The sequence below is a fragment of the Vipera ursinii genome (assembly GCF_947247035.1).
Source record: "Vipera ursinii genome assembly, chromosome: 3".
Lineage (NCBI taxonomy): Eukaryota > Metazoa > Chordata > Lepidosauria > Squamata > Viperidae > Vipera > Vipera ursinii.
In genome coordinates this window covers 203,471,574-203,537,481 of record NC_139516.1, presented here as the reverse complement: position 1 = coordinate 203,537,481, position 65,908 = coordinate 203,471,574, and the positions used below count along the sequence as shown (strand labels likewise).

The following is a 65,908-nucleotide window of genomic DNA, read 5'->3' as shown; positions in this document are numbered from 1 at the left end:
CTTAACAATCACGTCGTTAACTTAACAACTGCAGTGATTCACTTAACAACTGTGGCAAGAAAGGCTGTAAAATGAGGCAACATTCAACTTAAGAAATGTCTCACTTAGCAACAGAAATTTTGGGGTCAGTTGTAGTCATAAGTTAAGGACAACCTCTATTTCACTTGCACTGTCTTCTCCTTTGAAAGTTTTTGGAAAGCAATTTCTTTTCTATCACACATACTAGAAATAATTTGAGGGGGGAGGGGAAACACAGGCCAATTTTTTGGATTTGAACCGTTTGTAGAAACCTCTCCCTCAGTGTTTGTTCTGAGGAACAAACTTGACAATTTTAAGATGGATGGACTTCAACTCCCAGGATTCCCCAGCCAGTCATAGCTCATTTTGCTGTGAAAATGTCCTCCTTTCTTCAACCTTTGAGGCCCAGATCTGGTGGGCTGCCTCTTGAATATCCTTCCTCATATTATAAAAAATTCCCTCCTTTAAAATATTTTATGTTCTGCAAAAATGAAGAGGTCCTCAAGACTGTACACAAGCTTCTGTTTGGCTTCCCAAAGGCACTAGAAACCTATGAATTCGCAGTTTGTGTATATGCGTTTGAGTACACTACCATGCATCCACAGCTAGGCCTCAACTTAGCGATCAAAAGGGGACAAATGACTCCGATCCCTAGTTGATGACCGTCGTTTGGGCACTCAGCAACATGGCCACAATGTTGGCTGTTTGCGGCATCCTGTGGCCACGTGACTGTGTTTTATGAAGGTTTTGCCAGAAACAGGCACTTCCTTCTGGTTTTCAGCAAAACATGTCATAGCAAACAATGAATTTGCTTAGAAGTCATGGTATTTGCTTAATGACTGCTGAAAAACAACAAGAACCTATTATCAGGTCGATCGTGTGGCCGACCTATTTAACAACCATTAAAACCTTAATGGGCAGATTCCATTAGGGTGATAACCTGAGGACTACCTGGCTAGAACTTGTGGGGTTCCCATCATTCTCTTGCCTGCCTTTCCGGAAAAATCTTCCCGATAGTAAGATCCGATACCACAGTGGAACAATCGACCTATGGAGGTTGTGGGTCCTTCATCTGTGGAGGGAAGAAATTGGATAGTGTCCTATCAAGAATCGTATCACTGGTTTTTCCTCAAAGAGTTAGTCTAAATGATCTTTGTGTTGCCTTCCAAAACTCCTCAGGTCTGTAATTCCATAATTCTATGGAAGACCCTTTCAATGTTTTTTTTTTCCAAGCCCTCCCGAGCTTTTCAGCACTCAAGAGATTTGGGGGTCTGTCCTATCGTCTAAATTTTCACCTGTCCCTCAACCATGAATGAAGCTGTTTATTAAGTTCTCGCTCACTGCCATCATCTGACTTTGCAGGAAAGGGATAACAAAGGAACAATTGTTTCCTTACAACAAGGCCTGTATTAGGGTAGCTTTCCGGAGCCTGGTTTGGGGGGGGGAAGAAAACCCCCGACTGAATATAACCTTAAGCATATAAATGATCTATAATGTACACCCTTGATGCTCTAGGAATTGTGACCTGCTGAAATTTTAATGAAAGGGACGATTGAGAAAGGTTGTGTTTGGGTTGATGAAGAAATTAGTCACATGATCAAGGGGGGGGGCATAGCCAAAGAGGTATAAATCACTAAAGCCTAACCTCCTTAAGGCCAAGTTCCTCCTTTTGTCCTCCTTTGAGAAATACCCTTCAAGGTAAGCAATGTTTCCCATGCTTTAGGGTGGAAGGGTTTCTTAATCGGCAGTGAGTAAGTTATTAGCCAGTTATCTGAGCTGAAACCTGTGAACCTGGAAATCAGTTTCAGGAGAAATGGTAGTCCAACGTAATAGACACCAGCATACTGGCCAGGGCTACCAAAACTCTGCTGCCAAAATCTCCATGACCACTGGATGGCGGCAAAGAGCTAGAGTTTGATCTCTTTGTTGCCACCTTGTGATGGGCTGGACTTGTGCAGATCTGGTAGTATTCTGTAATACCAGAATAAATCCAGTTATCCAAAGAGGGCTTTTTCCCCCACAGATAAACACACATTGAGCATCTGTTTGCAAACTCGGGGTTGAGGTAGGATTCTAAGCATCCACCTGGCACCACCTCATGTTGAGCTGGAAGCATGTAGTCCTCTAGACACTTACAATCTAGTCAGAAATTGAACTTCTAATTAGTGCCTACCAGTATAAAGATACAGTGATAAGATCCGTGCAGTGTGAACAAAATCACCAGAGCTAAAAAGTAGCCTGTAGAATGCTTCCAGTTCATCTATTTAGGTATTGAGTTACAACTCATCTACAAAAGGATGCAGAACTTCCTTGGGGTAGACTTCTAAGAGTGGGGATGAGATCAAGGCTGTAAGAGAAGACAGGTTCAAATTTGGTCCAGTATGGTGGTTCAGAGACTTATTTAGAAAACAAGGGACTTCCCCCCCCCTCTATAGTTGATCATAGGTAAGGCCTGCCCATGTAATCTCAGATCTGTCTTGCAATCTCTACATAGTAGCAGTACCGACCAACCTTAAACAGCCATTCCACATCTTGGTTAGAGGGATGCAAAATCCACTGAGTATCCAAAATGTATAGAAGAAATCTGTGCGACGATACCAGTACAAAAACTTTATGTGGCATGAACTTATGCTGTCTGATTGCGGGCAAGAACCTTTTCAAGTTTGGGTTCTGTTTTGTTTTGTTTTTTACATTTTACTTTGTAAGTTTTAACCTTGTTTTTCGAGTGTTTCAACTTTGCTTTTTAGTCACGTTTTATATTACGATGTGGTTTGCAAAGTTACTTAAGCAAAATTGACGGTGTAGAAATTTGATATATAAGCAACTAAAAAAAAGAAAACCCCACTTTGGGGGCTTAAATGTTTTATATTGCAGACAGAATGTGGCTATTTGAAATATCCATTGCCCCAAATGTCCTGCCTTAAGTGTTGAATTCCATGCAACACTTTTTTGCAACTCTTCTATGCGATTTTGCAACCGCCCAGATATGGGAGCTCTCATCTCCACTCAACTGAGCAATTTTCCCTTCCTTCTAAAAGCTAAATGCTAAATTAGCACAAAGAATTCCACAAATGAATTTTACATGATTCAAAAATATTCCTTCCCTCTCTCTCTCTCTCTCTCTCTCTCTCTTTCTCTCTCTGTCAGTTTGCCTTTCTTGAACTTACTCATCAGTTCACTGAGCGATCTGAAATTCTATCACGAGAAAGGGAGAAACATCTGTTCTCTCTTTCTCTGTACAGCTGTCCTAGTTTCAAAACTCCACCAAGATTCCCTCTTGAATAACTTTCTCCTGTTCTAATTTGGGAAGCTGCCAAATGTTCTAGTTCTCGGCGTGAGCTGGCACCAGCCATAAGTAGCTCAGACATTCAACCCAACCTCAATGTGTTAGACTTCAATTCTCATAACCTGGTAGGACTAGCTTTGCTCCTTTGGGATTATAGGATGTAAAGTCTACAACACATCTGGATGGAATCTGATTGTGGGAAGTGTTTTGGAATAACATCTGTTTTGGTACTCCTAAAGGTGCTTTTCGAAAGGCAACTGGACTTTCTTGTTTTATTTCCCCCTTGAAGACGTTTCACTTCTCATCCAAGAAGCTTCTTCAGTTCTAAGCCAGAACTGAGGAAGCTTCTTGGATGAGAAGTGAAATGTCTTCAAGGAAAAAAAACAACAAGCAGAAAATCCAATTGCCTTCTAGAAAAGCACTTTTGGGACAACTGTGACCTGGATGATTGAGAATCTCCATAGACATCTGCTTTGGTAATTATCATGTGGTTACACACACACACACACACACACACACACACACACACAAAATTCACGGAAGCACAAGTAATTTAATGCTACACCATGGGCGAACCATACTTTATTGTCTTAAAGGACATTTATATAAACATTTTATTTAATTCACCAGGCAAGCTTCCTGAAAAATAATGCTGATAATTCTGTTGATGACTATATTGCTGATTTTACAAAATGGTGGTAAGTGAAAAATCATGTCATGGTCTTGTTTCCTTCCTCTTTATATTATTTTGTATAGGCAGTTTGCTCAAATAACTACTTGGGGTGTATTTATGTGGGCAGAATAGTTGTTATTATTATTAATATTATTGTGTAAAACATAGTAAAATTAGATCCACACAATAAATCCCATTGGTTTAATTTGATAATAAAGTTGATCATTATTGATAATTGGGAGTTAGGTAGCTTATACATTTAAATAATAATTATTATTACATAATAATAATCCTGGCAGATTTCTAGAATAAAATGCTGCAGATACATAGGGACCCATGGCTGAATAAGCTGTTTTTCCCCAGTATGACTATTGTAATATCACCATGATCAGGTTAAGAGTAAAATACATAATAGTTGCTTCATGATAAACATAATGACTTGCTTGTGGTCATTGCTGTCTGCCTTAATTCACAAGTTAAGATAGGAATAATCCTTCAATTTTAACAGGGGTCTTCAGACTCAGCCAGCATGCCTGGCTGAGGAATCCTGGGAGTTGAAGTCCACAAGTCATGAAAAGGCCAAGCTTGAAGACCCCTGAATTATAATAATCAGTATAACTAGTGATAATACTAATCATGTTAACCAGTGCTTTTTTTGTAAAAGAAAAAGGTGCCGGAACTCACACATGTCATACAACCTGCCTTGCCTACTCTACAAGGTTCCATCCAAAAAGGGTGCCGGAACTCCATTCTGAGCGTTCTATGACAAAAAAAGCCCTGATGTTAACTAATAATACTAATATTAGGCCAAAAGGACTGATGTTTTAGCGAATTTCTAAATTAGTAGATATAGAATTATAAACGGAGATCTGATCCTGATGAACACCGGGATAGAGTCAAAACTAAAACAGTTTAATGTACTTAGCTTTTGTTGGCTAAGTACAGTAAACTGTTTTAGTTTTGACTCCATCCCAGTGTTCGAGTATTCTTTTCTAGCATTAACATGCCCGGGATTCGTATTTTTAGTCTAATTTTATATATATATATATATATATATATATATATATATATATATATATATATATGTGTGTGTGTGTGTGTGTGTGTGTGTGTGTGTGTGTGTGTGTGTGTGTGTGTGTGTGTGTGCGTGTGTGTACATGTATATGAATATATTGATGAAAAGTCCACAAAGAGCCTTGGTGGAGCAGTGGGCTAATGCCTCCTTAAGTAACACCAGCTGCCTGCAATTAGTGCAGGTTCGCATCCCACCAGGCTCAAGGTTGACTCAGCCTTCCATCCTTCCGAGGTAGGTAAAATGAGGACCCAGATTGTTGGGGGCAATTAAGCTGACTTTGTAATAATGCCGCTTGGGGTGTGTGTGAAACCCCTAATAAGCAGGCATATACATAGAATGAAGGCTACTGCTAAGCTTGTAAGCCACCCTGAGTCTTCGGAGAAGGGCGGGATATAAATGGAATTAAAATAAATAAAATAAAATAAAATAAAACAAGATGGATCAATGACATCAGCAAGTATTGTGGATCCATCTTGTTTTAGGTCTCTTTTGTGGATGCTTTTCATCACACACACACACACACACACACACATCAACAACAACATCTTTAATAAAAGTTCCTGTATATACAGTTTTATTAAAGGTGTTAAAAATAAAGATAAAAAGGAACTACAAACTAATATAATCTAAGAAAAAGAGATCAAAACGGAAGCTAAAAATGCAAGAGAAGGGAAAAGCATACAAACCTTCTGATCTTTACAGCAGTTGTAAGTAAAATCATAAGTTGCCTCTTCCTCTGTGGTTACAATAGGACTCTCTTCTTTCTCCTGTCTAATCCCCAAAACCGTCGAAACCATAGATTCATTTTTTTCTGCTTCATGCAAAAAGTTTATAAGGGTTTTCAAGTCATTATAAATATAGATTTTGGTCTTTGATCAAAGAAGACAATTTAGCCTTCTCTGAACGTTCCATCATCTTCACCAGCCCTTCCTGCATTGCGGATAATGATGAATCTTCCCATTTGTGTGCACACAATAATCCTGCTGCAGTTATTATGTGTAAAAGCAAAATCTCATAACTTTTTTTTTTAATTCTTTGTCCATCATTCTTGGGAGAAGGGGGTGGGGGTCAATTTAAGTTTATCTTTTGTAAAGTGTGGAATGGTTTAGGAATGCTAACCTATCCTCAAGAGCTAATTTGATTTCCCATTTGAATGTGTGTGCATCTCTCTCTCTCTCTCTCTCTCTCTCTCTCTCTCTCTCTCTCTCTCTCTCTCTCTCTCTCTCTCTCTCTCTCTCTCTCTCTCTCTCTCTCTCTCTGAATGTGTGTGTGTTTGTTTGGATGGAATGGTTGATGCAGGTACTCAAGGATCAGAGACAGGAGCTACAGGTATTCCCCTGGGCCTCCCACATGCCGCAGAAAGAAATCTAAGTAAGATGTTCTTTTTAAGACGATCAATTTTTTTGTTGCAAACAAGGAGTTACAAAGTCCTGGCAACTCAACTCTCCACCTTTTCTCCTAAATTCCTAGCTAATTCCCAAATAACTGGAAAGGGCTAGTTTACAGACAGATGTAGAGAAAACCATGGAGACGATCTGTCAAGACCATTAGCAAAACATGAACTTGGGCAGAGATGTGTCCTCTAAGCTTGCTGTTTGGCTCCCAGGCATTTTATGACCAAACTAGGTAACATCTTCAGTGGAGTTTTTTCCTCGCAGCAACCTTCTGACTGGTTGCTGTGAGGTGCGAAATTCACCTGGTGGGTGGGTGTAGTCAAATCTGTCATTGGCTGGTGGTACAGGTGGCCTGCTTCCTTATTGATTCATTATGGGTCAACCAGTCAGAAGTCACAAGACTTCTTCTGAATCAACCAGCCTTGTGATTCAATCTTCTGAGTCAATCAGTCCTGTGACTCAACCAGTCACAAGACCAACCGATCACCCACGACCTATATAAATGAACGAGACACTTCCCCCCAAAACCCCTGCTGAAGATGTTACCTAGTTTGGTAATGAGATGTTTGGGAGCCCATCAGCAAGTTTGGAGAACATACCTCTGCCTAAATCTACAACCTGAGCTATGAATATTTTCTACAATTTCTAACATAAATTTAGCTTGGAAAAACAGGAACGTGTGAGAAAGTAACTCAAGACAGCATTATCATGACTTGCGTTGGTATAAGACAGGGGTCTTCAAACCTGGCCCTTTTATGACTTATGGACTTCAACTCTCAGAATTCCTCGGCCAGGCATGCCTGGCCGAGGAATTCTCAGAGTTGAAGTCCACAAGTCATAAAAGGGCCAAGTTTGAAGACCCCTGGTATAAGAGGAAGGAAGGAGAAAGGCTGATAGGTTTTCAAGATCCTGTCAATAAAGCAGCCTTCTGGTATTTTTTGTGGACTGCCTCAAAAGGTTGACATCAATCTTTTTATACCAAAGTTTATACCAAAGAGTCATGATTGGACAATTGTTAAGTTTCTTTTTATTGTCTCTCCAGAAAGAATTAACGGTTTGCTAATAGTCTCTGCAGTTCTTCTCCAAGATCATCCCAGTGATGTTCAGGAATAGCTGAACAACGTAGACGAGGTTTTCAGTTGGAAGTTAGGCAGTTTCCACGCTGTCCATCTTTTGGAATCTCCCCATAGATTCATACAACCCTCAACCTACTGCCTTTATATAAAACCTAGCTCTTCCCTTGGGTCTTGAATTTATGTTGGGTTGGGCCTCTTTAAATCATAAAATGGGGTGAGCATGTTTTTTTTGGATTTGCTCCCTCTGAGTGATTGCTGTTTTTAACAATACAATATTGCTGCTATTTTTTTAATTGCAAAGCCATCCAGAGTTGGTCTGGAGTTGGGCAACCTAGACATTTGATTTCAAAAAACAAAACAAAAACTTAAATAAATAACTCTGTCCTCTTGTTGGTTCTTTATTGAGATGTTCTGAATTGGAAATAACAAGAAGGAAATTTCAGAGTCCTTCTATATTCAAATCCTGACCTCTTGCTTCTGAGAGGTTTGAGGCATTCATAGATAATGAAAACATTAAATTATAATCTTCCCTTGAAGGCAGCAAAAGGATTGAATTACTCCCTTCAACAAATCAGAGGCAGGATTCAAAGCAGTCTTAAAGTGCATTAATGTTGGCCTTCACCAAAAAGGAAGAAAAAAGAAAGAAAAAGCAATTAAAAGGACTTCTTAGCAGCAGAAATGTGAGATTGTGTGGAATAGTACCAATTCACATTAGAGGGAGGAGAAGCTGCCATAAGTTTGACTTCTCTCTTTATATTAAATCACTTTTTGCACTTTCCAATTTTGCCAAACCGGCTCACGGAATAAAGGAATTTCCCCATAGTTCTTGCATTTACTATTGCTAATTTGGGTAATAAGACAAAAATATGAGCAACGCCAATAACAAAGCAGTTTCCTGCCCTAAATTACGCTACCAAAATAAAACTAGCAAAAATGTAGACACCAAATATATATTCCTGTAGGTTTTTATGGACACATTGTAAACTCCATTCTGTTCTGCTTCTACAAACATACTCATTTTAAAAAAATAAAAAAATAAACAGCTTGTGTTTGGGACCAAGAGATTAAGAGACAGATGGTGGATCTTGGATTTTGTAAGGGTGAAATTTTCCTCCTGTTGCTATAAGATGTGATATAATTGCCGTGATTTTGTAATCTTCTCCATATATCAGGACAGTGGAGGCCTTGAGCTTGGTTGTTTTCTTGCAGACATTTCATTACCCAACTAGGTAACATCTTCAGGGCAGTGATGACGTTATCTAGTGGATTAATGAAACCTCTGCAGGAAAACAAGATCCCCACAGTTTTACCCCAAGCTATGAATATTCTCTTCATCAGGACACTGTTCCTTAAACTTGGCAACTTTAAGCTGTGTGGACTTCAGCTGCCAGAATTCCCCAGTCAGCAAGATTGCCAGACTGAGAAATATTGCATTGTGAGAATGCAGAATCTGGAAATCTCTGATTTTTCATGTTGGGATAATTGCAAGATAGCTCTCGTCAGACATTATGTGGCTCAGAATTCCTAAAACTAATGGAGATCGGAGCCCATTTCAGTTTTACTTTAGATTCCACCCCATACATTCATTTTTCTTAAGATCTGAAAAGCGTTCATGAGGGGGTTGAAGATTTCCTTCAGTTCAGCTCAACTCTTCTTAGCAGTAGAGAATTGCGGTTCCATTGCCTTCTGCTGGGATGCTTTTTTTTTTTCAAATTCCCAGGCCAGCTTACAATTTGGGGAACTTCACATGGTCTCCCATCCTAATAATAACTAAGACCAACCCTTTTTACCTTCTGAAATCAAGGCTGTATCTTTATATTTTGAAACTATTTATGTTTTAATAGCTTGTGTTTCCCCTCAGATAATATCACCTTCTTCAACGGAGTCTTTGAAAACGTGGAAGGTGTTGCTTTGTTCTTTGGTAAGTGAGCCTTTATTTGCTTGTCGGTTTCCTCTGGATGAAAGACTCTGCTTGCGTATATCTGCGTTTAACAGAATAACAGATTTGGAAGGGATCTTGGAGGCCTTCTAGTCCAACCCCTGCTCAGGCAGGAAACCCTATATCATTTCAAGCAAATGGTTGTCCCATCTCTTCTTAAAAACCTCCATTGTTAGAGCGCTCACAACTTCTGGAGGCAAGTTGTTCCACTGATTAATTGTGCTAACTTTTTCCATGAATGATTAAGAAACATGGATGCATCAGAATGCAGATCAGAAACTCAAGAAGGGCTAACCCACTGCATTTTGTGAATGTGTAGGTGTTACAAAGCACAATTTGTCAGGACTCTTCTGTTCTTTGCTTTGAGTTACAAAAGTAACATTGTTAAAGCACATGGCTGAGATGGCATAGGTTCTCCAGCTTGAGCAGGGGGCTGAACTAGAAGTCCTCCAGGGTCCCTTCCAGCTTCTATTCTATTCTATTCTATTCTATTCTATTCTATTCTATTCTATTCTATTCTATTCTATTCTATTCTATTCTATTCTATTCTATTCTATTCTATTCTATTCTATTCTACTCTACTCTACTCTACTCTACTCTACTCTACTCTATTCTACTCTACTCTATTCTACTCTACTCTACTCTACTCTACTCTACTCTACTCTACTCTACTCTACTCTACTCTACTCTATTCTATTCTATTCTATTCTATTCTATTCTATTCTATTCTATTGGCTAAGCATGATGCACAGAAGACAGATTGGCCCATTCAACTATCTGCACAAAATCCACATCATTTTTCAGCAATATCTCAGAGCTCACCCAAAACACTTAACCAGCTTAAAGGAAGATGCATTTCCTGATGGGAAATATATTACATTAGTGATAAATGTAATTGTTTTTTTATTGCTTTAAACATGGTTTAAGGTCTTGCATGAGAGTATTAATACAGAAACTCGATTACGTTTGTTATGTGAAGCTTCTTAGAAACCAGAAGGAAAAGGAAATCACTTTGAGAAACTTTTGGGTGGTTTTGAAGCTTTGCATTCGAAGAAATGAATAGCACTGTGATCCTAACATTAATGGACGTCTTTGTTGCAGCAACTTTGGTATTCACAGTGTAATTTCAGCCTTTTGAATTTTACTGCAAAGTTCAGATGAAATTTAATATAGATCTTAATCAGATCACAAGTGGCTATCAGTAAGGTAAAATTGTAAGGTAATTGAATGGCAATTTCTAATTTGTTTATTAGAGCCATTACATTTACATCATGTGTGAATTGAATGAAGCTGTTTATAAGAATTTGGAACCATACACAGTACAAAGAACTAAAATGACAAGTCAAATCTACTGTAACTTACATTTTTTATTAAACATTTTGAAAGTTTCTGTCATCACGATGGAAGAAGAAAGGAAGGAAGGAAGGGAGGGAGGGGGGAAGGAAGGAAGGAAGGAAGGAAGGAAGGAAGGAAGGAGAAGAAGCAAGGAGAAGAAGCAAAAAAAGAAGAATGGAAGGAAGGTGGGAAGGAAGGAAAGAAGGAGCCCATCAGGCAAAAGCAGGCTAGAGATAATGAGGGAATCAAAGAAGAAATCCCTTCCTCATTATTTTGACCACTGATTTCGCTACTAAAAGATGCCGCAGGTGAAAGATACAAAAAGTGGAATCTCCTGGAATTTAACCTATCATAAAAGAAAAGGAAATGTGTTATGAACTCAGAATTATAGAGAACACACATGTTTGTGAAACTTAATTACGAGCTAATTACTGTAAATGGAAGCATAGATAGAATACCCTTTAACATCGATAGACACAGGGCTTTTTTCTCATAAAATGCTCAGAACGGAGTTCCGGCACCTTTTTTGGACGGAACCTTGTAGGGTAGGCAAGGCGGGTTGTATGACATGTGTGAGTTCCGGCACCTTTTTCTTTTACAAAAAAAAAGCACTGGATAGACACATGACTCTACTTTAAATAGAAGGGCAGCACACTCTGCCATAGTGGGAAGGCAGTGGCCAAGTGACGTCTGTGCTCGCTTGCATGTAGGAAGTGCAAGTGCCGATGTCTACTCATAATTATAAATGCGGACATAATCACTTGGTTTGATAGCCATGTTGGTGCTGAAAATAGGCAACTCCTAGCCCTCTGCCTTCTCCAATTATGGGTCACCTTCAAATCAGGAGCCCTTTCGGTTAGAGAAGAAGGATCCCAATAGAAATGCAACAGCATCTTTCTAATCCAGAGCTTTGACCAAACCCTTGTTGAAAACAAGAACACTTGGAGTAGTGCTGCCATATCTGGGCTGCAGAAACACCAGATCACCACTTGGGGGCGGTAACAGCACAGCTATCCCCAGGCTCCTACCTTCTGGAGCCCAGCGCACCATTTTTGCTAAAGTACTGTATATGTTGAAAATATCCTGTTCCTCCCAGCACCCTGAATTTCATGATACAATTTCCTAGACTTTTTGCTAAAATAAACCAAGGAGACAAAGGCAAAGGAGGCAGCAGAACCCTGCCTTTGTTTATTTGTTTTATTCTTTCTTTATTTACTAAGAGAATTTATATGGCCACCCAAGACACAGTAAGAAGTCAAGGCAGCTTACAGGAATAGAAGCCCAATACAAAATCCAATCACCTCTGCTTCCTGGTGACAACAATCAAACCAACCACTTAATGGTCTCCATACCACCCTCCGGTCCTCAGGCCCACTGGCAAAACCACATCTTCAAGACCTTTTGAAAGAGTGACAAAGTGGGCCAAATTTATTTCCACAGGGATGATGTTCCACAAGGTGGGAGCCACTGTGGAGAAGGTCCTTCTTCTTGATGCCACCAGTTGGACCTCTTTAAGAGAAGGGACCAGTAACATTCCCTGCCCTCCCCCCCATGGGTCAGGTAGATAGATGCAACTGTGAAAAGATGATCCTTCAAATAACTTGACCCCTAACCATGTAAGGCTTTAAAGGTACCAATCAGAACTTTGAATCGGACCTGGAAGCAAATCAGCAGCCAATGCGGTTTCCTCAAGGGAGGTGACATGTGCAAATATAGACTTGCACAAAATCATGCAGTCTACCACATTCGGAACCCACTGAAGCTTTTGGATACTTTTCAAGGGCAACCCCATGTAAAGTATATTGCAGTAGTCAAGATAGGTGGTGACTAGGGCATGGCTGACTAAGCAGGGGCTTTCCAGCTAGGCATTATGTTGTCCAAAGATATTCACAACAAGGCCTAAGGTTTGCCTAAGTTGCGTTGCCTACATTCACCCTCCAATTCCTCCTTGCTTTGCAAGACTTTGGTTGCTTGGAAATCAAGAGATTTGGTGGAGCAAATTAAAAGAGCCTTGGTGGAGCAGTGGGCTAATGCCTCCTTAAGTAACACCAGCTGCCTGCAATTAGTACAGGTTCACATCCCACCAGGCTCAAGGTTGACTCAGCCTTCCATCCTTCTGAAGTAGGTAAAATGAGGACCCAGATTGTTGGGGGCAATAAGCTGACTATGTAAAAATGCCGCTTGGGCCCCCTCAAAAGCTCTAATAAGCAGGTATATACATAGAATGAAGGCTATTGCTAAGCACATTGTGCTTTAGATTGTAAGCCACCCTGAGTCTTCGGAGAAGGGCGGGATATAAATGGGATTAAAATTTAAAAAAAAAATTAAAAAAGTTGAAAGCGTTGCCCTCCATAGATAGTCCCAAGGTATTTTTGTTTTTAAGTGAAGGGTGAGCCGAACCTCAACTTTGCTTTGATGTCAGATTTATCTTTAGCTTCTTCTCATCTTTCCAGACTGTTTGGGCTCTCACTTCACTTGGCTTCAGGCCATATTCACCAGCTTTCCTCCATTGCTCAACTTTGTGAGCAGAATGAAGTGTGTGACCGGCATTTGCCCCAAAGACTTTGAAGACTATGGCTGTGCCTGCCGATTTGAGATGGAGGGCTTCTCTGTGGATGAAGCAGATGGGTAAGTGTTGGATTTTAGGGATGTAGAATTCTTCTTGGAGAGATGTATCTCCTCATGCTTCGTCTCTGTGGAGATTCTCAATCATCCAGATCATGGTGGTCCTAAGGTGCTTTTTCCAAAAAGTAACTGGATTTTCTTTGAAAATGTTTCACTTCTCATCCAAGAATCTTTTTCAGTTCTAACTAACCAATGAAAGTCAAACCCGATCACATCACGGGCCGTTTCATGACACATCAGGACTTTTTTTGCCTTTGCAGGGCCAGGGTGGGTGTGGCCTACATGGCCACATCCAGCCCATGGGTCACGTGTTTGACATGCCTAAACTAATTGGTGGGGAATGGAAGGATGTATATTCTTTGCACTCATCTGGTTGTTAGAACTCTGAAGGTCTATCATTAACTCTCCAAGAGTTTTTACGGCCCCTTAAGGAGAAACTTCCTAACAGTGAGGACAATTAACCCAGTGGAACAGCTTGCCTTCAGAAATCATGGGCACACCATCACTGGAGATCTTTAAGAAGAAACTAGACAGTCACTTGTCTGAGATGGCATAGGTTCTCCTGCTTGAGCTGGGGGCTGGACTAGAAGACCTCCAAGGTCCCTTCCAGCTCTACTCAATTCTAATCCTGTTCCTTATCTGTACCCTCAGAGTCACCCAAATCAGAGTGCAGCTGGATGTGGGACCTTCTTGGGACTGTTGAAAGGATTGTGTTGTAAACAGGAGATAGGTGGTGTCATATCCCTCCCACTCTGTTAGAGAGAGAGAGAGAGAGAGAGAGAGAGAGAGAGAGAGAGAGAGAGAGAGAGAGAGAGAGAGAGAGAGAGCAGTTCAATTTTAACATAGATGGTCTTTTTTACTCTTCTTTCAAACCAGTGGTCCACTCTGTCCAGAATATGAACTTTGCTGTCTTCAAAAGAGTTTGAAAGAAGAGTTAAGAGGCCATTATGTTAAAATTGAACACCCCTCTCTCAGCTGAGGGGGAGGGATACAACACTGCCCATCTCCTGTTTATAATGTAGCCTCAATGACTTTCTGAGAGCTAACGACCTGGTTTTTCAAAGGACAAAAATAAGAAAGTCCGATTGCATTTTAGAAAAAGCACCTTGAGATATCACCCCACCTCGCTCTCTTGTGGACAGAGGTTCCAGTCTAGAAATTGCTTAGAATCACAAAAGGAGCCTGTGTTCCTATTTAAATGTCTGCTATGACATGGCTGACAGGATCTGAGAGGAACATTACAACCATGCCAAACTTGGCATTGTTTTAGGCCAGGGGTCTTCAAACTTGGCCTTTTTATGACTTGTGGACTTCAACTCTGAGGATTCCTCAGCCAGGTACACTGGCTGAGAAATTCTGGGAGTTGAAGTCCACAAGTCCTAAAAGGGCCAAGATTGAAGACCCCTGTTTTAGGCCCAAATGCTACAAATCCAAGGTTCAAATCTTGAGATGGCCCTAAGGTGGCAGCAGTGAGTTAAACTTTTTGGGTATTTTTCTGCTGCCATGTCCCAAAGGTGCTTTCAAAAAAAGGCAGTTGGACTTCCTTGAGTCTTCTGTTTCTTGAAGACGTTTCACTTCTCATCCAAGAAGCTTCTTCAGTTCTCCTCAGTTCTCAGTTTGTGACCTTCCCAGCTGGCTTCCGACAAACAAAGTCAAGGAAGGGAGCCAGATTTGCTTAACAACCACGTGAGTCACTTAATAATGGCAGTGATTTGCTTAATAACCATGGCAAAAAGGTCGCAAGTCAGGCATGATTCACTTAACTGCCTTGCTTAGCAATGGAATTTCTGATGCCAACTGGGGCTGTAATTATCTGCATCTCTTAAAAATTCATAATGAAGTGAGTTGTTATTGCTCTGTATAAACTGAAAGGGACGCGGTGGCTCAGTGGGTTAGGACGCTGAGCTTGCCGATCAGAAGGTCGGCAGTTTGGCGGGTCGAATCCCGAGTGCCGCGTAGCAGAGTGAGCGCCTGTTACTCGTCCCAGCTTCTGCCAACCTAGCAGTTCGAAAGCACGTAAAAAAAATGCAAGTAGAAAAATAGGGACCACTACGGTGGGAAGGTAACAGTGTTCCGTGCGCCTTTGGCGACTAGTCATGCCAGCCACATGACCACAGAGACGTCCTCGGACAAGCGCTGGCTCTTCAGCTTTGAAACGGAGATGAGCACTGGCCCCTAGAGTCGGAAACAACTAGCACCCATGTGCGGGGGGACCTTTACCTTTACCTTTATTATAAACTGAGCATCTGCTGTGATATTGAAAAATGACTTTTACCTATCCAAAATCTCCCACATCAGTATTGTGGCTTGCTTGACCTCAGGGATATCCATGAGGGAGGGGGTATCCCAAAATGTCAAGATGGTAACCATGCCACCCATCAAAATAAGGGGAATTTTGGTCATTAGATTTAAAATACTTGGAAATTAGTTGAAAATAAGGATCTTATGTTTAATATTTAAAAATTAGACCTAAAAGGGAAAAGAAAATTAATTTTTATGAATATGTTTGATTTATCGATTAACCCAGGTAACATACATAATGGTTTTGATTTATAAAAGGGGATATTGTATTATTTAAGTAGATGATTTAATATGGTGGGAAATAGATAACTTTTAGAATAGAATGTGTATTTTGGATATTATATTTTGTTATGAATTGAGACAAGTGAAATCTTGGTTAGCCACAGCCTGAAAATTATAAATATCAAAGATTAAACTGGAATATTGATGAGAAACTAAAAATTGAGTAAAAATTAATAACAGGATATGGATTGTTTATGAAGATTGAATCTAATTAAGATATGTATAAGCTAAAAATGTATTGATAAATGTGATAATGATGTTTTTATTGAGTTGATATAACTAGAACTGTACTAGCTTGAATATGAGACAGTAAATGTTAAGGGAAAAAGAGGAGAAATATCTGATGTTGTAACCTGAGATTTGTACTAAAGATTTTGGCATAGAACTATTGATTAACTTTTTAAATAATTAAACGTAAAATTGGAAAATTAATAAAATACTATTAAAAAAGGGGGCACAGCTTGGTTAACATGGTCACAGCTGCCATTTTGACTCAATTCTAACAAAGAAAGCTGACATATGATTCATATCTTATGTATTCCAAGGGAGAAGCTAAGTTTGAAAAACAAATGCTAATCCTTGAAGCAATCAATGGTGAGGTTGAAAGCAGAGCAGTCCAACTCTTGAGAAGTCTTTCCACTTTTTAGTTTTCTGGTTGTTCAGAAAAGCTTGAAGGTGAATTCGCTTAAAGCAATTTAGTCAGCCGAGACCGAATCCTGAAGCTGCCAATATGCTCACTAACAGTCTCTCCTAATTATGCTTTGATTTCTTCTTCTTTTCTGGAATCAGCTGCTGTTTTCAACATCGGAAATGTTACGAAGAGGCAGCCGAAGAAGAATGCACCTGGGATCCTGTTAAAGTCATCATGAACATCAGTTGTCTAACCAAAAACATCACGTGTGGTGAGGCTGAAGTAGCAGAGTCCTGCATCCATTTTTTATTCTGCTATTTTCTTTTGTCAGTGAAACAGAAAACCAACCTAGAACTTAGGAGAAATTTCCTAAAAGTGAGAATAATTAACCAGTGCCTTCACTGGTTAAGTTGTGAATGCTCCATCACTGGAGGCTTTTAAGAAGAGATTGGACAACCACTTGTCTGGAATGGTATGGAATTTCCTGCTTGAGCAGGGGCTTGGATTAGAACAAGGGTCCCCAACCCCCAGTGCATGTGTCAAAGCTGCTAACATCGAATGTTCTTGCTTGACAAGAGATGAAGAAGCAGCTATTTCATGTTAAAATTGTGTATTGCTTTAAGAGATAGGGTTAAGGCTGGGAAGAGGGAGGAGAAGGATTGTACCTCAAGGCCATGAAATTAAAGAAGATAAGAACTTGGCGGTTGTCTAACGGAAGGGAAACTGATTCTTTAAATTAATTGGAGAATATGATTAATGACAAAATTAGAAAGGTGGAGAATTGTGTTTAATATATTGTGCAAGGGGGTGGAGATTTCAGATTCCAGCTTCCTTTGAGCAAGTATTTGCTGGTGTATTGGGTTAATAAAGGACTTTTAAGGTAAACAAGGCCTCAGAGTCACTTGAAAAGCTCATACGTCAGAAACGTGACAGCATGGACCATGCAAACAAGCAAAACCCCTTCTGCGGGATGCTGCCAAAGTTTCATTCTTGACTATGATTCACTTAAGAAATAGGGGAGACATGATAGCAGTGTTCCAGTATCTGAGGGGATGCCACAAGGCAGAAGGGGCCAGGTTGTTCACCAAAGCACGAGAGGGAAGGACGATAAACAACGGTTGGAAACTGGTCAAGGAGAGAAGCAACCTGGAATTAAGGAGAAACTTCCTGACAGTGAGGACAATCAACCAGGGGAACAGTTTGCTTCTAGAAATCGTGGGTGCTCCATCATTGGAGATTTTTAAGAAGAGATTAGACCAGGGGTAGGCAACCTTGGCTCTTTTATGACTGGTGGACTTCAACTCCCAGAATTCCTCAGCCAGCATGGCTCAGCTTGGAAACCTCTCCCTTTCCCCTCAGCATGGCTGGCTCAGGAATTCTGGGAGTTGAAGCCCACGAGTCATAAAAGTGCCAAGGTTGCCTACCCCTGGACTAGACAATCACCTGTCTGAGATGGTATAGGTTCTCCTGCTTGAGCAGGGGGCTGGACTAGAAGACCTCCAAGGTCCCTTCCAGCTCTATTCTATTCTATTCTATTCTATTCTATTCTATTCTATTCTATTCTATTCTATTCTATTCTATTCTATTCTATTCTATTCTATTCTATTCTAAACCATGGGAATAAAAAGATTGCAAAATTAGGCCCAATTCATTTAACAAACGTCGTAGTTCCAGGGCTACCTGTAGCAAAAAATATTGTATCACAAAAAGAATATTGCAGTCAGGAGCATCTATGTGTGTGTGTGTCAAAGAAGTCAAGATGGCCACTGCCTAATTGAAGCCCCACCCCTTTTCAATGTACATTGGGCTGCAGACTGAAAACGGCTGAGCTTAGATTGTGCAGTTGAGGCAACCCTCTTGAGTTTTTTTTGACTCCTTGTTGAGGATACACCTGATTGTAATTCAAATACTTATTGTTCTGAAGGAGAGGGGTCAAGATGGCACCCATGATGGTGTGACTGAAGCCATGCCTGTTTTTGATGTGTGTTGAGAACTTCAATCACACCCTTGCGGTTAGCCTTCTGACTTGTTTTGACTATACCCTGTGGACAACTTTTCTGTGAAGAAGGACTTCAGAAGTCTTTTGTATTCATTTCAGGGAAGACATACAGTAACTCATGCAGAAAATCCAGTTAAGGCGTTAATGCAGAAAACCCAGTTATATGCTCACAACGTATCATCCTCTGCAGGTCTTGTATTTCTCCGACACAGCCTTATCATGTCGCCCAGATCCCAAAAAATTGGAATCTTTAGAAATTGGAAATGCCATTTCTTAAAATTAAAATCAAGAGTTTGGTTCAAGAGCCATGCACTGTGAAAGGATGGCAGTGTTTTGGCCACCCCTAACTTTATAAGCTTTCACATGTGAGATAAAATCAGGATGCAATATTTAGCATCTCATATTGTCTCTCTTCTTCTCACCGTTGACATTCCCCGTGTTCTGCTCAGATTCTGACTTTATTCATTGCAAAACAGTGCTGCTTATTCAAACCTAGAAATAAGAGGACCGACATAGAACTAAGAAGAAATTTCATGACAGTTAGAACAATCAACCAGTGGAACAGCTTGCTTTAGAATCTGTGGGTGCTCCATCACGGTAGGTTTTTAAGGAGAGATTGGACAACCATTTGTCTGGAATGGTATAGGATCTCCTGCTTGAGCAGAGGGTTGGACTAGAAGACCTCCAAGGTCCCTACCGACTCTGCTATTCTGTTATTCTTATCCCAGTCATTTAACCCACGTGGCAGACTATATTTTCAGAGACGCTGCTGAACATTCTTCCCGACAATTCAAGTCTTGGGAGGGGAAAAAAAAGCATTTTCCAAAAAAAGATGAATTTTCTATTGTGTCCAAATGACTTCTTGCTGTGAAATGAACTCAATCCTGCTTTCCTCCTGCGGTAATGAACTGTGTCTGGGCCCAGGATATGAAATGTATTTCTCTGGGTCAAAACCTTACAGAGAGTCAGCAGATTATAGCTATGTCAATCCAACTTTGTAAGTGGGTCTTTTTTCTTTTTCTTTAACATGCTGTTTTTTTTCCCTTCCCCCCCCCTCCAGGGTCTGAGGATTTTTGTGAGCGTTTGCTCTGCCACTGTGACAAAGAAGCCATTGAATGTTTCTTGCGTTCGCCCGTTAACTCTTCCTTGAATAATTTTGATGCTTCCTTCTGTTCCTCTGTGGTGACAGGTGAGAAAATGGGCGGGAAATCTCTCAGTTCTTCATTCCCATTCAGAGCCTTCATTTCCTTGCTCAGTAAATTCACCTTACTCTTCTGAAGGTGCCATGGGTTGAAGCAAACTAAGCTCACCTGATTTTTTTTACCTCATGAAAGAGTTTGCCAAGGCAGGGTTTGTCAATCTTGGCAACTTTAAGAGGTGTGGACTTCAACTCCCAGAATTCCACAGCCACCCATGCTGTCAGTTGAACTCCACGTGTCTTAAACTTGCCAAGGTTAAGAAACCTTTACCTAAGGGGAGATTTTTGACACTCGTTTCTGGAGAAAATAGTAAATAGTGCTTGGTTGCAAAAAATTTTGGTTTCCAGAAGTAGTGAAAAAATGGGCTGATTAATGTCCAGCATAGATTTCCATACCACAAAGAATACCAATTCTTCCTTCATGATATTTCCCTTCGCTCCCTTGATGGACAATTCCTTAAGTAGCTATCATTGGTAACTTCTGGTGTAAATAATTTATTTGTTTATTAGGTGGAACATCATCTTTCCAGAAATAAGATTGTCCCCCACTTTGACACTGTTTCAAAAGGCCCTGAAGACATGGTTTTGCCAAAGCACCTGGGGACACCAGAGCAGTGGTGGGATTCAAATAGGTGAACAACCGGTTCTCTGTGTGGATGCCACTTCCAGAAGTCCATTCTGGGCCTGGGCAACAAAGAATTAGCTACTGGTTCTGCCGAAGTGGTGCGAACCGTCTGAATCCCACCACTGTCCCAATGTGATATATAGAGCCTGTTACATGTTTGGTCTGATTGTTCTGACCAGGGGGATGGGGATTTATTGGCTTTTATGTTAGGGTTTTACAGGTTGTCCTCAACTTACAACAGTTCATTTAATGACCACTTGAAAAGGGATGTATGACCATTTTTCACAAATTCGGATCCTTGGCAACTGACTCATATTTACGATGGTTGCCATGTCCTGGGGTCATGTGATCCCCTTTTGTGACCTTCTGACAAGCAAAGTCAATGGGGAAGCCAGATTCGCTTAGCAGCCATGTTACTAACTGAACAATGACAGTGATTCACTTAACAATGGTGGCAAGAAAGGTTGTAAAATGGGGGGGGGGGACAAAACTCACTTAACAAATGTCTGACTTAGCAACACAAATTTTGGGCTCAGTTGTAAGTCGAGGACAACATATATTTTTGTAAGTAACCATTAATGAGTTGGGCAGCCATGTAAATTTTCTTAATAAATAAATAAATTTTCTTAATAAATAAATGGACTGATGGATTAATAGACTGATAGACTGATAGCTTGATGGATTGATAGATTGATTTTAAGGTCAGTATCAGCAGAAGTCTTCTCCCCACAAATGTGTTATCATTTGGCTATTTCTAGAATTTTAAGAACATGAGCATTAGGGCAATCAAAAATGGAGACAGTGGGCAGCTGGCAAATATTCAAACAATTGAAATAATTTCTGACCATCGAGGTCATCTGGGAACAGGAGAAGAAGGAAAAGTCAAGATATTGGCCCTGTCCTGCCCCTTCCTATATGGAAACACTTTGCTGGCATCATGATGGCTTCAGATTGGCTTTTCTGACCCTGAACCCCTTATAGAATTGGCTATTCAAGACCTAGTGTGAAACAGAGGTGGGATATGGTGGATTTTTGCATTGGCACCAAAATTTTCTTGCCAACCTATCCTAAAAGTTTGCATATCCCTCAAAGGCTAGCAAGCCAAAGATCCAGGAAAGTTAAATGCTAAGCTAAAAATTTCAACTGCCTTTTTTCATTGCAAGTTGCCAGTCCTTAGGACTCCAGAAGAAGGGAACACCTGCTAGACTTTTTAAGTCAGGGATCAGGAAATAGAGCATGTCAGAAAGGAATATGATATGTGTTGTAATCACAATATTCTACATATGCCCTGTATGCATGCAATAACTTCCTGGGATACAATTATGCTATATATGCACAATCATATGATACATTTATATTACTGGCCACCTCTTCCCTTTCTTTTCAGAAACATCTAGTGTGAAAATTCACACCACAGTTCCTGCTTCAGGTATGCTGTACACCTACAAAATATTCTTTTTTTTAAAAAAAAAAGTTATTTGGTTACTCCTCCAATTTATAGAGCCACCTGATTCAAAAATGACACTGAGCAGCTTGGGACAGATTTAAAGTCTGATAAAATCCACAAAAACAAGGCAATTGGCAGCTGTGGACCATCACTCTGATCGACAAGCTCAACATCCTAACCCACTGAGCCACTGCGTCCCTTTTAGTATGTGTGTGTGTATGTATTTATATATATATATATATATATATATATATATATATATATATATATATATATATATATATATATATATATATATATATATATATATATATATATATATATGTTTCAAATGTTAACTCTTTAGATTACCTTGCTAGGCCCCAAACATGGGGCAAATCTTTATTTCCTGTTTTCAGCCTATCTTGAAGGCTATCGAACAGGCAGTAGTCACACCGGACAATTCCTATATTTGTGTAAATTACTAACAAAGAATTAAAGGGAAACTGAAATGCATTTCTGACTCATTAGTCGTCATCAGCCAGCCATACCCTTCTGAGATTCGAACCATGGGCTGATTGCATATGAGGCAGTGTTATTTGCCTCTAAGCCACAAGGTCTCTCTCGCTCTGTTAGCTTTTTTTCTGCAAGGGAAGATATGTTTCAAATGTTAACTCTTTAGATTACCTTGCTAGGCCCCAAACATGGGGCAAATCTTTATTTCCTGTTTTCAGCCTATCTTGAAGGCTATCGAACAGGCAGTAGTCACACCGGACAATTCCTATATTTGTGTAAATTACTAACAAAGAATTAAAGGGAAACTGAAATGCATTTCTGACTCATTAGTCGTCATCAGCCAGCCATACCCTTCTGAGATTCGAACCATGGGCTGATTGCATATGAGGCAGTGTTATTTGCCTCTAAGCCACAAGGTCTCTCTCGCTCTGTTAGCTTTTTTTCTGCAAGGGAAGATATGTTTCAAATGTTAACTCTTTAGATTACCTTGCTAGGCCCCAAACATGGGGCAAATCTTTATTTCCTGTTTTCAGCCTATCTTGAAGGCTATCGAACAGGCAGTAGTCACACCGGACAATTCCTATATTTGTGTAAATTACTAACAAAGAATTAAAGGGAAACTGAAATGCATTTCTGACTCATTAGTCGTCATCAGCCAGCCATACCCTTCTGAGATTCGAACCATGGGCTGATTGCATATGAGGCAGTGTTATTTGCCTCTAAGCCACAAGGTCTCTCTCGCTCTGTTAGCTTTTTTTCTGCAAGGGAAGATATGTTTCAAATGTTAACTCTTTAGATTACCTTGCTAGGCCCCAAACATGGGGCAAATCTTTAACATTTGAAACATATCTTCCCTTGCAGAAAAAAAGCTAACAGAGCGAGAGAGACCTTGTGGCTTAGAGGCAAATAACACTGCCTCATATGCAATCAGCCCATGGTTCGAATCTCAGAAGGGTATGGCTGGCTGATGACGACTAATGAGTCAGAAATGCATTTCAGTTTCCCTTTAATTCTTTGTTAGTAATTTACACAAATATAGGAATTGTCCGGTGTGACTACTGCCTGTTCGATAGCCTTCAAGATAGGCTGAAAACAGGAAATAAAGATTTGCCCCATGTTTGGGGCCTAGCAAGGTAATCTAAAGAGTTAACATTTGAAACATATCTTCCCTTGCAGAAAAAAAGCTAACAGAGCGAGAGAGACCTTGTGGCTTAGAGGCAAATAACACTGCCTCATATGCAATCAGCCCATGGTTCGAATCTCAGAAGGGTATGGCTGGCTGATGACGACTAATGAGTCAGAAATGCATTTCAGTTTCCCTTTAATTCTTTGTTAGTAATTTACACAAATATAGGAATTGTCCGGTGTGACTACTGCCTGTTCGATAGCCTTCAAGATAGGCTGAAAACAGGAAATAAAGATTTGCCCCATGTTTGGGGCCTAGCAAGGTAATCTAAAGAGTTAACATTTGAAACATATCTTCCCTTGCAGAAAAAAAGCTAACAGAGCGAGAGAGACCTTGTGGCTTAGAGGCAAATAACACTGCCTCATATGCAATCAGCCCATGGTTCGAATCTCAGAAGGGTATGGCTGGCTGATGACGACTAATGAGTCAGAAATGCATTTCAGTTTCCCTTTAATTCTTTGTTAGTAATTTACACAAATATAGGAATTGTCCGGTGTGACTACTGCCTGTTCGATAGCCTTCAAGATAGGCTGAAAACAGGAAATAAAGATTTGCCCCATGTTTGGGGCCTAGCAAGGTAATCTAAAGAGTTAACATTTGAAACATATCTTCCCTTGCAGAAAAAAAGCTAACAGAGCGAGAGAGACCTTGTGGCTTAGAGGCAAATAACACTGCCTCATATGCAATCAGCCCATGGTTCGAATCTCAGAAGGGTATGGCTGGCTGATGACGACTAATGAGTCAGAAATGCATTTCAGTTTCCCTTTAATTCTTTGTTAGTAATTTACACACATATATATATATATATATATATATATATATATATATATATATATATATATATATATATATGTTTTCTGAGGTTTTCGCGGGTGCCTGTATGTGGATCCTTGGTTTTTCGGGTTTTTCCCCGCGTAGAACTAAAGGTGTAGGCGCAACGTTTCGACGGAATCCCATCCGTCATCATCAGGCTTTAGCTTCCTTCTTCTGGGAGAAGCATGTGGCTGTTTGTTCCTCTTTTTTAAACTGCCAGAGGGGGTGTGTTCTGTGGAGGTGTGCTCTGATTGGGTAGGGGACCAAGTGTGTTCTGATTGGGTGGGAGTGTGTTTTGAATGGTGAGTGTGTTCTGATTGGGTGGGGGGGTTGTTCTGAGTGGATGGGCTGGTCTCAGCTGCCAGCTCCAGACCTGAGCTGGTGAGTTGTGCTGCTTTTGTTCGGCTTCGTGTTTGTGGTGGTGCCATGTTTTTATAGTGGGTGTCAATTTGCTTATTGTGTGGTTTGGAGGGGTTTAAAGTGGCTGATGTTGCAGCTGTAGTTAGGTTTCTGTTTTGTGGTTGTGTGTCTTTATCGTTGTGGGTTCGGATTTGCTTTTTGAATGGTTGTGTGGTGGTGATGTCATGTGATGTTATCATGAGTTTGGGTCTGGTATCATTCTTGGTGGTTGGGCCTCGTCTGTCAATCAAGGCGGGTTTCCAAATGGCTGGTAGACGAGAGGTATCATCTCGTTTATTCATGCTGTGGGGGCGTTTTTCTATCTCAATGGCTTCTCTGATTATTCTGTTGTTAAAATGTTCAATTTTGGCGATAGTTTTGGTTTTTTTAAAATCAATTTCATGTCCCGTGGCTTCAAAGTGTTGGACCAGGGATGAAGTTTGTTCTCCCTTTCTGAGTGAGTTTTTGTGCTCTTCAATGCGTGCACTTATTCTTCTGTTGGTCTGTCCGATGTATGTGGTGGGGCAGGTGGTGCATGGGATTTCGTATACTCCTTGGTTTTCTAACCCAATTATGTCCTTGGGGTTTCTTAGGATGGTGGATATTTTTCTGTCTGTGTAGAATGCTGTTTTGATGTTGTGTTTTTGGAGGACCTTGCTGATTCTGTCTGTGGTCCCTTTTAAGTATGGGAGGAGGGCTTTGCCATTTTCTTGTTCTCTGTCTTGGGTTTTTGTGGGTGTCTCTCTTCGGATTAAGTTGGTAATCGTGTTTCTTTGGAATCCATTGGCTGTTAGTACATTAGTGAGAGTGTGTAGTTCGGTTTTTAGGTGTTGTTCGTCAGCTAGGTGTTTGGTTCTGGAGATGAGTGTCTTGGCTACGGAGTTGATCTGTGCTGGGTGGTGGTGTGAGAGTGCGTTCAGGTAGCGGTTTGTGTGTGTTTTTTTATGGTAGATAGTGTGTCCTAGGGAGCCGTTGGATTTCTTGTAGACTAAGACATCAAGGAAGGGAAGTTGATTGTTAGCTTCTGTTTCCATGGTGAATTGTATTTTGGGGTGTAGGCTATTGAGGTGTATGAGGAAGTCATCCAGTTTTTCTTTGCCGTGTGGCCAGATTACGAAGGTGTCATCTACATATCTGAGCCAGAGTTTGGGTTTGTGGTTGGATTTTTCTAGAGCGAGGGTTTCAAAGTGTTCCATGTAGAGGTTTGCGATGACAGGTGAGAGGGGTGATCCCATGGGTGCTCCTTCCATTTGTTTGTATCTTTGTCCATTGTAGATGAAGTATGTGTTAGATAGGCAGTGGTTGGTCAGATCTAGGATGTGTTTTGGGGGGTTGTATTTATTTAGGATAGCTGTCAAGGCTTCTTTGATTGGCACTTGGGTGAAGAGGGATACAACATCGAAGCTCACAAGTAGGTCACAGGGCTGTAAGTTTAGTTTTCTTATGATCTCTATGAATTGGAATGAGTTTTGTACGTGTGAGGTGATGGAATCTGCATAAGGCTGTAGTTGTTTGGCAAGAAATTTGGCTAGATTTTGTAGAGGTGAGCCTATGGAGCTGACTATGGGTCTGAGTGGGGTTCCTTCTTTGTGTATCTTGGGCAGACCATAGAGCTTAGGACATCTGGATGATTTTTCTCTGGTAATGATTGTTTTCTGGATCTCTTCACTGATGGGTGTGGCTTTTATTTTTGATTTTGTGGTTTTTTCCAGGTAGGTGGTGGGATCTGTCTTGAGGAGTTTGTATGTGGAGTCTCGGAGTAGGTTGGATAATTTGGTATGGTAGTCAGATGAGTTCATTACCACCGTGGCGTTGCCTTTGTCTGCTGGCAGAATGATTATGCTGGTGTCATTTTTTAGGTTAAGTAGTGCTGTCTGTTCCTCTTTGGGTAAGTTGCTTTTGGGTGGTTTGCTGGTGCAGAGGATGTTGGTAACTTCGAGTCTGATTTTGTTGGCGTCATCAGGGTTAATTTTGGTCAGGCTGGATTCGACTATATATATTTATCTGAGTAATATTTAGATAACTATATGTAGAATTCCAAATGTTCATTGCTACAATGGTATATTATATTTTGTTCCTTCTCTTTTCTACTGTATTTTTCATTTTTATGCATAATTTTAAATGCATTTGCTTTGTCATTATTTTAATGTTTTGTTTCTTTTCTCCTGTTTCTGTTATTTTTTTAAAAGCAATTGATTTTTTTTTAAAAAAAGGTGAGCCAGGCAGAATGAATAAGAAACAGGCAATTGTGCAATATATCTACTTCCAGAACTAACATATCAGAAATAATTATTAGGGATGGAACAGAAAGCAAAACTGTTTTTCTTGTTAAATAAATGTCGTGACAAATTATTGATTTGTATTCAATACAGCTGTTGATTTCCCTGTTCCAAGCCCTCAATGACTGAGCAATGGTTATTATATAACCATTGCTAGAAGACCTCCAAGGTCCCTTCCAACTCTGTTATTATATGAGTTGGAAGGGACCTTGGAGGTCTTCTAGTCCAGCCCCCTCTTCAAGCAGGAAATCCTCTATTATTCCAGACAAATCATCGTCCAATTTCTTCTTGGAAATCTCTAGTAGTTTCCTTGCAGATTTCCCTGCAACTAAATTGTATCAATAACTTTCCCGAAAAATAGCTTACTTGTTAGTACACAGATTTGCATCCCTTCAATGCTTAGAGAATGGTTGATAATAATAATAATAATAATAATAATAATAATAATAATAATAATAATAATAATAATAATAATAATAATAATAATAATAATAATTTTATTTGTATACCGCCCTTCTCCCGAAGGACTCAGGGCGGTGAACAGGGCAAACATATAAAAGTACAAAGATACAAAAGTTAAAAAGAATTAAATGAAATGCCCAAGCTAAAACAATAAGTAAATATATTTAAAACAGCAATAAAATCCCAACCCATCCCCCATCAGGCCAGGCCGGCTTGTTCGAACAAATAAGTCTTTGGATCGCGTCGGAAGGAGCGAAGGTCGGGCGCCATCCGGAGCTCAACCGGCAAACGATTCCATAAATCCGGGGCGCCCACAGAGAAGGCCCTCCCGCTGGGGGCCACCAGACGACATTCTCTGACCGGTGGCACCCTGAGGAGGCCCTCTCTGTGGGAATATGGTTAAAAATTTTGAAGGCCTGTTTAATAAAAAAAGAATGTGTCTCTGTAATTTGGTGGTTTGCCAAGTCTGTTTCAGCAGGGCAGTATTGATTTCTAGGCTGCAGAAAAATCAAACAACCCCAGCTTAAAGAATACCATTCTTTTAATTTTTTTTTCTGCAGAGCTTCAACACCCGAAGACCAAAGAGACTCAGTTAACTGACAGGACTCTGGCAGATGGTTGGTGCCTGTTCTCCTCCTCCTCCCCTTGTTTCATATTTCTCTCATGAGAATAGATGCTTTTCCCCAAGTTAAGAGATTGTTCAGCAAGGGAACTAAAGGGGTTTTTGATACTATCAATTGAGGAAATACACGTAGATTTTTATATTGTTCCTTTTTTTCAAAAGACTTGGCGGAATTCCGCTTTTGTAAAAGCAATGAAGCTCCTAAAATTGAAATTCAGGATGAAGTGGAATAAATGTTGATCAGGTTTACAAATGGCTGCCAAGCTGGCTGAGATAGTCAAGACCTTATGAACAGGCGTAAAATTCTATTTTAATTGGACAGATGATCTGGGCAGGTTAACATTTTGACTCAAAACTGATCAAAAAGAACAGAATGAAGCCTAACAGGGACCAATACAAAGCTCTTTATTCTCCAAGAAATAAGGAACTATGCACTTTTTTCTGCATTAGTGGTAGATAGATTTTAATTTATTATATATCTTTTATCATTCCCTATCCATCTTAATGGCAACAATTTACATGAATCACTTTAAAGCTGTTTTATTGCTTCCCCCGCCCCAACCTGATTGTCAACTCCTTTGAATATTTTACAGAAACAAATAAATGTGCAGAGAGGTCCAATGCGTAGTGTGGGTATAGCTTGGGAATTACTGCATATGGGTTATTCTTAATTAATTCATGTGAAAAATTCTTGGATTACAAGGTGACCTGAATCCACAGGAGACTGTGAATTCTAGTCCTGCCTTAGGTATGAAAGCCAGCTGGGTGACTTTGGGCTAATCACCAAGAGACTGTGAATTCTAGTCCCACCTTGAACATGAAAGCCAGCTGGGTGACTTTGGGCCAATCACCAGGAGACTGTGAGTTCTAGTCCCACCTTAAGCACGAAAGCCAACTGGGTGACTTTGGACCAATCACTGGGAGACTGTGAGTTCTAGTCCCATTTTAGGCATAAAAGCCAACTGGGTGACTTTGGGCCAATTACCAGGAGATTGTGAGTTCTAGTCCCATTTTAGGCATAAAAGCCATCTGGGTGACTTTGGGTCAATCATCAGGAGACTGTGAGTTCTAGTCCCACCTTAGGCATGAAACGGATTGACCACCAAGTATATCCAGCATTTGTTTGCAGTTACAGCAGCAAAAGGTTACAAACAAACATGTTACAAATCACATGAAGTTTCAGTCAGATCATTTATTCCCTCAAACAATTTTATTCAGTTCCTTTGGAGCTTCTGATACCATACTAGACAATGATGGATTGAGTTGAGCAGAAACATGCTGCAGAATTTCAGACAACACACAGCTTTCCATCTAGCATAAAAAACAAAAATAGCTTGTTGCTAGGAGAACATTTTTTTTAAAAAAAATGGGATTATCGTTGGTGAGCATTCAGGCATGGAAAGTATTGAGGTCAAAGTTTTGAAATGTTTCTGTAGGTGGCAAATCTGATTATGCTGGAAAGTCAGATGCTTCTATCCGGGCACAAACGATAATTGTCATGGCTGACATTTTCATTAAACTGTCGTTAAGAATAAGTTGTGTTCGGCTTGCAGAATCTCACAAAGATATCCTGTTTTATTATCTGTCTTCTAGTTATTTCCCAACCCACCACTGGCCCAGCTGTAATGGTTCCTAGAGCTGAGGGTAAGTGGATCGGTATTGCAATGATTAATTATTTCATCTATTTATAACTTGTTATAACAACGCCAATTCATTTGAAGGGTTATTTGTGATAAGCAGAATTGTGGGCTGTTTTTTTTGATCAAGTCTACATTCCTGTATTCCTTTTATTCTGAATAGCTGCTGCAGAAGTGGAAAGCAACGGAAAGATCAATTTCCAAAGACGCAGAGAAGGAGGAGGTGGAGGTATATTTTTTGACAGTTGTAAAAGTTCAGACAATTGCATGGCATGAAAATATGGAACTTTACTTAAAGAAAGACTTTCAATACAAAAAAAATGTATTACGACAATTCAGAGGCATTCATTGCTATTTTGATCTAGTGGTTAAGATAACTAGCCTAGAAAACAGTAAACTGTGAGTTCTAGTCCCACCTTGGGCATGGAAAGCCAGCTGGGTAACTTTGGGCCAATCACCAGGAGACTGTGAGTTCTAGTCCTGCCTTAGACATGAAAGCCAGCTGGGTGACTTTGGGCCAATCACCAGGAGACTGTGAGTTCTAGTCCCACCTTAGACATGAAAGCCAGCTGGGTGACTTTGGGCCAATCACCAGGAGACTGTGAGTTCTAGTCTCACCTTGGGCATGAAAGGCAGCTGGCTGACTTTGGGCCAATCACCAGGAGACTGTGAGTTCTAGTCCCACCTTGGGCATGAAAGGCAGCTGGCTGACTTTGGACCAATCACCAGGAGACTGTGAGTTCTAGTCCCGCATTAGACATGAAAGCCAGCTGGGTGACTTTGGGCCAATCACCAGGAGACTGTGAGTTCTAGTCCCGCCTTAGACATGAAAGCCAGCTGGATGACTTTGGGCCAATCACCAGGAGATGGTGAGTTCTAGTCCCACCTTAGGCATGAAAACCTGACTAACTGACTCTGAACCAGTCACTCTTTCTCAGCCCAGCCCACCTCACAAGGTTTTTGTGGTGGGGAAAACAGAAGGAGAAAGGCGTATTAGGTATGTTTACTGCCGTGCAACAATCAAGGCAGAATAAAAATCTAATAAATAAATATTGATTATGCGGGGTCCTTGGTGCTCTCTGAGCTTGCTTGTTTTCTTGCAAACATTTCATTATCCAAATTAGGTAACATCATCAGTGCTAGTAAGGAGTGCTGTTTGCTGTCATTTTATATTCTGGTGTCTTTCCTGTCTGGGTGGGTGGGGGCAGTCTTAGGGATTCTTCAGTTGGGCTGTTTACTGAGGACCCCTCATTTCAACCCTGAGCTACAAATATTCTCTTTCATAAATATTGATTATAATTGCCATATTTATTTTTTGACCCCTTCTCAAAAAATCCCTCACATCTTTTATTCATGTCATCCTAAATCGTAACTTACGTGGGTTTTTTCCTGTATACTTAAATCAAGACAATTCTTCATTTAAAAAAATCACTTGTGTTGATTCTTGGAGTAAGTTAGAAAGCAGAATTTGTCACAGAATCTAGTTTTTTTTTTCTTCTACAGACGTTCCTCAGGAGCCCAGTGACTCATCTCCAAACAACCATGAAAGATGTAGGTTAATACATTCTTCTGGACTGATGCAACTGTGGTCTCTTTGAAATTCTTAGATTTCCAGAATAACCACAGACATGATGGATAATGAATCCTTTGATTAACCTTTTCTTCTTTGCATTAGCACAGTGAGATGCAGATGGCAAAGGAGAATTTGAACGTAGATTTTTCCACACAATCCACAATTCACTCATTAGACTAGGACATCTCAATGACCTTAGCTTTTGCAGGCCTAATAGTATCTTCTATATCAGGAGTTCCCAAACTTGGTAACTTTAAGACTTGTGGAGTTCAGCTCTCAGAATGCTCCAGGCAGCATGAAGAATTCAACAACAGACTCTAGAAAGAGTACAGAGAAGAACAACAAAGACGATTAAGGGACTGAAGGCTAAAACATATGAGGAATGGTTGCAGGAACTGGGTATGTCTAGCTTAATGAAAAGTAGAACTATTAGTAGGACAATTAATCAATGGAACAACTTAGCTCCAGAAGTCGTGAATGCTCCAACACTAGAAGAGATTGGACAACCATTTGTCGATAATGGTTTAGGGTTTCCTGCCCGAGCAGGTCTTCCAACCCAGCCCCCCACTCAAGCAGGGGAATCTATACCATCTCAAACAAGTGTTGGAGCATTCACGTCTTCTGGAGGTAAGTTGTTACACTGATTAATTGTTCTCATTGTCAGGAAGTTTCTCCTTAGTTCTAGGTTGCTTCTCTCTTTGGTTAGCTTCCATCTATTGCTTCTTGTCCTGCCTTCAGGTGCTTTGGAGAATAGCTTGACTCCCTCTTCTTTGGGGCAGCCCCTGAGATATTGGAACACTGCTATCATGTTTTCCCTCATCCTACATTAGACTAGACATACCCATTTCCAGCAACTGTTCTTCATATGATCCTTGATAGACATTCATACTGAAGCAAAATTTTCATCACTTGAATCTCAATAGGACTCTGATGGCCTTTGGACTATGTTAGAAGTACACAGGAGTGCCAATATTTCACTCTTTGCCATGTAACAAAATTCTCTAAGACAGTATTTCTCAACCTGTGATCTGCAGACCCCTGGGGTTCCCCCAAATGTCATCACAGGGGGGGTTCTACAAAGTTTTGAAGAAATGTTATGATTTAAGTGATAGCAGTGTTCCAATATCTCAGTCATGGCCACAAAGAAAAGTGAGTCAAGCTATTCTCCAAAGCCCCTGAAGGCAGGACAAGAAGTAACAGATGGAAACTAACCAAAGAGAGAAGCAACCTAGAACTAAGGAGAAACTTCCTGACAGTGAGAACAATTAACCAGTGGAACAACCTGCCTCCAGAAGCTGTGAATGCTCCAACACTGGAAGTTTTAAAGAAGAGACTGGACAACCATTTGTGTGAAATGGTATAGGGTTTCCTGCCTGAGCAGGGGGTTGGACTAGATGACCTCCAAGGTCCCTTCCATCATCATCATCATCCCCATCCCCATCCCCATCATCATCATTATTATTAAATTTATTTTTTAAAATTGTTTTTTAACTTTTGTATTTTGTATTGGTTTGATTTTAAAATGCCCTGTAAACCGCCCTGAGTCCTTCAGGAAAGGGCGGTATATAAATCTAATAAATTAAATTAAATTAAATTAATTACTATTAATCTTGAGTTAAGTCTTGGTGGTCCATGGCCACAAAAGGTATTTAAAGGGGGTCCACAGTAAAGAAAAGGTTGAGAAATACTGCTCTAAGAAATTTCACCTTGAGGTAGATTTCACTCCTCGTATGGATTCCTTCAAATGAACAGATTTTATTATAAATTATTTGATGATATGAGGCTTGTTTGCTAGGAAGAATTCATGCACATTTTTTACACCCAACCTATCTGTTTTTCTTTGTTTCTTCAGACTTTGAAAGCAGTGGAGTCCTTGAAACCTTCAGAGGGGCGGGTACTGTATAGATCTTCATATTTCAATAGGGAAACATGTAGAAAATATAATTCAACGTACTTCAGCATGGGGTGAACCACAAGCCATTTCAGGAAGCACCAATCTTTCTGAACACCGAAATTGTCCTACTTGGCTTTTGAATTATGCTCAGATGTGAGGCACAAGACAATTAAGAGATTGATTTTTTAAGGATGGCTACACCTTATATTTTGGCATGGTGCTCAGAGATTAAGATGCTGGGCTTGTCAGCTGGAAAGCTGACAGCCCAGGTTCGAGACCCAAGTGCAACGTGATGGGGTGAGCTCCTGTCCTTGCCTCAACTCCTGCCAACCTAGAAGTTCAAAAGCATGCAAATGCGAGTAGATAAATGGGTACCACTTTCATGGGAAGCTAACAGCACTCTGACATCATGCTGGCCACATGACCATGGAAATGTCTTCGGACAATGCTGGCTCAATGGCCTTGAAATGGAGGTGAGCAATGTCCTATAGTTGGCAATGACTAGCAGAGTAAAATCCACAGGGACTCCTTTATCTTTTTTTCCCCCTCTCACTCCACACATTTAAAGATAACATCTGATTTTATCTTTCCATTCTGGAATGTTACATCTCTTGTCAGTCTTACAATTTGTCTGATATTCTGGGGTCACCACTGACGTTCTTATCTGTCTTTTGAAGTTTTCCTCTGCACTTTTGCTTCCCTTAATCTAAGGATCAATAACCAAACACAGACATTTCCATAATATCAATAGCCCAATACTTTAAATGTTTAGGTGTGCTACCACTCCTCAGCAATTCCATTTTCTGCAAAAATGCTTAGTTTTGACAAGAGTTTACTAGTCTCACAGCAGAATTCTTGAGACTTCAAAGATGAGATTAACATAAGCCTTATAACAATAAAGGGACGTGGTGGCTCAGTGGGTTAGGACGCTGAGCTTGTCGATCAGAAGGTCGGCAGTTTGGCAGGTCAAATCCCGAGTGCCGCGTAACAGAGTGAGCGCCTGTTACTCATCCCAGCTTCTGCCAACCTAGCAGTTCGAAAGCACGTAAAAATGCAAGTAGGAAAATAGGGACCACTCCGGTGGGAAGGTAACAGCGTTCCGTGCGCCTTTGGCACCTAATCATGCCGGCCACATGACCACGGAGACGTCCTCGGACAAGCGCTGGCTCTTCGGCTTTGAAACGGAGATGAGCACCGGCCCCTAGAGTCGGAAACGACTAGCACGCATGTGCGGGGAAACCTTTACCTTTTACCTATAACAATAAAATAAAACAAATTACATTTTTTAAAAGGGGAGATGGAAACATCTTGTAAATTTATTATTGTTGTTGTTATTGTTGTTCGCCACATAGTCAGACAGATCTGTGGGGTGGATTTGGCATTTTTATCCACCTACCTAGTCCTTCCCAAGGATCTGGGATTGGGAAATGTTACTGTTATTGTTATTACTGAGTGGCACCAAGTACTTGTAAAGGAGTTCTAATCCTTGCTTTAGACACTGACAATATTATTATTGAGAACTTTGAGAAACTTATTGATTCATGGAGAACAGGGTGGTGGAAGTAGGGCTTCTTCTGCCACTCAGCAAACTTACTGTTTTTTTGTTTTTTAAATGTGACAAGATGATGGGCTGGTTTTCTGTTTATTTCCCCCTTGCCGCATTCTTTATAGTTTGTGTTCTAATGTTAGTTTTTAATTATATCTGTTGAATTCCGTATTGAATCTTCTATGCAGAAGGAAAGAGTATGATAATAAAAAGAAATGATTATCACTCTTAGGGTGCCATCAAAAGCCACATAATGCAATGCATACAATAAAGACAGACTTAGTTTTCACAGCATTGCCTAAGGGACAAATATGATTTGAAACTTTTCTTATTCAAATTCTTGTATTTAGCAAAAGCTCACTGGGGCCTTCCTTCCTTTTTCTTTTCTTTTCTTTTCTTTTCTTTTCTTTTCTTTTCTTTTCTTTTCTTTTCTTTTCTTCTTTTCTTTTCTTTTCTTTTCTTTTCTTCTTTTCTTTTCTTTTCTTTTCTTTTCTTTTCTTTTCTTTTCTTTTCTTTTCTTTTCTTTTCTTTTCTTTTCTTTTCTTTTCTTTCTTTCTTCCTTCCTTCCTTCCTTCCTTCCTTCCTTCCTTCCTTCCTTCCTTCCTTCCTTCCTTCCTTCCTTCCTTCCTTCCCCATAGTTTTCTTGGCCATTTCCGGAAGTGATAGAAGTTTGTTTCAGCTTATTTAGTTAAGCACAAGACCTCCATTTTCATCATCTGTTAAAAAAAAAAGTTTTTAGAAAAGGTATTTGATTGCCTAGAGAGGCATGTTTTGAAATTTCCTGATCAAGGAAATTACAAAAAGCGTAAACATTATCTGATACGATAACATCAAATTTTCTCTTTTATTTTGCTTTATAGCTGTAACCCAGAAAGATGCAACTGTTGCTTTTGATAATTCTGTACAAAGAGGTAAGTTGGTACCTGCAGTTTGTTCCCAGGGTGAACAAGTCTTCAATCCTGCTGTGGAAAAATAGTTGCTTAATTTACGGTTATTGGAAACATGTGTCCTTTTTTTTATCCTGGCCCTTAAAAAGGCTTGAGCTGAAAGTAACCTGGCTGGCTAAGACTTTCATGCCTTGAATGACCTTGCTAGGAATATATACATACCTTACATCCAACATTCTGTCCTACCAGGTGTATCCCCCCCCACACCTCCCACCTGATAAGGCAATACAACAAGACTTGGGAGATTGGGTGGGGAAAAACATATTTATACTTGATTTAAATTCATATAGAGTCGAGTCTCCTATTAAGAAGTAGTTAATCCTGCATCTTTTCCCAGGGTTGTCAGAGAGCTATTTTACTACAATAAGAGCTGCAACTACTTCAGCTGAGATTAACGTAACAGAAGCAGAATTCATCCCAGCTTCAGAATTTCCAAGACCAGCAAACCGAGGCAAGTAAAATTCCTGTTGCCATAGGATTCATTGGGAAAAAAGGCAATGCGAGCACACCTGTGACTGTATGTCAAAAGTTCACCTCTACTTTTTATGTAGCATCATTATCATTCTAGCTTTTGACTATCCACTGCAGGATGACGGTCTCTTCTGCGTGTTTCCAGCCAGTACTTTTTATATATGAGACACTTATTTAAAGTGAGATTCATAGGTTTTTCATTCAAGAACACTTTAGGATTCTGCTTTGCTTTTGTTACTTTTTAAATAGATCTTAGGACCCCAAATCCAGGACTTCTTTTCAAGATATCTGCGGAGGAAACTGTGACGTCGTCTACAACAATTCCAGAAGAGTCACCATCTCCTGAAGAATTTTTTGGAGAAGGTATGAAATACTTTCACTCAACCCAATAATTTAATTGGAAGGAAAGAGAGGAGACCTATAGAACAGTTAGTGTGAGAAAGTCATGTTGTATATTAAAGGAAAAAAAAATAAGTAGAAAAGAAATGACTGACCAGTGTATTTGTATTCTTTAGGACAGGGGTCTTCAAACTTGGCCCTTTTATGACTTGTGGACTTCAATTCCCAGAATTCCTCAGCCAGGCTGAGGAATTCTGGGAGTTGAAGTCCACAAGTCATAAAAGGGCCAAGTTTGAAGACCCCTACTTTAGGAGATGTAAAAAAAAATCCCCTCTGTTTCACGACGTGTAATCCCTTAATTCAGGGTAGAGTTGGGGTGACTGGATGGAGCTGAGCATTTACTGGCCGGATGCCCTTCCTGATGCCTATGCAGAGCTCACAGCAGAGGTTTTTTTTTCTTTGTGCCCTGAGAGAGAAACATCTGCCATTACTTAAGATTGAATTCTCAACCTTTCCAGTGAGAGGAGAGCGCCATCACCACTAAGCCACCACACCACTCCTTTAGCAGATATCTTGGGTTTAATTATTTTTTTTAATGGCACACAGAATTTACATCAGAAACTGCTATTTGCTACTGAAATGGACCATGAAATGGACCAATTCCAGAAAAAATTGTTTTTTTTATTTCAAATCGGCCTTATCTTTCTGGTGCCCAGATCTTCTCTTGAAGGTTGAAAGATTCTAGGAAGAAAGTTTGAGGACTATGAGACACACAGAAGAAAAGACAATTCCATAGTCATGTTTTTTTAGCCATCTGTATCTCTACTAAACAGAATACAACTGTGAAATCTCCTTTCCACAGTGTGTGATCGTTACTCCTTTCTGCAACGGGGTGACAATGGGAAACTCAAGCGAGAGTTTCCACAGTTGGGTGAGATGCTCTACTGTTTGACCGATCAGTGTCCAGAGGAATTCGAATTATATGGCTGTTTTTGTGGACAAGAAGGAAGAGGACAGCCGACTGATGAACTGGACAGGTTACTGACATTAAAAGCAAACAAAGGAATTGCATACTCTCCTAAAGCAGCATGCATTTTTCCCCATTTAACCCTTCTATCTAGACACGTCAGAACCTAAAGAAATATTGAAGGTTAACAATAAAGTAAAATGTAACAGAGAAAAGAAATGTTTCCCCATTTCTACTCAGCCAGAGGTATTGGGCAGGACATTGGATATTATATATTGTAAATACTCCTACACCAGAAGTTTTTAAGAACAGATTGGACAAACACTTGTCTGAAATGGTATAGGGTCAGTGGTGGGATTCAGCCAGTTTGCACCAGTTCGGCAGAACCGGTAGCTTCCTTCCTTCCTTCCTTCCTTCCTTCCTTCCTTCCTCCCTCCCTCCCTCCCTCCCTCCCTTCCTTCCTTCCTTCCTTCCTTCCTTCCTTCCTTCTCCAGAATAGGTCTGCTTTCTAGGCTCTATTACTTGTGTTACGTAAGCAACAGATAGACCCAACTCTGTCAGATCTTAAAAGACCGTCAGAAATCATAGAGAGGTGATTCTCTTTGCCCTTCTCCACCTCCTTTAATGGCAGGCTCAGCTTCTTGCCCATGCCCCATACTTTGACCTGAACTATACGGTATGATAAAGCAAGAGAGAAAATACTTGTTTTAGAAAATATGATACCAGTAAGGTTTATACCAATGTATGGAATGCTGCAGTGTGTGTAGGTGGAAAATGGTTTTGAAATGTTAATTCTGTTATCCTCTCCATCTAACAGATGTTGTTTCTCCCATCAATGCTGCCTGGAACAAGTTAAAAGACTGGGATGCCAGCCAGAAAAAACCCCAAGATCTGAAGTTGTGTGCTTTGATCACACACCAACATGTAAGTTTTGAGATAGCGGTGTCCAAGAATCACCTCTTTCTTAAGTGAAACATTTTTAAAAGAAAAAAAAACAAAAACAAAACAGCTTTCTCCAGTGAATACCAATAGCACTTAGACTTTATATATCACTTCACACTGCTTTACAGCCCTCTGTAAGCAGTTTACAGAGTCAGCATATTGGCCCCAACAACTTGGCTCCTCATTTTACCAATCTTCGAAGGAAAAAAGGCCGAGTCAACTTTGAGCCGGTCAGGATCGAACTGCTGGCAGTTGGCAGAATTAGCCTGCAATACTGCTTTCTAACCACTGCACCACCATATCTCTTCCTGCAGTCAAAGTCTTCAAGGAAAGAAATTACTGTCCTCAGACAGTTAAAAATTCACCTCCGCAGTCCACTATGAAGGTACAGCTTGGGGTGGGTGGGTGGATCAAATTTGTCTAAATGATAGATTTGACCAAATAATCAAATGGAGTCCTTGGTGTTCCCTGAGCTTGGTTGTTTTCTTGCAGATGCTTCATTACCCTACTAGGTAACATCTTCAGTCCTAGAAGGCAGTGGGGGTTGATCTCTCTTTATATACAGGCAGCTTCCCTTGTCAGTGTTTGTGGAAATGTGCTTTTCTTCATTCCTTGATTCTTAGTAGTTCTTTAAATATGTTCTGACCTGACTCCCCGAACACAACAGATGGACCAATAAATCTCTAATGTTCTTTTTATTCAGGAATGCCAGCAGTTTCACACAGCCACCGGTTAAAGTCTTTAGTTGCCTCCAAACAATGGAGCTCGCTCCCTTTTCCCCTGCAAAACCCAGAGTTAATTTCGGTCTATCACCACCCTTGGAGCAAGAGTCCTTCAGGCAAGCTGGCTCTTTTCCAACATGCACATGCTCAGAAAACGCTCTGACTCTCGGCGCCACAGGATCTGAGGAAAACTCCAGCAAGTTTACAAACCAGAATCAGGAGTTCCAAATAGAAGTGGCTGAGCGGCAGGGAGATGAATAGTTGTCTGCCACACCTATTCATTTCTGCACCTGCCTTTTATCCACAGCTGAGGATGGGGCTCTGTTAGTAGCGGTAACTCACCCCAAAGACCAGCCCATAGCCTCTCACTGTTCTCTCACTCTTCTCAGTCTCTGCCATGCCTGTGCATCGATCACCAGCCCCATGTGATCCTCCTCTTCTGAATCATTTGCCTCAAGGCATGGAGGTCTCAGCCTTTCCATCTGGGGGATGACGGACAGCCTAGTCTCTGCCTCTGTCCCTGGCTGCGACAGCTCCATTCCTTCGTCCCCATCAGAGCTTTCAGCTGGTCCTGACACTCGGGCCAATGCCCACTGCTGTGCTTCCTCCTCTGAGTTGGCCGTGGAGTCCTCCGGTGGCCGACAGGCCACAACAAAATAACCAGGTCTTGTCTCTATAACACGCACTGCACACTCTTAAAAAGAGGTGGGGCTTTGATTGCCAATAGCCAATAGCAGAGGATATTTGTAGGTCAGGGTTGAAATGAGGAGTCCTTGGTGCTCTCTGGGCTTGGTGATTTTCTTGGAGACGCTTCATTACCCAACTAGGTAATGCTAGTGATGCTACTGATGACATTACATGGCTGGGTAATGGAAATGTCTGTAAGAAAAACAACGAAGCTCAGAGAGTGTCAAGGATCCCTTATTTGATTGCTCGATTGCACCTACCTTTCGACATCATTGGTTCTCTAGCCCAAGGGCCATGTCACAACAATGGCGAATATCTCCTGCAATCACAGCCTCTGTGAGTTTTGGTACGGAAGCTGCTCTCAATCTTCTTCCTTCCTTTTAGGTGTTGGATGGAGCCTATGTGAAAACCTCCTGTGTTCCTGTGATAAAGCTGCAGCTGAATGCATGGCTGCAGCCCCGTTCAATGAAAGCTGGAGGTTGCCCGGTAGACCGGCTTGCCAAGAGGACAAACTGGCTTGCCGCTGGGCGGGGCGTGAGAGGCCTCCAGGCAGCCCCCCGAGAGGTGCCAGAACGTCTAGCGAAGAAGAAGAAGAAAGTAGCAGTGAGGAGGCAGATCTAGCTCAGCCCCTCTTGAGACGGGGAAAAAGAGCGACACACCATGGTAGAAGAAGATCTAGAATAGTCCCCTTGCAAAGAAGATAATCTCTACTTCTCTGTCCAGCTACTGGTAATGTTATTCAAGAGACAGCCAGTTGTGTATCCTATGTGGCTGTCCAGTCTCTTCTTAAAAGCCTCCAATTTTTTTTAAATTTTAATTCCATTTACAGTATATCCCGCCCTTCTCCGAAGACTCAGGGCGGCTTTACAAACTTAGCAGTAGCCTTCATTCTATGTATATGCCTGCTTATTAGGGCTTTCACACACCCCAAGCGGCATTATTACAAAGTCAGCTTATTGCCCCCAACAATCTGGGTCCTCATTTTACCTACCTCGGAAGGATGGAAGGCTGAGTCAACCTTGAGCCTGGTGGGATGCGAACCTGCACTAATTGCAGGCAGCTGGTGTTACTTAAGGAGGCATTAGCCCACTGCTCCACCAAGGCTGAACCACACACAACTTCTGAAGGCAAGTTGTTCCAGTAATTAAATGTTCTCAGCGTTAGGACATTTCTATTTAGTTCTAGCAACTTTGTGGGCACTCCATCACTGGAGGCTTTTAAGAAGAGACTGGACAGCCACTTGTCTGGAATGGTATAGGGAAGGGGTAGACAACCTCGGCTCTTTTATGACTCATGGACTTCAACTTCCAGAATTCCTGAGCCAGCTTATGCTGACTCAGGAATTCTGGGAGTTGAAGTCCATGAGTCATAAAAGAGCCGAAGTTGCCTACCCCTGGTATAGGGTCTCCTGCTTCAACAGGGGGTTGGACTAGAAGACTTCCAAAGTCCCTTCCAACTCTGTTATTCTATCTTAGAAGACAACAGGATGCAAATGTGGGAGATCGTCTGCTTATAGGATGATCTCTAAATGTAGATATCAGTGGTGAGGAACCTCAACACACCTCCTGATTATATAGCCATAATACCTATTTCATTTTTAATCTCATAGGGGTGGAAGGTTGTATAAAGCTAAGGAGGAGCCGAGATGAAAAATTCTAAGTTGCGTTCAATACCATCATGGGATTTCTAAATCTCTGTTTCTTGAACAAGCCATGGTGATTTGATTCTCATACCTAACCCTAATAAATAGCTCTGTGCACAACACTAACCCAACAATTTCATTTTTAATGTGTGCCATTGTGCCCACAGTAAAAAAAATGACACTAAAGATTATCTATCTATCTATCTACTTGATATTATGGCTTATCATACCCTGTCAATCAAAGTTTCTATTAAAAGCTTGACACTGCTTCTTCCTTTGTCCTTATTTTTAGGAACAATTTAACATAATGAAACAAGTTAAGTATGCAAGCAAGAGCTGAGATGATTCTTTTTCAGGATTTGCTTTAATACTGGAGGGGTGAATCCATGGAATGAAGCCCATTTTTAAAGAACATGACAAACTAATCATGCCTGACTTTTCCTTGACTTAATTTTTGGTGTGGCCAATCATACATTTGTAGCATTAGATGTTTGGCTTGTCTCAGAATCTTTACAACAAACTTAAATGGAGATATAATTGCCTAGAGCACAAACTGGTCTTTTGCCTCAGCAACGGGTTGGAGTAGAAGACCTCCAAGGTCCCTTCCAACTCTGTTATTCTGTTAATTCCTGCTAGTACAAGAAAGAACAGATAGTACCAGAGTTTGCTTAACATGCTCATATACTCAGTGGAATTTGAGGTAGTACAGATCTGGATGGGAATTTGGCTAATTTTGTTTTTCTGGGGGAGAGAGTGCTTCTGTGGGGCTATTTACAATAAGTAGAAAAAGGTCTATGATCCCCATGGATCCTAATCCTATTTGAGAACTATGTTTTAGGATGTTCCTGCACATTTTGTGCTCCTTCAAAATGCTCACTCCACTTTTCATTTCCCTGAGCTGAACAGATTTACTGCTCCAAAGCAGAATTAATGCAAATCTTCTTTTTAAAAACTCAACCAAATATTTCGGAAGTCACCTCAACCATAACCTCTACTTTACTCTAGGAAGCTTATGGTTGAGGTGATTTCCAATGGGCAGAAACTCTCACATCATTCTTCTGCCAAGATCTTGGGATCCATTCAGTTAGTTTCCACTTGCCCTAGATCAGGGGTAGGCAACCTTGACTCTTTTAAGACTCGTGAACTACAACTCCCAGAATTCCTCAGCCAGCATGGCTCAGCTTGGAAACCTCTCCCTTTTCCCTCAGCATGGCTGGCTCAGGAATTCTGGGAGTTGAAGTCCACGAGTCATAAAAGGGCCAAGGTTGCCTACCCCTGCCCTGGATGGTCAACTGCTGTGCCATCATCACCCAGAGATGCTATCTTTCAAATTTGAGAGAGAAGGAATGAAAGAGTCAGGAAGGGAGGGAGATTTTTAACAATGTATGAGCCATTGTCGTTGTGGGAAGAATCCAGAGAAAGTAATATTTTGGGAATATTAAAAAGGCAGAATATATTTCCCCAAAGGATTTTAAAGACAGAAACTGCTTCCCCCCCGAAACAGAAATCAGGTCTGCAGAAATGCAGATGTGATAATCTTGTCAGAAAGACTGGAGTCAGGAAGCTGGGATTAGAAAGACAAAGACCCCTAGAATCAACAATCCCTCACACCAAAAAATCCAACAGTCATCAGCCACAGCCCCAGGGAAGCAGGATATGACCGTTGGGACATAATAGGATTAACCCACCACCATCAGACTACCAGAAGGGCACACTCAGACTCAGGTCAAAGTACATGACACAGGAAATGCAAAGCCTCAAACAGGAACAGGAAACAACTTCAAGAGCCCCAGAAAGTATAAAAGTCCACCACTCTGCTCCATTTGGTCAAGTTTTTTCCCCCCAGAGCCATCTTTCTGTCTGGCTCTCCTCTCCAATAAACTACAACCTTCTTTCTAAAGCAGCCTCCATGTTGTTTATTCCCGGCTTGGACTGAACCATGATGAAGACTTTTCTTTCAACATCGTCTATCAGAAAGTGCTCAAGCTTTTTATGTACAGGTAGGCCTCAACTGACAGCCATTTATGTAGTGACTATTCAAAGTTACAAAACTGACTCATAATGGTTTTCCACATTCATGACCATTGCAGCATGTGATCAAAATTCAGGCAGTTGGCAACTCTCTCACGTTTATGACTGTTGCAGTGTCCTGGAATTATATGATCACCTTTTGTGATCTCCTGACAAAGTCAATGGGAGAGCCAGATTCAGTAACAATTATGTTGCTGTGTGATCATAAAAATACTTTAGATATTGCAACTGTATGATGGTATGGTGCAATAGCAAGCAAATATAATTAAACAGTGGAGAAGGGAGAGAAGGTTTGGGAAGTCCTGAAAAAAAATTGACATTCATTTATTCTTATTTGAGATCAGGTACATTTACATTAAGAAAACCAAGATCATGGCATCCTGGCAAATAGATGGAGGTAGTGACAGATTTTATTTTCCTGGGCTCCAAGATCACCACAGACAGGGACTGCAGCCAAGAAATTAAAAGACACTTGCTCCTGGAGAGGAAAGCCATGGCAAATCTAGACAGCCTACTAAAAAGCAGAGAGATCACCCTGCCAAAAAAATTGCATATAGTCAAGGCCATGGTTTTCCCAGTTGCAACGTATGGCTGTGAAAGTTGGACCATAAGAAAGGCTGAGCGCCAAAGAATTGAAGCCTTTGAACTCTGGTGCTGGAGAAGACTCCTGCGAGTCCCTTGGACTGCAAGGTGATCAAACTGGTCAGTCCTAGGGGAGATTAACCCTGACTGCTCTTAGAAGGCCAGATCCTGAAGTGGAAACTCAAATACTTTGGCCACCTAATGAGAAGGAAGGGCTCACTGGAGAAGAGCCTAATGCTGGGAAAGGTTGAGGGCAAGAGAAGAAGGGGACGACAGAGAATGCGGTGGCTGGATGGAGTCACTGAAGCAGTAGGCGTGAGCTTAAAGGGACTCTAGAAGATGGTAGAGGACAGGAAGGCCTGGAGGAACATTGTCCATGGGGTCGCGATGGGTCGGACACGACTTCACAGCTAACAACAGCAACAGCACATTTATGAAATGTTTGCAGTCTGGTAGAATTAACTGGTCATCCCTTATATACTCCCTCTTGCACAGTTTATTGTCATTTGGACAATAAGAACGATATCAATTTAGTCACAATTCCTTTTATACCTTATTAAGTGAATTCACTTAAATGAATATTTCAGTCCCTGCCTGTAGCTTTGCTTTCTAATGTATCAGTACAATGCATGCCGCTAAATTGTTCTTCAGCTTGATTCCCCCAATTGTTATGGGTGACAACATTAACCATTTATAGTCTGCATAGTCAGTTGAACAGTTTGAAGTGGAATGAATAGTTCACAGAATTGACATCAAATACTTCACAGTTTGGGTGCTATGAAAAAAAAGTCTCTCTCCAATCCTTTTTTCGGCTTGTCACTAGCATAAATTCAGAAGTCTGTGGAGATTCTAAGTAAGGGGGTTCTTCAGACCTGGCCCTTTTAAGACTTGTGGACTTCAACTCCCAGAGTTCCTCAGTCATCACGGCTGATTGAGGAATTCTGGGAGTTGAAGTCCATAGGTCTTAAAGTTGCTAAGTTTGTAGAGCCCTGTTCTAAGTCCTCCAGATCATGGTTGTCCCAAAGGTGCTTTTTCGAAAGGCAACTGGACTTTGTTTTTTTCCTTGAAGATGTTTCACTTCTCATCCAAGAAGCTTCTTCTGAACTGAACTGAAGAACTGAAGAAACTTGTTGGATGAGAAGTGAGACGTCTTCACGAAAAAAAACAACAAAGTTCAGTTACCTTTTGAAAAAGCACCTTTGGGACACAAATTCAGAAGACAAAAGTATTCAGCAAAGAAGCACTTCTGGAGATTGTAGACAGCAGGTGAGTTGATATGCAATTCTTTGAATCAGTTTTACTCAAATTGGCACTCTGTAGGTGAGTTGGAGGGACACGGTGGCTCAGTGGGTTAGGACGCTGAGCTTGTCGATCAGAAGGTCGGCAGTTTGGCGGATCGAATCCCGAGTGCCGCGTAACAGAGTGAGCGCCTGTTACTCATCCCAGCTTCTGCCAACCTAGCAGTTCGAAAGCACGTAAAAATGCAAGTAGAAAAATAGGGACCACTACGGTGGGAAGGTAACAGCGTTCCGTGCGCCTTTGGCGTCTAGTCATGCTGGCCACATGACCACGGAGACGTCCTCGGACAAGTGCTGGCTCTTCGACTTTGAAACGGAGATGAGCACCGGCCCCTAGAGTCGGAAACGACTAGCACGCATGTGCGGGGGAAACTTTACCTTTACCTTAGGTGAGTTGGACTACAATTCCCATCATCTCTACCACCAAAGGTAAGCAATCTGCTCAGAGAGTGGGCACTATGATGTGAATTCATAGAATGTCGCAGGATTAAAAAATAATTCAAAACTAATTAAGCAAAACAACCTCATGGGATCCCACGCTTGAAGACAGAGACTGTATAAGATTCACTATCTTGTAAACTGTGAAAATAATACACGGCAAAAGAAAATAAAGATAGTACCAATAATCACAGATGTCTTGGGTGAAATCCCCAAACATCTGGAGCACTACTTGAATACCATCAATGTTCACAGTGACTCTTTCAGTCAGTTGCAAAAGGTGGCTTTCCTTAAAATAGCTTACATCCTGTGACGATACCCTTAATAGCATCAAACAACATCTGCTTATCCTTGGGAAGGAGTGGATAGGTGGACAAAATGCCAAATCCAATCTGAAACATCTGGCTGACTTTGTGACCAACCCAAACAAATGCAAAAGGCAGCTAAAACATGTGGCTGACAGTATGGTGAACCTTTAACGCCATCAAACAACAGCATCTGCCCATCCCAAGTCCTTGGGAAGGAGTTGGTGGTGGGATAAAAAGGCCAAATCCAGTCTAAAACATCTGGCTGACTGTGTGAGGAACCCTAACAACTGCCAGAGGCAGCTTTACTTGGAAGACTTGACAGGTGCCATGACACCTTTAATACCATCAAACAAACTGTTTTCCCAGGCCCTTTGGGACTCAATAGGAGGATAAAAATGCCAAATCCAGTCTAAACATCTGGCTGACTGGGCAACCAACCATAACAACAACAAGAGCAGCAGCAGCAGCAACAAAATAATAATTAATAATAATAATAATAATAATAATAATAATAATAATGATGATGATGATGATGATGATGATGATGATGATGATGATGATGATGATGATGCAAGGCCTTACTAGGAACAGCTTCCATCCTGCAATGATATCAGTAATACCATCAATTCAAACATCCATACCTGCCTATCCCAGGTCCTTGGTAAGGACTTGAGAGGTAGACAGAAATGCCAAATCCAGTCTGAACATCTGGCTGACTATGTGATTAATAACAATAATAATAATGATAATAATAATAATGATAATAATAATAATGATAATAATAATAATAATAATAATAATAATAATAATAATAATAATAATAATAATAACCGCCCTGAGTCCTATGGGAATAGGGCAGTATACAAATCCAATAAAGTAAATAAAATAAATAAAATAAATAATAGCAATTGCTACTTAGTGCCTGAAATTTAGCACTGCACTACCATCCCAATAGAGAAAATGTTATCCAATGAAATTGCTTTAGCTTTCTAATCTCAGCCAAGGTACACTATGTTAGCTATTACCATTTAGCTAAGTTTAGGATGATATAACAGCTAGCAATTAAACTAAAAGGCAAGGAAAGAAGAAAGAACAGGAAAAGCATCTAACTCTCTCTCTTTTTTTCCCCTTCTTCTCAGCATCAGTATTTTTCTGAGGATGAAAAGTTCTGTGAAAAACTTTGGATTTTAGTTATTTAGCTATGATCTGACATGCACTTGAAATGCTGGATGTCTTGTGATAGGGGCAAGGGCAGAGGATGAAAGAAAGGAAAGGTTTCACAAAGGAAAATCAAAGTACCGGAGGCAGAACGCCAGGCTGCTGGGAGCTTTTGTAATTTGCTAACCATGAAAGCAATTGAAAGCCATTCCTACCACACAGGCCTTCTGTTCATTCCAGCAGGCTTCTGGGATCAGTGGAAACTGATTCAATCAACAGAGCTAAAATAAAAGGCTTCTGAAAAGAAATAGTAGAAACACTGTTGGAGACGTAACTTTTTTTTAAAATTTATTATGAACATATGAGAGTGTCCTACCACAAGATAAATAATTACTTTCCTTGCTACCTTGACTAATTGGAGCAGTTCTCTTCTCTGCCTCAGCGTTAATAGTTGTGTCCAACACTGTTATTCAAGAGCCAACAAACTGCAGAAGCCAGAAACTAAGCTTGAAAGTTTTTGCTTACCCAAAAATAAAAGATCTACTACAAATGAAATAGTATTAAACTACAGCAGAGGTCTCCAAACTTTTGGGCACCAGGGACCGGTTTATTTATTTATTTATTTTTGGGACTTATATGCCGCCCTATCTCCCGAAGGACTCAGGGCAGCTAACAACAATAAAAGCAACAATACAAAAGTTAAGAGAAATTAAATAAACAGCCCCAAAATAAATTAACTAAACAATTAAAAATTAAAACATTTTAAAAACCCGTCATCAGTCCAGGTCGGCCTGATGTAAAAGGAAAGTTTTGAGGTCGCAGCGAAAGGACTGGAGATCCGGGGCCATCCGAAGCTCAAGGGGGAGTTGGTTCCACAGGGCTGGTGCTCCCACAGAGAAGGCCCTTCCCCTGGGGGTCGCCAGCTGACATTGTCTAGTCGACGGCACCCTGAGGAGGCCCTCTCTGTGTGAGCGCACTGGGCGATGGGAAGTTGTCCCCGGCAGCAGACGGTCCTGCAAATATCCCGGGCCTAGGCCATGTAGGGCTTTAAAGGTAAGTACCAGCACCTTAAATCTCACCCGGAAGACAACCGGTAACCAATGTAGCTCACACAGGAGGGGTGTAATATGGGAGTATCGGGATGCTCCCATCACTACCCGCGTGGCCGCATTCTGCACCAGCTGGAGCCTCCGGGTGGTCTTCAAGGGCAGCCCCATGTAGAGAGCATTGCAGTAATCTATCCATGGAGAAAGGTTTTCCTATGGTCCGGAGACTGCGTGGTTTTGTGTGCTGCCTGCATCCCATGGATGGGGCTTTGCTTGTTTGTGCAGACCGGTTGCTGGCATGCTATGGCCCAGTACGGGTCCACATTTGGGGACCCCTGAGCTACAGTTAGTCCTCGATTTATAACCATTTGCTTAGTGACTGTTCGACATTACAGCAGCGCTGAAAATGGTGATTTATGAGCGTTTTCCACAATTACGAACATTGCAGCATTCCTACGATCATGTGATCAAAGTTGGGATGCTTGGCAACTGGTTCATATTTCTGACGGTTGCAGTGTCCCTTTTGCAACCCTCTGACAAGCATAGTTAATGGGGAAGCCAGATTAACTTAACCGTGTTACTAACTTAACAACTGCAGTAATTTACTTAACTGTTAAGAAAGGTCTAACACGGGGCAAAACTGATTTAACAACTGTCTTGCTCAGCAAAAAAACATTTGGGGATGAACTGTGGTCATAAGTCAAGGACTACCTTTAACCTTACTGCATTTCATTGTGATCAAATAAATTTTTGCTTTATGCTATCCAGAAATAAATGGAGCATCCTGAAATGCACTTTGCAATTATTTTAAATAAAATGAATAACTAATTACTTCTTCCTTGTTTAGACTTTGGAGGAAATTCATTTTGTTTTATCTGTAGATCTTACATGTCGAGTATTATTCGACGAAAAGAGAAACCAGGCTGTTACTGTGTTGTAACAGCAATAATAAATAAAATTTGTACACAGCCGACTTCTCCTGGGTTGGGACTGGAAAGCATACTATGAAATATATTTAAACAAGGCAGACATCTACAAAGCCATTTCCTTTTTAATTACACCCATGTTTAACAATGACAATCAATTTTCTGGAGGAAATCAAATGTAATTATGAGTTGGGAATAGGAATATTCCAGTTTATGTTTTTCATGAACCTTTTTGTACAAAAAATATATAATTATAAGTGCAATTAAACCAGGAGTGATGTGGAAGAACTACTTAACATCCAGGGCAATTGAGATGTTATTAGCAGCATGTTCAAATGGTTACATTCTTGTAACTTTTTTCTTCACTAACAAATTTAAAAAGGGCTTAAAAAGAATGGCGGAAACATTGAACAACATAGCTCAACTGCGGCCAAGTTTCCAGTCAGACTCTGAATCATGGCTTATAATACTGTAGACCCTACACCTACTTTAGAAAAGCAGTAAATAAAATATTCACATCAATCATTTGAATGTAAAGGAATCAGCAGTCAGATGAGGAGACCCAAACTCATTAACAGCTTCACATTACAATGAACAAGGACATACATTCAGTTTTGCAGCTACGAAGATTGTTGGCTGAGCAGGAACAAAAACAGTCAGAGAAATTATTGAAGCCTGGTAAATGGGCTCCTTGTCAGTCAACAGGAGTGCTGATTTACCACCAGCTTATCAAGTATTTAGGAGCTGAGGGTTTGGCAGCACAAGGAAACAACATTCCAACAATTTAATAGCAGGCCAACAAGACCCCAAACAACAACTAAAAAATCACACACAACCAGGCACTACATAAATACTACACAGAATAGCCCAAAGCACACAGCTAGAGACAGGTTCCCTGAGTATGGGGTCCAGCATGAGTCTGAAAGCTCAGAAGACTAAACCTCTGTTATCAGATTGGATCCTGCAAGATTATCCTGGGACGTGTATATCTGCCTACATTTGTGAGGAAGCTTTACACCCCACCTCACCACCCCATCCCCGTAAGCTTGCCTAGCTGACTTACTTTTAAAGAAATTCACACTCATGGAGGTTTGCTGTAATCTTCCTTTATCACTTATCTGAAAATTGATTTTCCCAGCCCAAAGCTAACCAGTTCTGAATTATTCATTTGCTTGATCAGAAGCCAGTCTGACATACATTAGTGTGGTTCTTTTTGAGGAATGGTACATTTTGCTGGGGTTGAGACCAAAAACAGTTTGTTATCTGCTGCGGCAGCTGGAGGGTTAAATTTTTACAGAAAAGTTGAGGCTTTTCCAGTCAACGAGAAAAGGTTGCTAACCCCTCTTTCTACATTTCTTCACAAACTGCCACGAAAGCAAATTAATTAAGCAGTTGCTAAGACCTAACCTAAGAATGGCTAAAAGAATCCTAATAAATCACCCAGTATGTCCATAAAAATAATGCTTTTACCCTGGTGTAAAAATAGGCTATTATTCTATCATTAAAACAACCTCCACGGATGTTCTCGAACATTTATTTCCAGCTGAATGAAAAGACCTGTTAGGCAGGTTAGATGTCAAATGACACTCCGGGAAACTTAAGTATTTGTGCTTGCTGTCTTTCAAATAAGTTTGCAAAAGTTAATAGGCTGTGATTTCCTCTAATTGCTTGCCTACTCTAATTTAAAAGAGGTTATGCATCTTTTTTAATAGCCTTTCAGTCTGTATATAAAATGGCCATCACACAAGAATGGGAGATTTTTATTTTTTTTACCAATCACAGAAGCAGTGAAAAATAACTGTTTACCAATTTATTTTGTTACACATACAGATGGGCATATATTTTATTTATCAGATTTCTATACTGTCCATTACACTTGCCTGCCTCTGGGATATTGACAGATAAAACACTAAAATGTTATACTGTAAAAGCCATAGATAAAGACAAGTCAAAAGCCAGATTAAAACAAAGTGAAAAGGGACAGTTACAAAGTTAAGGAGGCTGAGAAAACAACCCACTAAGCAATCCCAGGGTCATTTAACAATCTTGGTTTCCAGGCTTAATGTTCGTTTTGAAGGCCAGGAGAGGGGTGGGGGTTGGGGTCTCCAAACTTGACAACTTTAAGACTTATGGCTGTCTGAGGAATTCTGGGACTTGAAGTCCACAGGTTTTAAAGTTTGGAGACCCTTGCTCTAGGGCGAGCTGTTCCATTGGGCCAAATGGCTCTCATATAAGCAAAGGTTCTTTTCCTAGACCTGAGCAACTGAAGTTGTTAACGGGGCCCATAACTTGTCCTCTGTTATGTATATATGTATATAGGAGATGTTCACAGGGATAGCCACTGACACCACCAGGTGGCAGGGTGCCCTGTCAGGATTGGCAGGGCAGTCTTTGGCGGGAAATCCGGACAATGGGATTGGTTCCAAGTATACCTGGCTGGGTATATAAGAGGGGCATTTGCCCCTTTGTTTGCCAAGTCTGTGCTACATCAATAAAGAATGTTATGCTGAACCCTGTTGTCCTGCGTCATCCATCTTGGCCATGCGGTCCAGAGCCCACGATCTAACAGTGGCGACAAGAATGGGATGCTGTTTCAATCAGAGCTGAAGTCACTCTGAAGCGAGAAAGGCAGGAAAAAATATTTCTGAGACCTTCCTAACAAAGCAGCACTCTAGGACCGGTGTAACATGGCTAAATTTGGAGCCACCAGTGAATTTCGTTTCAACATCGACGAGCCAGAGTGATGGGGAGTGCATCTGGGACGAGTCAAAGGGTTCCTGATGATCAACAAGATCACAGAAGATAAAATGAAAGCAGTGGCGCTTTTTTGCTTAAGCAGTCAGGACGTGTATGATGTGTCCGTTGGTCTGTGCTCACCGATGCCCGTTGAAAATGTCTCGTATGCTGATTTAAAAAAGAAGTTGGAGGAGCATTTCATGCCAGCGAGAGCTCCAATCTATTGGCGGCATAAATTCATCCAGCGCAGCCAGCATCCGGGTAAGCCGACCTCGCAATTCGTCTCGGAGCTGAGACAGGCTGCTTGCCAGTGTAAATTTCCTGATCTTGAAGACAGGATCAGGGATCGAGTGGTATTTGGACTGAGAGACCAGCAATGGGGTGGGCACTGTATTAAGTCATATAGAGGAAAATGGGGAACAAAGGCCTATTGCATATTACTCCCGAACTCTGTCCAAAGCAGAAAGGAATTATGCACAAATTGACAAGGAAGCACTGGCAATTGTGTCAGGAGTAAAAAAATTCCATGATTACCTGTATGGCAGGGAGTTCACCATTTTTACTGATCACAAACCATTGTTGGGGTTGTTCACAACTGACAAACAAACACCACAAATTCATTCCCCAAGAATGCTGAGGTGGTCCATTTTTCTATCCGCTTATGCTTGCAAACTAGTCCATAAACTGGAAAAGGACATGGGCCATGCAGATGCATTAAGCAGATTGCCAATGATGAGCAATGACCCTGATCCAGCACCAGTGGAGCAGATCCTACTCATCCAAGATCTTCCAGATTGTCCTCTACAGGTGAAGGACATTGCTGCTGGCACCACAGCAGACAAGGTACTGAGCAGGGTCAGCTCATGGGTGGCATCTGGGTGGCAGGACAAGAGCCCGGGGCCAGAATTCCAGGCATATTTTATGAGGCGGCATGAATTGTCTTCTCATAAAGGATGTTTGCTGTGGGGTAGTAGAGTTATTATTCCAGAGAAATTGAGGGAAAGGGTCTTACAATCATTACATGAGGGGCATCCTGGCATAGTAAGGACAAAGGCACTAGCTAGGAGCTACTTATGGTGGCCTCGTCTTGACAAAGCCATAGAGGAGCAGGTAGCAGGGTGCTACACGTGTCAGAGATCAAGGCCAGAACAGCCACAGGCTCCCATTCACAAATGGGAAGCGACTCACACCCCATGGTCTAGGTTACACATCGATTACGCTGGGCCTTTTCAGCGACAATCGTTCCTGGTATTGGTTGACAGTCACTCTAAATGGCTAGAAGTAGTCCCAGTCTCTAGCATGACCACTGCAAAGACAATTCAAGTGCTTTGGGGACTGTTTGCCACTTATGAGTTGCCTGATGTCTTGGTCTCTGATAATGGCCCACAATTCACATCTGCTGATTTCCAGGCATTTACCAGAGCCAACTCGATTAGATACGTCACATCAGCGCCTTTCCACCCGTCGACTAACGGTTTGGCAGAACGAATGGTGAGGACAACCAAGGACGCATTGAGGCGCATCATCAGTGGAGATTGGCATCACTGGTTAGCTCAGTTTCTTTTGGTGCAACATACCACTCCATGTACAGCTACGGCAAGAGCCCTGCTGAGTTGCGTTGGGGACGGCGACTCATTACTAAGTTGGACAGACTACACCCAGACAGAGTGGCAGCTCAACAGGAGCAACCAGACACCACCAGAGAATTGCACATTGGTGAAAAGGTTTGGGCCCGGAACTATGGTCTAGGGCCTACCTGGATTCAGGGGGTGGTAGTGGGCAAAACGGGGCCTGTATCTTACATTGTAGAGGTGTAGGAGGGTCATGAGGTGAGAAGACACATTGACCAGTTGAGGAAGAGACACCTGAAAAGCCACAAAATGTGTTTCCAGAGCAATATCTGGCTGTAATCAGGACCTTGATGGCGTCCCAAGGGATGACTACATTGCAGACCCAGTTGCCCTTGCTGATCCAGGTGACCAGAATGCGGGGCAATCAGTGAAATGGTCAGCAAGGATCCATAGGCCACCAACGTATCTCAAGGACTATGTAAGGTCTTGAGGCTAGGGTATTATAAAAAAAACAAGCTCCACACTGCAGGGTTTTTATTCTATTAGTTATTTATTGTTTCCATTATTATTTGTTTTTGTATGGGGGAAGGGGTGTTATGTATATACTGTATGTATATAGGAGATGTTCACAGAGATAGCCACTGACACCACCAGGTGGCAGGGTGCCCTGTCAGGATTGGCAGGGCAGTCTTTGGTGGGAAATCCGGACAATGGGATTGGTTCCAAGTATACCTGGCTGGGTATATATGAGGGGCAGTTGCAAGGAGGAACTGCCGACTATAGAAGAATGGACTCTAAAAGTTTCTGACCTGGCAGAAATGGCAAAGATTTCGGCTTATTTGAAAGACCATTCGCAACAACGTTATATTATGGAGTGGAAAAAGTGGATTGATTATATCCAGAACAAATATGGGACCAAAAAGTTTCATTTAGCATTTGTATGTTTTTTTATGTGATATTAGTATTGCTTGTAGTCATTTCATATGAGCTAGAGTGCGATAGACTTAATAGTTTATAGTTGTTAACATATGGTTGTTTATGATTGTTTTTTACTTTTATACCTTGTATTTAGCTCTGGGAAGTCAGGGAGGGGGGAGGGGGGAAGGAGGGGAGGGTTAGGAAGGGTTGGGTGGAGGGAGGGGGGAGGGATTGTTAAAGATAAAATGTATTCTAAAACTTTTCAATAAAAAAAGAGGGGCAGTTGCCCCTTGGTTGGCCAAGTCTGTGCTACATCAATAAAGGAAGTTATGCTGAACCCTGTTGTCCTACATCGTCCATCTTGGCCATGCGGTCCAGGGCCCATGATCTAACATCCTCCCTGCCTTTCTGGGTGGGATAGGACACTGCCACCAAGACAAGATGGTCCCTCAGATAATCTGGTCTCATGCCATGAAGGGCTTTAAAGGTAATGACCACCATCTTAAATTGGACCTGGAAGCAATCCTAGTGGCATCCAAAACTGCTCATGTCACCAAATTCTGTGCCAATTGCAGCTTTCAGGTACTCTTCAAGGGTAGTCCCATGTAGATAAGGTCTTATCTTGCGGCGATGAGGACGGTGAAGTCTAATTACTTCGCTGCCCTCATCGCGTCCTCAGATAATCGCCCGGCCGCCCTGTTTAGGGTGACTCGCTCCCTCCTTAACCAGGAGGTGAGGGAGGATCCCTTACAGGGACGAGCTGAGGAGTTTAGTCATCATCTGGCGGACAAAATCACTCAGATCTGGGCCGGTTTGGACTCTGACTGGGCAGAGTTGACGTGGAGGAATCGGACGGTCTTGAGCATGTTATCTGGACTGAGTTCAATCCTGTTTCCCCTGATGATGTGGACAGGATCATGGGGAGGCTGAGCACCACCACCTGTTTGTTGGATCCGTGCCCCTCCTGGCTGGTTTATGCGGCCCTGGAGGAGACACGAGGCTGGTTCCATGCAGTAATAACTGCTTCTTTGAAGGAGGGTGTCTTCCCTGCCGCCTTGAAGGAGGCGGTGGTGAGACCCTTCCTCAAAAAGCCTGTCCTGGACCCGGCTGTTTTAAATAACTATCGTCCAGTCTCCAAGCTTCGCTTTTTGGCGAAGGTTGTTGAGAGTGTGGTGGCGCATCAGCTTCCTCTGTTCCTGGAGGAAACTGATTATCTGGACCCATACCAATTGGGTTTCAGGCCCGGGCACAGCACGGAGACGGCATTGGTCGCGCTGGTGAATGATCTCTGGTGGGCTCGGGACAGGGGTTGTTCCTCTGTCCTGGTCCTATTAGATCTCTCAGCGGCTTTTGATACCATCGACCATGGTATCCTACTGCGGCGTCTCAGGGGGTTGGGAGTGGGAGGCACCGTTTTACGGTGGTTCTCTTCCTATCTCCTGGGCTGCTCGCAGTCAGTGTTGACGGGAGGGCAGAGATCTACCCCGAGGCCTCTTGTTTGTGGAGTTCCTCAGGGGTCGGTTCTCTCGCCCCTCCTGTTCAACATCTATATGAAGCCGCTGGGTGAGATCATTCGTGGTTTCGGGGTGGGGTATCATCAGTACGCTGATGATACCCAACTTTTTCTTTCCACCCCAAACCAACCCAGCGATGCCCTCGCCGTGATGTCCCATTGCCTGGAGGCGGTCCAGGTCTGGGTGGGGAGAAACAGGCTTCGTCTCAATCCTGCCAAGACTGAGTGGCTGTGCATATCGGTATCTCGGGTTAACCAGACCATTCCACCTTTAACGATGGGGGGTGAGGTGTTACCCCCCGTTGATAGGGCTCGCAACTTGGGCGTCCTCCTTGACTCCCGGCTCAACTTTGAAGATCATATAGGAGCCATGACCAGGGGGGCTTTTGCCCAGGTTCGCCTGGTGCGCTAGTTGTGACCCTATCTGGACCGAGATGCCCTACGCACAGTCACTCATGCGCTCGTGACCTCCCGTTTAGACTACCGCAATGCTCTCTACATGGGGCTGCCCTTGAGGACCACTCGGAGGCTTCAGCTGGTGCAGAATGCGGCCGCGCGAGTTGTGATGGGGGTTTCCCGATACTCCCATGTAACACCTCTGCTCCGCGAGCTGCATTGGCTCCCAGTTGACCTCCGGGTGAGATTCAAGGTGCTGGTGATGACCTATAAAGCCCTAAATGGCGAGTGTCCAGGATATCTGAGGGAACACCTGCTGCCGGCATCAAGTTCCCTTCGTCCAGTGCGCTCCCACAGGGAGGGTCTTCTCAGGGTGCCGCCGGCAAAAGATTGGGGGAGGGCCTTCTCAGTGGGTGCGCCTGCCCTTTGGAACCAGCTGCCAGTGGAGCTTACTTAGGACTGCCCCTGACCTCCGTTCATTCCGCCGGGACCTGAAGACCTGGCTCTTCGAGCTCTCTGGCCCAGGCTGAGAATTTTAATTTTAATTTTAATTGGGGTTTTTATTTGTTCAGGGATTGATATAATTTTTTAATTGTTTTTAACTTTTGTATTTTTCGTTTTAATCACCCTGTAAACTGCCCTGAGTCCTTCGGGAAAGGGTGGTATATAAATACAATAAAATAAACAAACAAACAAACAAACAAATAAATAAATAAATAAATAAATAAATAGAGGACATTGCAGTAATCAGTATGGGAGAGGACCGGGGCATGAGATTTATGTCAGTGTGAGGACAATTAACCAGTGGAACAGTTTGCCTCCCAAAATCGTGGGCTCTCCATCACTGGAGATTTTTAAGAAGAGGCTAGACAGTCACTTGTCTGAGATTGTACAAGTTCTCCTGCTTGAGCAGGGGCTGGACTAGTAGACCTCCAAGGTCCCTTCCAGCTCTATTCTATTCATAACAACCAATATGTCTCAGAAAGGCAAAATCACGAAACTGTGTCTTACTTATTTTGGCCATGTCATGTGGGGGAATTCAATGGAGAAAGCCATTATGTTTGGAAGGTAAAAGGAAACCAGGCCACCAAAGAACATGGTGGCTGGACACCATCAAAGCTGACTTTTTAGGACTTTGCAAGGTAATGACCACCATCTTGCCTTTTCTTTTCACCTCCCCCTCTCCCTGCAGAATGTTGTGTGTTGCATTGCAGGGAATTATGATCTTTGCAGAGAACTTCTGCTACAGATGTAGGTGTGTTCAGAGGCTGCAACAAAGAAGAGGGGGGTCAACCTACTCTCCAAAGGACCTGAAGGGTGGACAAGAAGCAATGGATGGAAACTAACCAAGGAGAGAAGCAACCTGGAAGTAAGGAGAAATTTCCTGACAGAACAATAAATCAGTGGAATGACTAGCCTCTACAAGTTGTAGGTCCTTGAACACCAAAGGTTTTTAAGAAAAGATTGGACAACCATTTGTCTGAAATGGTCTAGGGCAGGGTCTTCAAACTTGGCCCTTTTATGAGTTGTGGACTTCAACTCCCAGAATTCCTCAGTCAGGCACAAGTCATAAAAGGGCCAAGTTTGAAGACCCCTAGTATAGGGTCTCCTGCTTGAGCAGGGGGCTAGACTAGAAGACCTCCAAGGTACTGTCCAACTCTGTTATTCTGTATATGTTACTGAATTCAGCATCTATCCAATTTGACTTATTCCCAAGAAAATGTTTTCAGTGCTACAGTCTGAACCCTGCTGTTGTGCATCTGTGTGGCCCACATACTTTCAACCAAGGAAACGAAGTGGTTTTGCATCCAAAAATATAAAAAAATAAAAATAAATAAAAAAGAAAATGAATCTGTTAGGGTGGGAACCATAAAAGCATCCTCTGGTTTTCACTTTCTTCTATACTCTAAAAATATCAATTTACATTTTCACTTTGCCATGATTGAAGTCAGAATGCCTAACACATTTCTGAGCCTTAAGACTTTTTTTAAACAAACAATAATTACCGTGTCAAATGTCAAAAAAAAACAACAACCCACCCCGAAATGGAATGAAATCAAATGACAACATCGTGCCTTCCCAATGGCTTTTAACAAGCTAGCTATTTCCCCAAATTACAATATTGAGTCGATGTGTCTTCATGCGAGGTCACGTCATTTAAAAAACTACGTGGGAAGTCCACCCTGTAGAGATTCCATTTTGATAACCAGAGAGCACCCGTTAACCACTTTGTCCTTGTGCACGATTAAAAAAAAATCGGTAGGAATTATGGGTTCTAGCCTTTTGTTCAGTAGCTATGTCCGACTCTTTGCAACCCTCCAAGGAGTCCTCTCTTCTCACTTGGTGGCCAAAGCATTTGAGCTTCATTTACAGTCTGTGTCCTTCCAAAAAGCAGTCAGGGTTGACTTCCTTTAGGATTGACTGATTGGGTCTCCTTGCAGTCCAAGGGACTCTTCAAGGGCCTCCTCCAACTCCACAATTTAAAAGCATCAATTTTCGGTGCTCAGCTTTGGTCCAACTCTTACAGCCATAGATTACTACTGGGAAAACCATAGTTCTTTCTTTCTTTCTTTCTTTCTTTCTTTCTTTCTTTCTTTCTTTCTTTCTTTCTTTCTTCCTTCCTTCCTTCCTTCCTTCCTTCCTTCCTTCCTTCCTTCCTTCCTTCTTTCTTTCTTTCTTTCTTTCTTTCTTTCTTTCTTTCTTTCTTTCTTTCTTTCTTTCTTTCTTCTTTCTTTCTTTCTTTCTTTCTTTCTTCTTTTCTTTCTTTTTTTCTTTTTTCTTCTTTTCTTCTTTTCTCTTTCTTTTTATCTTCTTTTCTTTCTTTATTTTTCTTTCTTTCTTTCTCTCTTTCTCTTTATTTATTTATTTACTTATTTTGGCTTTCACATAGACTAGATATTTGCGGTAGATCCATGCAATATTTTCTTTTGTTTTAATGCAAAATATCCTCAAAAATCTGAATTAAAGACCCTTATTCTTCGGTTTGTTAGGTGTGAAGAATGATGACCACACATTAAATTCCAGTTAAGCTCATGCCTATACAGAATAATAAAGGGACGTGGTGGCTCAGTGGTTTAGGACGCTGAGCTTGTCGATCAGAAGGTCGGCAGTTTGGCGGGTCGAATCCCGAGTGCCATGTAACAGACTGAGCGCCTGTTACTCATCCCAGCTTCTGCCAACCTAGCAATTCGAAAGCATGTAAAAATGCAAGTAGAAAAATAGATACCACTATGGTGGGAAGGTAACAGCGTTCTGTGCGCCTTTGGCATCTAGTCATGATGACCACGGAGATGTCCTCAGACAAGCGCTGGCTATTCGGCTTTGAAACAGAGATGAGCACTGGCCCCTAGAGCCGGAAACGACTAGCACGCATGTGCGGGGGAACCTTTACCTTTACCTTTATACAGAATAATCTAGTCAGCAGTCAGTCAATAAACTGGAGCTAGATAAGAGTTAACAGAATTCAAGAGGGGTTGGACTTAGACTGTTCGTAGGAACTAATGACTCCAGGCTGAATCTTTTCTTGACTCCACCCACCCAGGTTCTGCCTCCTCCTACAGTGATAAAATCCATGGATTGAATAGGAACACACTCAGGTTTCAATCTAGGTGAGACTCATAAAAACTCTTGTCTGAAATCCTAAAGAATGCCAATTTTAATGATTTCCTTTTCTGGCTCCCTATCCTTTGTGCCACTTTGGCCACCTAATGAGAAGGAAGGACTCACTGGAGAAGAGCCTAGTGCTGGGAAAGGTTGAGGGCAAGAGAAGAAGGGGACGACAGAGAATGACGTGGCTGGATGGAGTCACTGAAGCAGTAGGCGTGGGCTTAAATGGACTCCAGAAGATGGTAGAAGACAGGAAGGCCTGGAGGAACGTTGTCCATGGGATCGCAATGAGTCGGACACGACTTCACAACTAACAAGCACAACCACAATACTTTGTGCCCCATTGTAGAAGAATATTTGATAGTTAGGAATTTAAGATGTTTTCCTTCTAAACTGGATACAAAAGGCTTCTCAAAATTTGCTACTAAATCTGATGGATGGTGGATTGGATGGGTGATTCTCTGGAGGTGTCCAGAGGGAGGGGAAATTCTTCAATGATTTCTTGAAGATAGGATTCCATGTTGATCGTACTACCTTGATTGAAGAAGACCCATGGGGAAACTTTTTCTGATGTCTTCCCTTGGGATTGAATAGAAGCATTAGGGACATTAATTTATTTGTTTTGTTAAATTTATTTGCCACCTATTTTGTACCCAATGACTCTGGACAGTATAGAAGCTGCTTTCTGTTGAAGATCAATTAATTACTAACCAAGGAGAGATCCAACCTAGAACTAAGGAAAATTTTCTTGACAGTGAGAACAATTAATCAGAGGAACAACCTGCCTCCAGAAGTTGAGGGTGCTCTATCACTGGAGGCTTTTAAGAAGAGACTGGACAATGCTTTGTCTGAAATGGTATAAGATCTCCTGCTTGAGCAAGGGGTTAAACCAGAAGACCTCCAAGGTCCCTTTCAACTCTGTTATTTTGTTAAGAGTGAAAGACAGGGATTTCATGCACAGCCCTTGGCTGTTTTTTTTTAAGGAACAGCATGAGCATTTCACTGAAATTATTGTTGCCTCTGAAAGAAGGTCTAAAGCCAATTCTTTTTCAGCAAATCAAAGGAGAAGTGGTAGGAAGCAACTGTGGCATTTCTCTGCACGGCACTAATTATGACTAAGACATTGACTCAAAACAGGCTACTCAGAGCTGCAAGTGGTTAAGAAGACACATAGCAACTTATTGCTATTGGCAGAGAAACGGTGTCCTTCTCGCTTCAGTTGGGCGGGCTCCTATCCATTTTCAATGTTTTCTCCTACGCGCAGCCATCTGTCTGAACCATATGTGCCTTCCACCCACTCCTCGGCGCTCAGTCCATATGAGAAGAGTCACAATATCCAAAAGGAAAATAAGATGAGAAACCTATTGCCTGAACTCCATGAGACCAACAGATCAACAACACATAAATAATATCTCCCAGCTCAACTTCATCTGTGCATCCAGAGGATAGAAATGTTAGTCTCAGCGAGCAAATGTCCTCCTGAATTTTATTTGAAAGCAATTTCTAGTATCTCCCAGATCCTTAATCGTAACGGGACTGCTACTCAGATTAAAAATAAATAAATAGCTGCCTATATTTTTTTTATAGTATCACCATTTCACCAGAAGCTTTATGGGACTAAAATAACAGTTCTAAAGAAACAGTAAGTGTGTATATTTTCATATTTAGATTAGATATGGGGGGGGGGCGGAATTTGGTTTACAGAAGTTACTGACTTATAACACTCAGCACTTTAAACCAATATAGTAAAAAACAAAATAAAAACAGAGTTCTGGGAACTGTAGTTCAACGACCATCAGAGAAGCACAAATTCCCTGAACCAAATTTAGATGACTTCTAGAGGGCATTACAGTATCTTAATGAAAGATAAATGCCTCAGCTACCACTCAGGAATATTTCGAATGCAACATTAGCATCTACACTATTTAACATCCCATATCTTTGGAGACTCTTATCACCCCAAAACCAGGAATCCATGAAGAGAAGAAGGTCTAGTTCAGGGGTAGGCAACCTTGGCTCTTTTATGACTCATGGACTTCAACTCCACGACTCCAGCTGGCTCAGGAATTCTGGGAGTTGAGGTCCATGAGTCATAAAAGAGCCAAGTTTGCCTACCCCTGATCTAGTTCATTCCGTTTTGAGGATTATGTGATTGATACTCTTGTACCTTCGCAATCTACATGGAAGGAAGTGCAATCTACATGGAAGGAACTGCATCTACATGGAAGGAAGTGTGTAGTGGTGTGCCCCAGGGCTCTGTTCTGGGCCCAGTGCTCTTCAAGTTCTTCAACAATGATTTGGATGAGGGGATAGATGGGGAATTCATCAAATTTGCAGACAACACCAAGCTGGCAGGAATAGTCAATACTCCAGAAGATAGGCTTAAAATACAGGAGGATCTGGACAGACTTGAACACTGGGCGCTATCTAACAAAATGAAATTCAATGGTGAAAAAAGTAAGGTTCTACATTTAGGCAGGAAAAATCAAATGCACAGGTATAATATAGGTGGTACCTTGCTCAATAGTAGTAACTGTGAGAGGGATCTCGGAGTTCTAGTAGACAATCACTTCAATATGAGCCAGCAGTGTGCTGCAGCTGCCAAAAAAACCAACACAGTGCTAGGCTGCATTAACAGAGGGATAGAATCAAGATCACGTGAAGTACTAAAACCACTTTACAATGCCTTGGTAAGGCCACACCTGGAATCCAGTTTTGGTCACCATGATGTAAAAAAGATGTTGAGACTCTAGAAAGGGTACAGAGAAGAGCAACAAAGATGATTGGGGGACTGGAGGCTAAAACATATAGGGAACGGTTGCTGGAATTGGGTATGTGTAGTTTAATGAAGAGAAGGGTGAGGGATGACATGATAGCAGTGTTCCAATATCTCAGTGGCTGCCACAAAGAAGAGGGAGCCAAGCTATTCTCCAAAGCACCTGAAAGCAGGACAAGAACCAATGGATGGAAACTAGTCAAGGAGAGTAGCAACCTAGAACTAAGGAGAAACTTCCTGATGGTTAGAACAATTAACCAGTGGAAGAACCTGCCTCCAGAGGTGGTGAATGCTCCAACACTGGAGGTTTTTAAGAAGAGACTGGACAGCCATTTGCCTGAAATGGTGTAAGGTTTCCTGCCTGAGCAGGGGGTTAGACTAGATGACCTCCAAGGTCCCTTCCAACTACTATTTCTTCTTCTTCTTCTTCTTCTTCTTCTTCTTCTTCTTCTTCTTCTTCTTCTTCTTCTTCTTCTTCTTCTTCTTCTTCTTCTTCTTCTTCTTCTTCTTCTTCTTCTTCTTGTTATTATTATTATTATTATTATTATTATTATTATTATTATTATTATTATTATTATTATTATTATTATTATTATTATTATTATTATTATTATTATTATTAATGGAGGTTGCCAAAGCAGAGAAGTCATCAGTTAAACTTTTTGGGGGGAAGTGTCCCTTTCATATAAAGAGCCACCAGGAAGGATTATGGCTATTGCTCAAGTCATGATATCTGTGGAGCATTTAACTAGTCACAGAGTCCTTAAGACAATTTTTTTTTATCTTAGACAAAACCATCTACTGAGATTTCTGATCTTGTAGGATCCTTCTCAGCTACAATAATGTGGACCTCTTTTAACAGAGCATTTTCATTCTATCTGCTATATTTTTCTGTTGTTGTTATTGTTATTATTACTCACCAACTCTTACCCATCAGTTTATAATGTATTATATAATTTGCCTATGGTATAAACATTCCACAATGTAGGGAAAAAATAAACATACAACATATCAATAAAGAAAACTATTGCGACAATACAAAAATAATCAAACCTTATGAAGAGAGGGAGAAAGGTGACCTTGATAGGAATACACAAATTGCAGAAGTAAAGAGGAGTGAAAAATCCTTTAAGCCAGGTAATATTCACAGGTGACTCTGGCAGTTTCCTTCCTAACAGAAAAACAGAGTTGGATGGGACCATGGAGGAGACCCTATACCCTTTCAGACAAATGGCTGACCAATCTCTTCTTGAAAAGCTCTAATGTTGGAGCACTCACAACTTCTGGAGGCAGGTTGTCCCACTGATTAATTGTTCTCACTGTCAGGAAATTTCTCCTTCGTTCTAAGGTTGCTTCTCTCCTTGATTAAAAGTCTATGGAGATTCTCTGTCATCCAGATCATGGTTGTCCCAAAGGTGCTTTTTCAAGAGGCAACTGGACTTTCTTGTTTTTCTTTGAAGACATTTCACCTCTCATCCTAGAAGCTTCTTCAGCTCTGACGGGATGGTGTGGGGAATGGAAGGATTTATACTCCTTGCAGACAGCTGGCCATTTGCATCCTTTTAGAGAATCGTTGAGGCACTTGGAGATTTATCATCATGCAGTTTTTTTCCTCTGGAAATCCATTCATGTTCCCACACCATTCAAAGGGTGTCCATCCCAGAGTGCATGGCTAAAAGTCTATGGAGACTCTTAGCCATCCAGGTCATGGTTGTCCCAATGATGCTTTTTCAGGAGGCAACTGGACTTTCTTGTTTTTCTTTGCTGTCTTTCTCTCCTTCATTAACTTCCATCCATAGCTTCTTGTCCTGCCCTCTGGCTCTTTGGAGAATCGGTTGACCCCCTCTTCTTTGTTGTTGTTGTTGTTAGTTGCGAAGTCATGTCTGACCCATTGCAACCCCATAGACAACGTTCCTCCAGGACTTTCTGTCCTCTATCATCTTCTGGAGTCCATTTAAGCTCACGCCTCCTGCTTCAGTGACTCCATCCAGCCACCTCATTTTCTGCCATCCCCTTCTTCTCTTGCCCTCAACCTTTCCCAGCATGAGGCTCTTCTCCAGTGAGTCCTTCCTTCTCCTTAGGTGGCCAAAGTATTTGAGTTTCAGCTTCAGGATCTGGCCTTCTAAAGAGCAGTCAGCGTTGATCTCTAGGTCTGACTGGTTTGATCGCCTTGCAGTCCAAGGGACTCGCAGGAGTCTTCTCCAGCACCACAGTTCAAAGGCCTCAATTCTTTGGCACTCAGCCTTTCTTATGGTCCAACTTTCACTGCCATACATTGCAACTGGGAAGACCATAGCCTTGACTATACGCACTTTTGTTGGCAGGGTGATGTCTCTGCTTTTTAGTGTGCTGCCTAGGTTTGCCTCTTCTTTGTGGTAGCCCTCAAATATTGGAACACTGCTCCCTGTTTCAGTGGGATAGAAGAAAGGTGTGTGAAGCACAATCAGGTTTGCAAGATGAATGTCTGCCCCACTAGGTAGACCTGAGCAGAAAAGTCAACACCACAAGAAGACTACAATTATTGATGTACTAAAAGAGTGTGTTTATCTCCTCTGCAAGATGACTTCATTTCCTTTTTACAACCCAGTAATTAAGGGAAGACCCTACCTGGGTCATTTCCAAGTACAGGTGGTCCTTGCACTTGCCCCCCACAGTGGAACCTACCCATTATTGCCATAAGTTGTGACAGTTGTAACAAGGGTCACCCATGTGACCGATGAAATGTTATGATCTTGTTTTGCAGTGATCATCACTCAGTGAACATCACCGTCTTTAAATGAACTGATTGTTCATGTGAGGCATTTTTGCCGAAAATCGTAAGTAAATGCTGGCTTGAAGCAAAAACGTAAATTGTGGTCATGTGATTGTAGGAGGCTACAGCCATAAATATGGGCTGGTTGCTAAGCCCAAAATGTGATCATGTGACTGGAGGGAGGGACAGCAACTGGAACCTTGGACCTGGGTTGTAAATAAATACCTTTTTTGTCGGGTGTGTGTGTGTGTGTGTCCATCGTAACTATCTGTACGTATTATCGTTCTGGACTCCATTCTAAAATGGAAATGTATCTTTTTATCTTG

At 41.5% G+C, this 65,908-nt stretch overlaps 1 protein-coding gene across 1 annotated transcript; it reads left to right on the top strand.

Annotated features, from left to right (window-relative positions):
- Positions 1-6,338: 6,338 nt before the first annotated feature.
- Positions 6,339-57,703, top strand: OC90 (otoconin 90; the record flags this gene model as incomplete). The annotated part of the gene is made up of 12 exons (XM_083360342.1): positions 6,339-6,423; positions 9,384-9,443; positions 13,250-13,424; positions 16,794-16,906; positions 19,695-19,823; positions 35,671-35,721; positions 36,478-36,591; positions 37,430-37,604; positions 38,352-38,458; positions 40,270-40,488; positions 52,727-52,893; positions 57,641-57,703. The coding sequence occupies 12 exons, from the start codon at positions 6,339-6,341 to the stop codon at positions 57,701-57,703; spliced, it is 1,458 nt and encodes a 485-aa protein (XP_083216468.1).
- Between the last annotated feature and the right edge of the window lie 8,205 nt (positions 57,704-65,908).